This window comes from Arachis ipaensis, chromosome B8 (genome assembly GCF_059453495.1).
Source record: "Arachis ipaensis isolate K30076 ecotype BB chromosome B8, ASM5945349v1, whole genome shotgun sequence".
Classification (NCBI taxonomy): domain Eukaryota; kingdom Viridiplantae; phylum Streptophyta; class Magnoliopsida; order Fabales; family Fabaceae; genus Arachis; species Arachis ipaensis.
Window position 1 is genome coordinate 120099326 of NC_142443.1, and position 72089 is coordinate 120171414.

At 36.4% G+C, this 72089-nt stretch overlaps 2 protein-coding genes and 1 long non-coding RNA gene across 6 annotated transcripts; 1 reads left to right on the forward strand and 2 right to left on the reverse strand.

Moving 5' to 3' along the window:
* The first annotated feature begins 13325 nt into the window (after positions 1 to 13325).
* Positions 13326 to 44031, forward strand: LOC107613016 (proteasome subunit alpha type-3). Of its 3 annotated transcripts, none has more exons than XM_088496519.1 (11): positions 13326 to 13735; positions 38785 to 38987; positions 39302 to 39341; positions 39434 to 39517; positions 40121 to 40194; positions 40941 to 41027; positions 41115 to 41199; positions 41326 to 41372; positions 42439 to 42504; positions 43129 to 43219; positions 43682 to 44031. In XM_088496519.1, exons 2-11 carry the CDS (start codon positions 38884 to 38886, stop codon positions 43751 to 43753), a joined length of 750 nt encoding a protein of 249 aa, XP_088352645.1. In that variant the 5' UTR covers positions 13326 to 13735; positions 38785 to 38883; the 3' UTR covers positions 43754 to 44031. The 3 variants fall into 3 exon arrangements, with proteins under 3 accessions (XP_088352645.1, XP_020965341.1, XP_016170318.1); XM_021109682.2 differs by having other exon boundaries at positions 13437 to 13735; positions 38725 to 38987; XM_016314832.3 differs by lacking the exon at positions 13326 to 13735 and having other exon boundaries at positions 38677 to 38987.
* On the reverse strand, positions 30241 to 34108 carry LOC110266013 (uncharacterized). Its single transcript, XR_015896940.1, has 2 exons — positions 32944 to 34108; positions 30241 to 30441 (listed from the first exon to the last, which is right to left on the reverse strand). It is a non-coding gene; the product is annotated as an uncharacterized LOC110266013 (long non-coding RNA).
* Positions 44032 to 49240: 5209 nt separating the features above from the next.
* LOC107613800 (vacuolar protein sorting-associated protein 29) lies at positions 49241 to 52546 on the reverse strand. 2 transcript variants are annotated; one of them, XM_016315955.3, is made up of 5 exons: positions 52092 to 52546; positions 51583 to 51680; positions 51286 to 51486; positions 50130 to 50267; positions 49241 to 49772 (listed from the first exon to the last, which is right to left on the reverse strand). In XM_016315955.3, the coding sequence occupies exons 3-5, from the start codon at positions 51415 to 51417 to the stop codon at positions 49470 to 49472; spliced, it is 573 nt and encodes a 190-aa protein (XP_016171441.1). In that variant the 5' UTR covers positions 51418 to 51486; positions 51583 to 51680; positions 52092 to 52546; the 3' UTR covers positions 49241 to 49469. The 2 variants fall into 2 exon arrangements, with proteins under 2 accessions (XP_016171441.1, XP_088353064.1); XM_088496938.1 differs by lacking the exon at positions 52092 to 52546 and having other exon boundaries at positions 51583 to 51875.
* Positions 52547 to 72089: the final 19543 nt, after the last annotated feature.

Sequence of the window (72089 nt, forward strand, 5' to 3'; positions counted from 1 at the left end):
AATAATTGGTAAAATACCAATCTCTTAATGGTTTATTATAGTTAGCATTAAAATCTTGTCTTATCCATTCTTTATCAATTTCAAATGATTCTTCCTTGATAATTACTGATAATACTTGCGATTCAGTTGGATCGTAATCTGAAGGTGCTTTATATACAGGAACGGCTATATGATGCCTTATATTATTAATTCCTATAATATTATCCATATTTCCTATCGATAAATTATCTATAGAATTTCTATGACTAATAGTTTCAACACTATCAAGAATTCTTAGTGATTGGGATCTATTTATCCTAATTCTAATATCTGGTCCTTCTCTTATTATTTTCCTTAATCTAGTTTTTTCTATTTGTGGTTCTTCAATAATATCAGATATTACCCATTCTTCAGGCATTTTTCTTATTAGTTCATCATGTCTTAGCCTTCTAGGTGTTTGTATATTAGATCTTTTAAGATTTGCATGCATAATTATCGTTTCTTCTTTTGAGGATTGTCTTAACGCTTTAAAGTTATAATTAACTTTAGTTATTTTATAATATATTCTATAGATTATTTCAAATGGATCATATTTTTCATTTATGATTTTTTCATCAGATTGAACCTGTAGTTTTAAGGCTTGCCAAGTATATTCATTTCTCATATTCATAGCAAAATTTGGATAACAATTAAAGAAAATTGGTTCATCATGATAGTTACTTTCTAATATTCCTATTAATGAGTCACTAAAGTCTGGAAATCTTGTATCTCTTAATGTTAATAATATAGGAACATTTATTCCTATTCTAAAATTAGGTTTTACTGCTACTTGTATTAATCCTATACGGATGAAGTTGTATCCTTTGTTACTATGTTCTTTTAACTTATCTTCTTCTAAAATGGTAATGATCCTATTATTACTTGTTCCTGGTTTACAATATTCTAACATATGTATTTCATAGTCTCTTCCTTCCCAAAAAGATCTTTTTTTATATACTTCATTTTTATCTATTATAGGTATACTCCAATTATGAAAACTTTCCTCTAACTTGGCTATTTCTAATTTATTTTTAGTTCCGGAAGTTGACGCCTCACCATTATCTGTTTTTATTACTAAAGAATTATTTTTTCCTAGATTTAAACTACTCATCGTTCTCAATAAACTAGCCATTTTATGGTTAAAACTTTGTGAGTTATGGGACCACCCTTGTTAACCAACAGATTCACTGCCTCGATAGGACATACAACTGGGACCACGATCTGGGTTGACCAACGTATTAACAGTTCTCACTGCTACTTCAAAGTTTTAACTATAAAATCTTTAGTTTATCAAGAAGACTTGTAATAAAATTTGGTTAAAAATAAATCTTTATAAATGTTATCAGATACCTTCCCTTTGGGCAGGCTCTGATACCAGTTGTAAAAGATCTTGTAAAGGCTCAGATAAAGGTTCAAGTTGTACTGTTTGTAAAGGTTGAATTGTTTGGACGTTCACTACTTGTATCCGTGACTGTATAGCTTGTAAAGCGATCATACTTTGCCTATGAAAATAATGCAGTCTTTTAACGTGATGAATGCGTTTATTCTTAATACCTTCCTTAACATTTTTTATTGATTTTATGGTTTTAATATGTTATAAAAACTTTTTGGTTCTGATTATTTTCTTTTTTATCTTCTTTATTTCTATTGTTAATTTTGAAGATTCAATAGTTAATCTTCTTATTTTCATTGTTACTGCCATCATTCTTATTTTCATTTTTCTTCTAACAAGCTTTAAAGAGATAAGCCTTTTTTGAAACTCTTTCATATTATAAGAATATAAATAATAACTAAGATAATAATAAAGAAGGATGACTACAAGAGAAGAAGGAATAAGATAGTAAGCTTACAGAAATGAACTTGTACTATTATTTGTTGACAAGTTGATACAATCTTGGAGATGATTACAAATATTTCAGAGAGGTTTTTGAAGTAAGAGAATATGAGAGTAGAGAGAGCCTTAGAGCTTTCAAGTTTTTGATGCCTTGGAATGAATAAGGCCTTTGGTATTTATAGACCTCAAATGATTATTATTTGGTTACTATTTGCCGACAATATTGTTTGTTTTTACTGTTTGCCGACATTTACTATTTTGCCAACATTTACTGTTTGCCGACATTTACTGTTTGCCTCTTTTTTTTTTTACAAAAATCATTTTCTTTTTTAGCTGGGCTTTTTACCTTGAGCCTCATATATTGTTCTTTATTGTTATTATATTACATTTCAAAAGGGTCTTGAGAATCTTGAAAATAATGAGCCAGACTGGATTGGGCTTCTTCGTCTTCTCCGAGAGATACGGTCCATATGGCTTGTAGTGAGTTCTAGATATCTTCTTTTGATGTTGCTGCCGCTAGAGCTGCCATAATTTGTCGCTTCTGAGCTAAGAATTGGGTCTCTTTTTTATAGGCTATTTGTTCATTAGTAGTGCTTGAAGCTGTTATTGCTGGACGCTTTTGTGATGTCGTTAACCATTGGTCAATAGCTGCTTTCCTTAGTAAATTTATGTCATATTTATTCTACCATTTTATTTTTATTACTCTTACTAAGTATTGTATACTTGGGTATTCTTCATAGGCTACTGAATCATACAAGACTTCTCACACAAATAACTTACAAATATTATAAACATACATATTATTACAACTCCTATCCCTCTTTACAGAAATATAACAAGGCGAGGAAAAAATATAACTAAGATATATACAACACAATTATATGTGTAGAAGAATCTCCTTAAACTCCTCGTTTGTTCTGAAAAGAGAAATCTGTAGGGGGTGAGAACCTAACCACACGGTCTCACCATAGAAGTTTCAGAATTGTCATAGGAAGATATATAAAAAGAAAGTGTTTTCAACCGCAGTGATCTTCGCTTTCCTATGAGTTCTTTCGGAAAAAAAATCAATAGTTAACTATCCAAGGTCCAAATTCATATTTTATTTGTAAAAGCTCCAAAGCAAACATAATATACCATAACATTCCAATCAAACTTACCACTAATTCATCCAATCACGGCCTCCGGCCCAAACATAACCAAATCATAGCCTCCGATCTAACACAAATTAAATCACGGCCTCCACCCCAAAGCATAATCAAATCACCACTCAAACCACCATAATCTGAACCACCCAGTCACAATCACAAGTAATAAAGTTCAAACACAATCAAGAACAATTACAACAAGTATGGCAATTAGCAGTTAAACAAAATATTCACATAGGCAAACTAAATACAATATGCACACCCAAACAATGCCACATAGATGCATATGATGCATTCCTCCTATCCTATTGGCCATGAGTTCACATGTCGGTTAAATTTCCAAAACCTGACACATCCGATAGCTGACCCGGATATCGTCTCTCAACACGATGGGAATCCTCAACCTTCCAGAAGAGAATCCTCAACCTTCCAATCAGAGAGAGAGACTGTGATATAATAGAAAATTCTCAACCTAACTCATTCATACCACTGCCAAAAATTGAATCGAAGGGAATCCTCAACCTTTTCCATTCAATTTCCCAGTGTAACAAGAGAGGAAATCCTTAACCCTGCTTGCCCACCTCAACAAGAGAAGGAATCCTCAACCTCAACTTGTCTATCGCAGCAAGAGAGAAAATTCTCAATCTCAACTTGCCAATTCGTGACTGAGATTAAACCACCGTACTCATCACATCAATCCAAATCTCATTTCAATCAAACATAATCTTAATCATAACAAAAAATCGAATTAATAATACAGAATTGAACCAAAGGGAATCCTCAACCTTCTATCCAACTTCCCAATGCGATAAGAGAAGGAATCCTCAACCTCAAGATTGTCCACTGCAACAAGAGAGAGAATTTTCAACCTCAACTTGTCTATTCCCAAAACTCTTAGATTAATAATTAATTAATTTTTTTAATCTTTAACTAAATAAATAAATCTCTTTCATTGTTACTCAAAACTAAATGAGTAAATCATAAACCTATTTCTCAAATCAACCAAAATCATAGAACTCCTTTTCATTACTTTATTTTTCATTAAAAATCCTCAAAACCTCATCATCTTTAATTTGAATCAATTTAATAAAACTCATTTCCATTCAATCAAGTACCCAAAACATATTTCTTTTCATAATTAACCAAACCAAAATAAGTTAAATATCCAATTCACTTCTATTACTTTAGTTTCCTCTAAAACTCTTCAAAAATATAGTCCTTAAATCAAAATTAGTAAAATAAAACCCATTTTCGTTTAATCAAATACCCAAAACATATTTTCAACTTCATTTCTTTAGTTCAAGACTTTTTCAAAAAGACTTAAAAATCATTTTGTTTCACTACTTAAATTTAAAAGATTTAAATCTACTCAAATTGAATAATCCAATTTATTACTTTAAATTTATTTAAATACTTATAAAAATTTCAGCAATATCTCCTCTAAAACTAAGACTTTACTACCCTTCAAAGGTTCCCTCAAAACATCCCTCAAACCTTTCTCAATCATTTTCGATATCAAATTATTTTTAATATCAAACTATTTTGATATCAAATCATTTTCAATATCAAATCATTTTCAATAAATAAGAAAACCAATTCAATGAAGTCAACCAACAAACCAGAATACCCAGCCTTCTCAAACAGTCAATAAATCAATTAGACAAACAATTAAATTCATCCAAAGTAACTCGGTTCAATCCATAAGACTCATGTAATCATAAAAATATATTTTTCATATCAATATCGACTTGTAAAAATTCTTGGTAATAAGACGGTTTTAAGAAAAAGTCCCTACCTCAAATAGTCGAAACCCAAAAGCTATAAAGAGCGTCAAAACCTCTCTTTCTCCCGGCCCACAATAGTGGCAACCGTAACCTCAGCTCCACTCCACTTTGGCAGCAACCATAGCAACTTTAATCGAACATGCAAGAATCGAAACTCAACCCTATGGGGATAATGCCGTAAAAATCTCAGCAACATATAACGAAACAGTGATTAAAAGGGTTTTTAGAGCAAAACAACTTACTGCACAGAAAGGAACCAAGAACGAAGTAGTCGCAGATCCAACGGTGGTTTAGGCGAGTTCCGTCCAATAGGGGCGGCTTTCGTTGGTGACAACCCAGACGGTGGCGGTGCAATTTTACCGCGCCGGAGCAGCTCCCTCTCTCCCCTGCGTGTCTCTCTCTCTCCTTTGAACCCTACCTCACAGACGGCAACGGATCATGGCGACGAGTAGGTAGCATGAGTTGTAACACCCTACCACACAAAGCTTTACGTTTCAGTCGTAAAACAGAGGTGGTGAGGTATTATGACCTCTAAAAATAAAAATATACATAGATAAATATATGACAGGAAGTTTAACTAGGAGCCTTGAAAGAAAAAGCTAAACGAAACAACAACAGAAAAGCGCATCACTAAAGATTGAGTCAACACAGAAAGGTAGATAAGATCGAATGGAAAAGGATAACGTATAAAACCAGAATTTCAAAAGATATAAATAACAAGCTCTGGACTCGACCTGCAAAGCATAGGCCAGCCAGAGTATAAATATACATAGACAGTCTCGCCGAGCTTTTCAAATCCATCCGAACAAAGTGGTAAGAAATTTGAGATTTCTCACCCATCCCTACTCTCTTCAATTTCGTGATTTGTGGTTTAAGGATATTGAGAATTTTGGTGTTTTGATGGTTTAGGGTTGAACTAGCTTGGGGTAATCCCTGGGTTTCATCCAATTGTCTGTGGATAAAAGTAAGGAGCCTTTATTCCCTTTTAATTTGCCAATTTTATGAGGTTAGAGTATTGAAATTGTGAATGTGTATGAAATTATATGAATTTTTCGGTTGAATATATGTGAAATTGATGTCAAGTTGGTGAAATTGGAACAAACTTGTAATGAGCGGAAGACACGCACACGTGCGAAAACGAGCAGAAGACACCCACACGTGCGAAACGAGCGGAAAATACGCACATGTGCGAAAACGAGCGGAAGACACCCACACATGCGAAAATGATCGAAAAATACACACATGTTCAAAAACGAGCGAAAAACACGCACACATGCAAAAACGAGTGAAAAACACGCACACGTGCGAAACGGGTGGAAAACACCCACACGTGCGAAAACAAGCAAAGCTGGTTAAGTTGGTTTAGAGACCTTGAGGCTTGTGGAGAAGAGATTTTGTGGTGCCATGTGGCTTAGGGGAGAATGGCCAATGTATGGTTTTGGTTTCCTGTAGCTAATCTATAATGTTACGTGAAAACTTAGACTAGTTGCCATAAGATAGGCTTGAATGTTTTGAATGGTTGGATTTGATGGAATTAATGTATATATTTATATGGATGATGTTTAATGATTGATGAGTATATGGATGCAATTTGTAGAATTATATGTGAAATGATTTGAATGAATTGATATATTCAGGTGTTGGAATGATGATCATATGAATAAATGAATGTGTGATCTTGTACAGGAATGAATGGTATTGATTTGGTTATGATTTGGTTGGTTTTGGATTTGGAATTTTGGAAAACTTAAGGTTTTGAATCTTTGGTAAAAATTGAATTTTGGACTAACATTGGCGGGCCATAACTTGGCTTCCAGACTCCCAAATCTTGTGAAACTTTTTTTGAATAAAAGTTGGGTCCAAGAAGTTAACATTCAAAGAACAGATGAAAACTGATTTTTAACAAAAAAAAGTTATGCGTGTTTGAAGTTTAGGTTTAAAAACAAAATTTTACAGAAGTTGCTGAAAACTAGAAATTCTGGTATGTGTGCCCACGCACACTATCATGCGCACGCATCACACATGGACCAGAGCATGTGTTAAGACTCGTGCGTACGCACGCACACCCTAGAAAGTTTACGTTGTGCGTAATCACCCTATGATGTGTACACACACGCTGGGAAAGTCGTTCTGGTGTGTGCGTACGCACAGTATGATGCATACGCACAATGGCCTGCTTTTTGCCTTAAAACTCTATTTTTAATTATTTGACCTTTCCGGTAAGCTTGCAAACTCCTGTAACATCTGTTTAAGATTCGATAGCTAGAGTTAGGCTTAAGAAGGAGAGAGAACCAATTGACCGAGTTAGATTGACATTGAGGAAGAGTTGGAAAGTGAATAATGGAACTAATAATGCATAAAAATGATGAATTGTGATTGTATGAGTTATGGATAAGGGTGATGATAATGTTAATGAACGGTGATGATGTTATTGATGATTGATATTGATGATATAAAAGATCCATCTGGCTTATACATTTAAAAATTATCTGAGACATGAGTTTTCCTGGATAGATGCAGTAGCTTGCCAGCACTTGCTCCAAGTTAAGACTTGATACTGTGTTGACCTCGCACAAGATGTGACTGGGTATTTTAACTTCCCGAATTCTCCCAATGAGATTATAATTGATTGATGATATGTGTGTGTGTGTGTGCGCGCGCACGCGCATAGACTCTTGGGGATGCGCGTATGCAAGAACTGTCCAGGGTTCGCTACCAGACATGTCGGGTTTGGCTGGATAATCGACAGATGAGACTCATCGGCCATAGTGCAGGCATGCATCATATGCATTTGTATGCTTTGTTTGAGTTTGTATTTGTTTTGGCTTGCCTAGTTGCTTAACTGTAATTATCTGCTATCTGATCTATCTACTGTAACTGCTACCTATACCTGTGCTTTCCTTGTCCATTTTGCCTGTGTTTATTTGTGAGAGATCCCTTTGGCGGGTGGAGGAGGCGCTAAGGGTTGTTCCACCTAGAGTTTGGAGGATTGCTGAGAAAGGAAACGAAGAGTTAGATTATATTAGATCCCTTAGACATAGTCACCTTAATTCTAGTTTAATGGAAACTTTAGGATACAATTATGGGTTGTTGGAGTTTTGAAATGCCTCTGGCTTTCCGAGACATTATTTATTATGTATGCGGGCACCTTTTCCATACTGAGAACTCCCTGTTCTCATTACATACATATATTTTTTTCAGATGCAGGATGCGAGGCACCTCGCTAAGCATACTGGAGGCTCTGATGAAGCAAAGATCTACTTTTGGGCTTTGTGTTTTGTACCTTGTATATGTATATATGTATATAGGTTATCCACCTTGTGTATATTTGTATTTTGTCTCTACTAGAGGTTGACTTGGAGAAACAGGATTTTATTTTGTCTTTTGGAAAGATTTTGGGTTATATGTATATATGATTATACTCTGGCCGGCCTTTGCTTTGTAGGTCGAGTATGGAGCTTGCTATTTGTATCTTTGGTATTCTATATCATATGTAAATTATCCTTTTATGCACTGTTATTTATTCCTTTTTACGCTTAACCATTTCACCTGCAACGCGTTTTCTGCTTGTTTTGTTCAATGTCTTCTTCAAGACTCCTAGTTAAACTTCTTTCCATATATGCCTATGTACGCTTTTTACTTTTAGAGGTCGTAATACATCACTACTTCTGATTTATAAACTTAAGCGTAAAGCTCTGTGTAGTAGGGTATTCCACCGTTCCATATTCTTCCTCACCACGTATCTTCATGCCCTGTCAGAGAGAGAGATGTGAATGAGCTACTGGGCTCCAACAAAATTGATCAGAAGGTTGAAGACAGCCCCTTCGAAAGCCACAATCGTGGTTTGGTATTGATCCTTCCATTGTGTTGGGTGTGTCACGATGATTGGAAGACAAACGTCACTCTCACAGAGAGAGGTAACCGATCTTTCTATAGTTCTAGTGCACGATTTCTCACTTTAGTTAGCATTTTTCCTTTAACTGAACACCTACACCATGAAAGTGTTATTTGAAGTTAGGGTTTTTTTTTGTTTAGCTGATCGCATAGAGCTTGCCACTGTAGGGGTGTTATTGGTTTAGAAAAATTGGGAAAAGGTAGGAATTTTTTCATGGTTTATTCATGTATTCTTAAGTTTGAGAGCATTTGGGTGTTGGATAATGTTATAAGCTGATTATATATTTTTTTTTCACAGAAATGATCACCTCCACGCATTACGTTAGTGATATACCATATAGGAAGACTTGAAAGGGGATTAGATGAAAAGTTGTGTTATGTATAAGGTGAAACAACTGAGGTGGAGAGAGTTAATGCGGATGCCCTGAATGGCTTCTTCATTAGTGAACTACTGAAAGATATTGGGTATCCAGTTATCTCTAATTTTTACTGGCGACATCCTATAATGGAAATTGATGTTGGTTGAGGCTTCTAAGATTTGACATGGATATTGTTAATATGTATGAAGCTACTATGGAGAATGGGCATAGGATTGAGCTATATACAGAGCACCCCATCACCAAAGCATATATTATAGATGTGAATGACAAAGGTGGTCTAAGAGCAACTGCTGATGTTTATGTTACTCCATTAAGGGTGAGGGTGAAGACTTGTGCTAGGAGAACTCCAACTCTAAAGAAGGCAAAAGTTCCTAGAAGAGTTCTTCAATTGGAAGGGGTACAAACTGAGGTCTAAGGTGTAGAGGAGGCCCATGTTACAAACAAGGCCCAATCAAATGCCAGCCCAAACCCATTTGCCCTGGATACCATACCTGAATCTAACAAACAGAATTTTGAGAACCTTATGAACAAACAACAACCACCAAATGTCACCTCCCAACCTCCAAAAACACCTTTCCAACCCGCTAAACCAAATGTGCATCCTCCTACAAAATCTGTATCTGAAGAATCTACTACACCAACCACACTTTCAATAACATCTATTCACCTTAACCATCGCAACTTAGAGGATAATTTTGCACAATTTGAGACTGACAATAGTGCCCAACCAAACTCACCTGAGGCTTGTCCCACCACAGCTTACTTTTGGATTTGTTACTTTGACATCAAAACTCATAAACTTGTTTTGAGCCCTTTTGTTGGCGAAATGCTCATGTTAAGATTGTTTCCAGTTTTATTATATTGTATGGTATGAACTTGTTTTATTTAGTTCTTTTTCTAGGTTACCTTTTCGTTATTTAGTATTCAAGATCATATTTCCAGTTGGATTTGTCAATTTACGAAGTTCATATGTCTTATATTTTGTCAAACACTTATTACATCCAAGGTTACAAATATCAATTATATTAAGAATCATGAGCATTAATGTCTAAGTTAACTTCATCCCTGGAAGTGGATATGTTACCATAGTTCCTAAGTTCAACGTCATTGAAACCAAATAGACAAAAAATAGCCCTAAAGCAACATACACCATATGCATAACTACATATTAATTAATTGGAATAGATTAAAGCCTATACAAAGTAGCAAACCAAAGAAAAATGTTATAAGCCATGCCCTAATAGCTCTAATTTCACTATCGAGCTTTCTCATTTTTAATAGGATCTTCGAATTATTCCCTTGATTCTCTCTTATTTGTCCTATGACATTAACCCATGCACAGCACAACAACTATCTTAATTTTTACCAACAAGGACTCTTGCCAATCCCTCCCAACCTCCGTTGATCTCATCCACCCACACAAAATATTTGTAATCCATTTGTCTACACCGTGAAGCATAGGAATAAAGAATCATTCACAATAAGCTAACCTCAATATAAGCACAAAAACAAAATAGCTAACCTTTCATAGAGGACACCTAACGAACCATCTCCCAGGATTTGTCAAAGTTCCAGATTGCAACAACACCACATTCTGCCTACAGAAGCATCTTCCAGATGGAGTCTTGTCTTCACCCCTCTTGGAAGACGAAGCCCCCTCTCCCTTGATGCTTTCATTTAAAGAACCATGGTACCTCTGCTTCACCTAGACATTCAAGGGTTTCTAATTTCAAATTCGGGAACCAATTGAGGATAAAGTTGGAAGATGAGTGATATTATAACAGTGAGAAGATGCTTAGATACGTTACATTGCCTTTACATATCCATGTAAGCACTTAACGTGCCACATTGGCCTCTAAGTTAATGGAGTAAACGAGCTATTGAGGTCTGGGTATTTTCGACAGATGGACCCAACCTTTCATGGGTACAAAGTCAGTTTCTTTGATGTATAAGTACTTGTGTTAGCGTTCATAAACGTAAAGTTCATTAGTACAAATGATTATTTTTCCTCTATTTATATATACATCTTTTTTGTTTTTGGTAGATTGGTATTGTACTTTGTAATAGACTAATAAAAACTTCTTTTAAATCATTCGAGTCAAAATCTATATTTTGTTGAAACCAAGGTTCTAAAATTCAGACCGGTCATCAAACCGTTCTAGCTATTGGTTCACTGATTTATAGTTCAACTGGTTTAACCATGGTCTAATTGAAATAACCATTTTATAATAAAATAATAAATAAAATATAAATAAACAACTAATTAATAGATAAGTTCATAACAAATGTCAATATTATACATAGATACATTCAATTAACACAGCATATAGAACAAGTGCCAATGAATTACAATTAAGATTAGTGTTAGTAGACAAATATACAATTTCCACAATGTTCTCTCTGAAGAGATATTGGGATGGTTACACAACCAGTAAGAAACGTAAAGATAAGAAGTAGTAGTAGAGAAAAAATAGGAAAAGAGAATAAGCTGCAATTATTCAATAGTGAACAGTAAAACCATACAAGGTGAAAATAGACTTTTATATATATCCTTACACTTTGCACTCACACCCTTTATATACACTGACCAAGACTAGCAAACATCAATTCCTAAAATCAGAAACTTAACACCTATTGAGAACTAACACATTTAACTAATCTTGATTTTCTGTTGATTAATTGAACTTTGACCAGGTCCTTCTTCTCTTATTTCTACACTCTTCAACCTTAACTCCTCTAATTACATGTATAGACTCTTTAACAACAATATCAGCAAAATTAGTCACCAAGTACATGTTTTTACAAGGTGAGTGGATAAGTTTATAACAATGTAAAATCAATCACATAGGTTGTTCATAGAAAATAAAAAAGTTGACCCACAATTTCTCATTTAACATAACTATTGAGTAGCAGCTTCGCCTTGCATTCATATCTAGTATTTTGGTCCATGAATGTTTTCTAGGACCTAAAATTATTAAGAAGGATCACTCTACTGATATTGAAAGAAAACATAATATCTATTATTGACATGATGAAAGAAGCAGAAGTGAACCCAAAATCTTAATTCAAATAATCAACTCCACTATACCCACCAGTAGCATAAAGTGTACCACTGAGTTCTACATCAGCAATAGCAAATCTTTAGAAATACAACAGATTATAAATAACCATTTAACTGAGTGATACATAATGGAGTTTGAGCATTGATAGATAGAGTCATCATCAATCAATGGCAAAGCAAAGCTAATCAACTAAGAACGAATTTGAGCACTGAGCAAAGCAACCATTACCTTTGCTAAGTGAGGGTAGTGAGTAGAGTTTGAAGAAGAGCAGTTGAATACAACGGACGACAGCGACCTGGCGATGACCACGACGACGGCGACCTAACGATGACCATGACGACAGACCATGGGCGAAGAGCGATAGAATAGGGCCGTGGAAGCTGGCGATTGGCGAATCTAGGGAGGGGTAAGAGGCTTTGAGAATAATGAGACGAATGATGAAGGGTTTGAGACTTTGAGGGACAAGCACGACGAGGAACGGCAGGCAAAGAGCGACAGAGCAACATGAGGGGTTGGAGTACGACGACTTGACGAGCACGACAAAGAAGCTGGCGACTAGCCAATGAGGAGAGGGGCTAGAGCACGACGAACAGACGAAGATCTTGAGCACAACAGGGGGTGACAGTGAGAAGAACGGTGGTGACAGTGGAGGTGGATGAGGCTAGGGTTTCCTTTGAGGGAGATCTTCTTCAGTTTTGAGAAATTGAGAATGACAAGGGAGAGAGTTCGACCATACCTGTGTTTGAAATTTTCTTTTTAAAAAGTAACTAAATGACGTCGTTTTTGAAAATCGGCCGAGTACTAATTTGGTTCAATCTGCTGGTTCAACGATTTTCAAAAGATTTTTTATTTAACGGTTTTGTTACGAAATTGAACCGTAATTGTCTTTGGTTTTCGATCAAATCGGTTCGACCGATCGATTTGATCTGATTTTCAGAACCATGGTTAAAACGCTTAATGAGATAAGCACTTTTCATTTCTTTAGCCTTTTTTTTTCTCATATAAAACAGACATACGAGACAACAACATTGCTTTTGAAGCATACAACCATTAAAATTATGATTTTGAAAATCGAACTAGATTGATCTGTTGAACTGGTCCAATTGAAAACCGAAAGCTTTTGCAGTTTGGTCAAACCGAAAGCTTTTGCAGTTTGGTCTAACAAAATAACCGTTATATCAGAAACTGTTTGGAAAATGGAAACCGCTAAATCAGCCGGCCGGTCGGATTGAGTTAGGACCCGGCAGGTTTTGATGAAATGACGCTGTCTGGAGTCTTTTCTGCCCTCTTGCCCAGCGCGCGCCCCAGCCCTTTCTCCTCACACTGACTCACACGTTCATCCTGAAGTTCAGAGCTTTTTGGTTTTGCCCTCAAACAAAGCCTAGCCATCTAACCTCCACCACCGCCGCAGGGACTGAGACCGCCGTCCGTTGCGCTGTAGTGGTGCTACAAGTCTCCAACCCCTGTTCACTCTCACGGTCTCACCAATCGCAGCTTCTTCCTCGAGCTCAGCGTCCGTCGTTGTCTTCGTCTGCTTAGCCGCGCTTCTGCCCTCGTCCGTCGTCCGTCGGGATCAACTGCTCTCCCTCACACTCTGCTCAGACTGCTCATATCGAAGGTAATGGCTTCTCTGCTCATTACTAGTGCCTGTTGTTAGTGTTTTTTTTCTTTCAGAAATTATCAAATTATATTGATTAGCTCGTCGGCATTCTTGCTCCTTCTCCCTCAATCGCTGCTCACCAAGGTTGCGAGAACCAGACCGGTCAATACACCAGTGAGGTCACTGATTCAATGGTTCAATGGTTCGACCAGGATTCAACCGGGGTTCAACTAGTTTAATTAAATATTAAATAAAAGGCAGTGAAGGAGGCTCGGTGTTCTCTAGTAAGTTGCATAACCTACACTCAATTGTGAAAAAAACCAGTTATGTGGCCACTTCTTAGAAAAATTATGTATGTCCTTATTCATTATCATCTCAAAATGACAATATCTTGTATCAGCTTCTTACTTTTGTTCTAGAACCACCAAATCCTTCTTTAATTTTGAGATCGTCGAATTCTTCCTACGTATGATGTCTTCTAGTTCAGTAGCCCTCTGTTTTAAACAGTATCATAAATGATTAGTAAACCAGACAAAAGAGAATTTGAATGCAATGTGAATAAGTATTATCACCTTGTACTTAGCAGTCTCAGAGGATTTCATGAAGCAGCAAACAAATTCATGAAGCCAGCAAACAAATTCATGAACAAATAACCTTAGAATCATGAAGCCAGCAAACAAACAAATAATGAAGCCAGTAAACAATCAGAAAATTAAATTCATGAAGCAGCAAACAAAAATCAGAAGCAGCAAACAAAAATCATTAAGCAATCAAAAACAAATTCACTGATGAACAAATAACCTCAGCAAATAAATCAAAAACAATCAAAGAAAATCAAATTCATGAAGCAGCAAACAAAAATCATGAAGCAATAAAAAAAATTCACTGATGAACAAATAACCTCAGCAAATAAATAAAAAACAATCAAAGAAAATCAAATTCATGAAGCAGCAAACAAAAATCAGAAGCAGCAAACAAAAAATCAGAAAAGAGACGCGGTGTCGGCGAAAATCAGAAGCAGCAAACACATCAGAAGCAGAAGCAGCAAACAAAAAATCAAAAGGCAGCAAAATCGCAAACAAAATCAAACACAGAACCTCAGAGCTCATAAATCATAAACAGAAGGTAGCAAATAAATCAAGAACAGAGTATTATCGGCGGCGAGTAACGGCGAGGAAAGAGACGCGGTGTCGGCGATGCCCCAACGAGAAGGCGAGCTCGGCGACGCTCGGCGAGGACGACAGAGGAGGCGGGCTCGCTGAGAAGCAGGATGCGGTGGTGGTTACGGTGGTCAACATCGTCGCTGCTGTGGATGGCTGGCTACGAGATGCGGTGGCGATGGCGATGGCGGTGGACTTCACTGATGGCTGTGGGTGGCTGGGCAGGTGATTTTGAGCTTGGGTGAATGGTGGCTAGACTCTGGAGAGTGGAAAGTGGAAACTTATTGTAATTAGGGCTTCCTTCTATTTACACATTTTCTCTTTTATTTTTATTTTATTTTATTTTTTTTATTAAGCCAAAACGACGTCGTTTAGTATATTAGCTTTCAAACCAAAAACCGCTAAAAAACTGGACGGTTCTTTCGGTTTACCGGTTAACTGCCGGTTTGACCGATTTTTCCACCGATTTTTTGCCAGTCGGTTTTTGACGTTACCTGGACCGGCTAGGTGACCGGTTTCCAATTATTCTGGTTGAACTGGTCGGTCCGGTTCGGTTTTCAGAACCATGCTGCTCACAGAAATCCTGAATCTCTATTTTGTTCATTTTTTTCTGTTTTGAGTTTTCTTTCTTAAATCAATATAATTTAGTTTGTTTCGTTCATGATCAATGATTTAATTGCATAATAATTTTTATTATTGATGATGAGTAATGAACATTATTGCCGCTGATTGCCAATTTTGTGGTGATGTTAATTGCTGTTAAATTATTAAGACTTTTTTTATGGTTCTGTGTTGTGTTTGTTAGGTTTCTTGTTTTTTTTTATTTAACTGTTCAGTATTGTGTTTATTGTTGTTGCTGATTATTGCTGTTTGTTCTTGATGGTTCTGTGTTGTGTTTGTTCTTATTGTTCTTGTTGCTATTTTTTTACAGTGTTGTTTGTTTGCTGTGCTGTTGTTTTTGCATTCTTATGCTTTATGCAGCTTAATTTTTTGCGTTCTCCGTGTTTTGCTTTGATTATATAGTTATACTACTTAAAGTGATGTGGTAGACCATGCATAACTTGTCCTTGTGCACTAAAGTTTTATTTTGGGTTTGAGATAGGTTGGATGAATTTTAGTAATGGTGATGTTATCTGATGAGATTTGGCCCTTAGTAGCCTTTGATTTGGTTTATATATGGCTTATGGTATGGAACTTGGCTAGAGGTCAAAAGCTTGTAATTTTATTATACAATGAGTTAGTTGTTTGAAAACCAACTTCTAGAATTTCATTGAACATGTGTCCTAAGGCATACACATCATATTGAGTAAGATGATGATTTCTGTTGAGTAATGATACTTTGCATTAATCTCCGGTTTACACTTTACAGTGAAAGATAAATGATGAAAATAATGTGTTTTTGCAAATATTAATCCTACTAGATTATGTGACTAAAGAGAGAGCTGTGCTAGAGGATAAGCTTGGGACCCAATTGCAAATATTAATCAAACTTTTGAAATACTTGTCCAAGGGAGCAAAGGGATCAAAGGAAAGGGGAAAAGTTATCATGAGAAATAAAAATGGTTAACTCCTCATTTAAGTTTTATATTTTATTATAAACTGGTTATTCCGGTTGAATTATAGTTGAACCGATTGGACCAGTAAACTAGTGAATCAGTAACTAGAGTAGTTTGATGATTAATCCGGTTTTCAGAACCTTGTTTAAAATAGTGTTTATGAGATGATTTATTTATTCAAATTTAATTTCTTTATTTAACACTTTCCAGAGTTCAGATTTCATCTAAGTTGTTTATATTATTTAAATAAATTTTTTTTTAATATGGTACATATTTGAAAAACAATAAATAGCAATTAATAAAATTTATATATATTTTATATAAACAATTTATTTGATAATTAATTTAATAGACGGTTTTTTTTGTATATTTTAACTAGTATTTTTACCCGTGAAAAATCACGGGTATATTTAAACTAAAATTAACTATGATAAAATATAATAAAAATACCTAAAATATTTAATTGTAATGTAGAATAAAAATAATAAAAGAAAAAATAACAAATAGTAGTAATAAAAAAATAAATACAATATTTGTTGTGCTTCTTAAAGCATTCCCTTCTTTGTTGTGAATAAGGATTTTCAACCCCTTCTTACTTCGAACACGAGATATAGCAACATAAAGTTGTCCGTGACTAAACACGGGTTTAGGAAGATACACTCCAACATTGCTAAGAGATTGTCCTTGACTTTTATTGATGGCCATGGCATATGAGACAACAATAGGAAATTGTCTCCTATCCAATTTGAAAGGCCATGGTGATTGAGAAGGAGACATGAACATGCGTGGGATTAAGACCTTTTTGCTAAGATAGCTTCCAACTAATACTTCTGCTTCTATAACATGATTAGATAACCTTGTTATAATTAGCCTGGTGTCATTACATAAACCTGCAAATTGGTCTAGATTTCTTAAAAGCATTATAGGAATTCCAACCTTCAACTTCAAAGCATGATGAGGTAATCCTGAACATTGGAGGCTATTTAAAAACTCTGGAGTAAGTGTTTCAGTAGCATATTGTCCGCTTCCATAAGATTTGTCAATACTATCTAAATTCAAGTAAATTTTTTCATCTTGTAAGACCCGGTTAATTAATGGCTAATTAACCCATAAATGAAAATTTATTCTAGAAAGCCAAAAATGTTATTTTTATGGCTAAATATGATAGAGGAGATTGAGACGAGAATTTCGGTACCAATTTTATAGAAAACGGACCAAGATTGGACCGAACGGGCCAAACCGGGCCGACCGGACCCAAAGTGGACCCTTGGCCCAACATAACTAAACCAAAACCCTAGTTTTCAGCATTCTCTCTCCTCATTAAACACACACACACGCTGAAATGGAGTGAGGGAGGAGAAGAACACTCTCTCAAGTTCTCTCCCTTGGTTGATCTTCAAACCACCATAACTTTTGATCTAGAGCTCCGATTGCCGCTCCGTTTGCGGCCACGTGTTCACCACGGAGAGCTCTACAAAACCCATACAATCAATCTTGAGGTAAGTCACGTTTTACTGCTCGAAATTCCAGCCCTTGATTTTGAGTTTCATGAGCAAAAATATTAAGATTTTGGATTCTTTGATGTTATAGGACCCAACTCTCTTGAATGAGAAGGTTAATCTTGTCTCCTTGGACCTTGGGTGTGGTAAGATTCTCAACCCTAGTGTAATTTATTGTCCTATGATGTTTGGGTATTGAGATGTTGTGTATGGGTATGATGATTGTGGCTTAGGTTGTGTATATGTGAATATTGGAGCTTGATTGGTGATTTTGGAAAGCTTGGAAGAGGGTTTTGTGTGATAAAATCTGTCCTTGGAGGTGTTGATACCTTGAGAGCTTGTGGACAAGTGGTTTGGAAGTGCTCCGGTTGAGCGTGGGAAATCGGCTAAGGTATGGTTTCGGTTTTTCGTATCTAATATGTAATGTGGTAGGAAATACTTAGGCTAGAGGCCGTAAGATAGGTATTGGATTGTTGATGTTGTTGAATGGTTGAGATATATGATGTGTTCATATATGTGATTATGAATATTGATGCCTTGATTGTGTGATATATGAGAAATGCATGTTGTGATATATGCTTGATGGATGATTGAGGTTGAATTGATGGGTGGTACCATGTTGATGGTGAGTATGATGTCGATCATGTATAATGATGGTTGATTAGAAATGGTATTATTGGAAATTGGGATGAGGAAGGATGTATGACATGATATTGTGTTTGTCCTTTAGCCATTTGATTGAGAAGTGTTAAAATGGTTGGATGTGGTTTTGGGAATTTTGGGTAAAATGTCAATGTATGAGTTGAGGATGGCTTGATGTTGATTTGGTACATTTTGATTGATTTCAAAGAAAAGGGATGAAATTGGCATGTTTTGATTGATTTTGAAAAGAGTTGAAAGTGGCTTGTTTTGAAAATGGCACTTTATGGTTTTGTATGAAAACATGGTTTTTGGGCATACTTTGACGGGGCATAACTTGGACTACAGATCTCTGATTTGAGCCAAATCTGTTTAGAAATGAAATTGGATCCGGGATGTCCATGCCGTTCGAAGAACGGGTGAAAAACGATTTAAAATGAGGAAGTTATGTCCGTCGGAAGATTGGGGGTTGAGTCTGTGAATTCTGCAGCTTTTAACTTAGAAAATCTTTAGCAGAATGACCCCCCGCGCGTAGGCGCACTTGGTGCGTACGCGCCGTTCTTCGAGAAAGCACCATCCACGCGTGCGCGTGGTGTGCGCGGGCGCGTCGATGCGCTGCGCCATATGCCCAGCTATTTTCCAGAGAGTTGTGCCAGTTTTGTGCCTGGGCGCAAGAGCACCCACGCGTACGCGTGGCTGACGCTTGCGCGCCGTTTGGATATTTTTCAACCTGCGCGTTCGCGCGTATGACGCTTGCGCGTCGATGAGTTTTAAGGCCATCCACGCGTGCGTGTGGAGTGCGCGTACGCGTGGCCCTGTTTTCATCCCAAAGTTGATTTTTGAGTTTTAAAAGCCAAATTTCATACTTCTAAGCCTCCGATCTCACCACTTATGTCTTGAATCATTATGATATGACTAGCATGAGGAAATGGGCTAGTGAATATGGTAACTTGCGAGTGAAGCAAGGGAACAATGATTGATCATTGAGGATCAAAGATGATTATGTGAGATGCGGAGGATGGCGGTGGAAGTGCTTGTTATGCCATGGGCCGAAAGGCCGTAATTGTTAATGAATTGGCTGGTTATGGATTTAACCGTGAGCCGGATGGCTAGATTATTGCCGTGTTACGGCGGAGCCATGATTATGGCTAAGTATAAATGCATATATGTTGTTGAATGAATTGTGAATGTTTGCACTTCCACCATCGGAGATGAGGGTTTTCCTGGGTAGTAGCAGTGGCTAGCCACCACGTGCTCCAGGTTGAGACTCGAAGCTCTGTTGACCATATGTCGTAAGTGTGGCCGGGCACTGTGAAAGTCCCGGATGAGCTCGCCCCCGTAAATATTCACCAGTGAGGGTGATGGATATGGATCATGTTTATGATCAAGTTTATGATGAGTATAACTCGAGTTGGGGATGCACGACAGAGGGACAGTCCAATGATTAGCTACCAGGACTTGTCGGGTTGGCTCTATAACCGACAGATGATATCATCAGCCACTAGGGACAGGCATGCATCATAAGCATACTACATGAATTGTTTGAGATTGCCTATTTGACTGCATATTACTTGCTAATTGTCTAAATGCCTTATCTGTTCCTATTTGTAAATCTCTTGTCTGATATAACTGTGTTTGCTATATTATACTCCTGCTGGTGGTTGGGAGGTCTGAAGGAATTGGAAAGGGAAGTATTAGTTAGACTGAAGAATCTTTAGTCAGTTGCCACTTACGGTTTAGCTTGTTTATAAGCTTTGATATTATCTGGAGGAAGCTCTAGGATTGCCTTCGGCTTTCCTCTATTATTATGTATTATATATGTGGAAGCTGTTACTGTGCTGGGGACCTCTGGTTCTCACCCATGCGGATTTTGTGGTTTTCAGATGCAGGACGCAAGGCTTCTCGTTGAGGCATGCTGGAGACTTCTGGATTAGCGAAGATCCTTTGTTCTCGGGACTCTGTTTTGGGTTATATATCTTGTTTAGATACTTTTATCTCCATTAAATAATACAAACTGTGATGACTCCTTCTAGAGGGGATTTTTGGAGAATAGGTTTTCTGTATTTGTGTCCCTTTGGGTTTCCTTTGGGGTTTCCTTATTTTATCATATGTATATATTGCTATGCTCGGACCGGTTCTCTTCGCAGCCGGGTTTTGAGTCTTGATATTCTTGTTTTTGACACTCTTTATATATATGATCTCGCGTTAGCTTATCCCGGTTCGTTACGTTATCGATCGGAGTGTTGCCCGTTCGAGTTACGATTTTTGTTTACCGCCTTTTTCTACAAAGGCTCCTAGTTATAATCAATTATTCATACTACTATACGTACTAAATTTTTGTTTTAGAGGTCGTAATACCTTGCCATCTTTGAATTATGACTTAAGCATAAGACTTTTTATGGTAGGGTGTTACATTATGGTATCAGAGCAGTTCGTTCCTGTAGAGCCTGAGGAATGGACTGACTATGCTTCTGTGCATTCTCTGTGTGTGTGTTATGTGCTACTAGTATATCTGCTTGATATAATTGGCATAAACGTTCATGAGCATGCATTTGGGACTTTGAAGCACTAGACTTCCGATATTGAGACTGATCAACTTAATATTGATTGTTTGGTGTGTATAGGAACCAGATGGCACCTCGTGGATGCGGTAGAGGCCGTGGGAGAGGACATACGAATGCTCGTGCGCCGGAGACTAATCCTAATGACCCGGTGAACTTTATGACTACGTTGGAGAACATGGCTGCTGCTATGCAAGCCACTGCTGAGGCTCTTGGTCAACAGATGAACAACCATGGTAATGACGGAGGTGGAGTTCAGGGTCCGATGACACTGGCGAACTTTTTGAAGGTTAATCCACCGAAGTTCAAGGGAACTACTAGCCCGACTGAAGCCGATACGTGGTTTCAAGCCATGGAACGAGCACTGCAAGCGCAGGTGGTACCTGAAGGGCAGCGTGTAGAGTTCACTACCTATTTGCTCACTGGGGAAGCGTCGCATTGGTGGCAAGGAATCCGACGCCTCCTGCAGCAGGGTGATGATTATATCACCTGGAATGTCTTCCAAGAGGAGTTCTATAAGAAGTACTTTCCGACTTCTGCTAGGACGGCCAAGGAGCTTGAATTGTTGCAGCTGAAGCAGGGTACTATGTCCATATCTGAGTATACTGACATGTTTGAGGAGCTGTTCAGATTCTCTCGTATGTGTCAAGGGACTCCGGTGGAATATGAGGAATGGAAGTGTGTTAAGTACGAAGGAGGACTCCAGAGCGATATTTTCAGTTCAGTGGGACCAATGGAGATTAGGACTTTCTCCGAGTTGGTGAACAAGTGTAGGGTTGCTGAAGAGTGTGTGAAGAGGGCAACCGCTGAGAAAGGAAGTCACAAAGGATCATTTTTACAGAACCGAGGGAAGAGCTTTGCACCTAGAGGTCCGCCTTTCAAGAGGGGAGGTTCTTTTAGGAGGCCCAACAACAACTACTCCCAAGGGAAAAGGTTTGGGAAGCAGCCTCAGAATGATCAAGCTTGTACTAGGTGTGGGAGTCACCATCCGGGAGTACCATGCAAGGCCGGATGGGGTTTGTGCTACAATTGTGGAAAGGCGGGGCATAAAGCCGCAAGTTGTCCAAAGAAGCAAAAGCAAGGTGCTGGGAAAGCACAACAGACTGGTCGGGTGTTCACCACCTCAGCTGTGGGTGCAGAGGGATCCGAGACACTCATTCGAGGTAACTGTGAAATGGCTGGTCAAACTTTAAATGCTTTATTTGATTCGGGAGCATCGCATTCATTCGTTGCATTTGAGAAAGCCCATGAGTTAGGGTTGAAGATCGTAACCTTAGGTTATGACTTAAAAGTGTATAATGCTACCCATGAAGCCATGGTAACTAGACTAGGATGCCCGAAAGTTTCGTTTAGGTTCAAGCAGCGTGATTTTGTCCATAATCTAATCTGCTTACCGATGATCGGTCGTGATCTTATCTTGGGATTGGACTAGTTATCCGAAAACCATGTCCTGCTTGATTGTTCTACCAAGTCGGTGTACTTTATGCCGGAGGATACAGAAGGGCCGGTTGTGGTGAATAATTATTACTTGAATTCAATGATGGTGAACTGTTCTGGAACCGAATGTCAGGGTATCCTGTTGTTAACCGCGGGTGTTTCGGGTGATGATCAAAGGTTGGATCAGATTCTGGTAGTGTGTGAGTTTCCGGAAGTGTTTCCCGATGATATTGAGGAATTTCCACCTAACCGAGAGGTCGAGTTTGCTATTGAATTGGTGCCTGGGGCGGGACCAATCTCAAGTGCTCCTTATAGGATGTCACCGTTAGAGATGGCCGAGCTAAAGTCTCAGTTAGAGGAATTGTTGGGTAAGAACTTTATCCGACCAAGTGTTTCCCCGTGGGGTGCTCCAGTGTTACTGGTAAAGAAGAAAGATGGAAGTATGCGACTCTGTGTGGATTACAGGCAGCTGAACAAGGTCACCATAAAGAATAAGTACCCATTGCCGAGGATTGATGATCTCATGGATCAGTTACAAGGAGCTGGGGTTTTCTCTAAGATCGATTTGCGATCCGGTTATCACCAGATAAGGGTGAGGGGTGAGGATATCCCTAAGACCGCTTTCAGGACTCGTTATGGTCATTACGAGTACACTGTAATGTCCTTTGGGTTGACGAACGCTCCTGCAGTATTCATGGATTACATGAATAGAGTGTTCCGTCCGTTTCTGGATAAATTCGTGGTTGTCTTCATTGACGATATACTAATTTACTCCAAGACTGAAGAAGAGCATGCGGAACACTTGCGGACTGTGTTGCAGATTTTAAAGGAGAAGAAACTCTATGCGAAACTGTCTAAGTGTGAGTTCTGGAAGAGTGAGGTGAAGTTTTTGGGTCACGTGGTGAGTAAGAAGGGAATAGCTGTAGATCCAACCAAGGTAGAAGCTGTGATGGATTGGAAGCAACCAACCACAATAATTGAGATAAGGAGTTTTCTGGGTTTAGCTGGCTATTACCGAAGGTTCATCAAAGGCTTTTCGCAATTAGCTTTGCCGTTGACAAAGTTAACTCGCAAAGACACTCCGTTTGTTTGGACTCCTGAGTGCGAGGAGAGCTTTCAGACATTGAAGAAAAAGTTGACCACTGCACCTGTGTTAGTGTTACCTGAGCCGAACGAGCCTTTTGAGGTGTACTGTGATGCATCGTTAAAGGGCCTAGGGTGCGTGTTGATGTAGCATCATAATGTAGTGGCGTATGCCTCACGACAGTTGAGACCTCACGAAGTTAGTTATCCTACGCACGATTTGGAACTCGCTGCGGTTGTGTTTGCCTTGAAGGTGTGGAGGCATTATCTCTATGGGGTTAAGTTCCAAGTCTTCTCCGATCACAAGAGCTTGAAATACCTCTTTGATCAGAAAGAGCTTAATATGAGGCAAAGGAGGTGGATGGAATTGTTGAAAGACTATGACTTTGAGTTAAATTACCATCCTGGAAAGGCGAATATAGTGGCGGATGCGTTAAGTCGAAAGTCGTTATATGCGTCTTGGATGATGCTTCAAGAGGAGAAGTTGCTCAAGGGATTCGAGAGTCTAAAAATTGGTGCTCGAGAAGTATCTGGAACCTTGTGTTTGAGCCGATTAGAAATCTCGAGTGACTTTAAGTCCGAACTCCTAAAGGCTCATGAAAATGATGAAGCGTTATGGAAGGTGTTACCGGCTATCGAGCGAGGAAAACAGTGGAGAGTGTCGGAAGAAAAAGATGGGTTATGGAGATTCAAGGGTAGGATCATTGTGCCGGATGTTGGCACTTTGAGGCAAGATATCTTAAAGGAGGCACACAAAAGCGGATTCTCCATTCACCCGGGGAGTACTAAGATGTACCATGATTTAAAGGCGATGTTTTGGTGGCCGGGTATGAAGAATGATGTGGCGGAATATGTTTCAAAGTGCTTAACTTGTCAAAAGGTAAAGATTGAACATCAAAGACCTTCCGGGATGTTGCAACCCTTAGAGGTTCCACAATGGAAGTGGGAAAGTATTGCAATAGACTTTGTGTCGGGATTGCCAAGGACTAGGACTGGTTTTGATGCTATCTGGGTGATTGTGGACCGACTGACGAAGTCAGCTCACTTTTTGCCCATTCGGATGACTTACACCCTTGAGGATCTAGCACGGTTATACATAAAGGAGATCGTGAGACTTCATGGTGTACCTGCTGCTATAATCTCTGACAGGGATCCTCGTTTCACTTCGAGATTCTGGGGTGCATTTCAGAAAGCTTTTGGAACCCGATTAAGCTTGAGTACAGCTTACCATCCTCAAACAGATGGTCAATCCGAGAGGACGATCCAAACACTAGAGGATATGTTGAGAGCTTGTGTTTTAGACCAACCGGCGAGTTGGGATCGGTATATGCCGTTAGTGGAGTTTGCATACAATAATAGTTACCATGCGAGCATCGGAATGGCTCCGTATGAGGCATTGTATGGGAGGAAATGTCAATCTCCGCTATGTTGGTATGAAGCTAGAGAGAAAGGCTTGTTGGGGCCGGAGATGATAGCTGAGACCATTGAACAAGTTAAGAAAATCCGAGATAGGATGCTTACGGCGCAGAGTCGCCAGGAGAGTTATGCCGACCAGAGGCGGAAGCCCTTGGAATTTGAAGAAGGAGATCAAGTTTTCCTGAAGGTTGCTCTAACCACAGGAGTAGGTAGGGCGATTAAAGCAAAGAAGTTGAATCCTCGATACATTGGTCCATTTCAGATCCTGGAGAGGATTGGACCGGTGGCGTATCGGATGGCTCTACCACCTCATCTTTCGAACCTGCACGATGTGTTTCATGTGTCGCAGCTTCAGAAGTACACTCCTGATGCTAGTCATGTGTTAGAACCTGAATCGGTTCAGTTAAGGAAAGATTTGACGCTTCCAGTGGCTTCAGTCAGAATCGATGATACTAGTATCAAACGGTTGCGTGGAAAGGAGGTTTCATTAGTCAAAGTGGCTTGGAGTCGAGGCGGTGTTGAGGAACACACTTGGGAACTTGAGTTGGAGATGCGAACGGATTATCCGCACTTATTCTCAGGTAATTGAATTTGAATTTTGTGGGCAAAATTCCCAATTAGGTGGGTAGAATGTAAGACCCGGTTAATTAATGGCTAATTAACCCATAAATGAAAATTTATTCTAGAAAGCCAAAAATGTTATTTTTATGGCTAAATGTGATAGAGGAGATTGAGACAAGAATTTCGGTACCAATTTTATAGAAAACGGACCAAGATTGGACCGAACGGGCCAAACCGGGCCGACCGGACCCAAAGTGGACCCTTGGCCCAACATAACTAAACCAAAACCCTAGTTTTCAGCATTCTCTCTCCTCATTAAACACACACACACGCTGAAATAGAGTGAGGGAGGAGAAGAACACTCTCTCAAGTTCTCTCCCTTGGTTGATCTTCAAACCACCATAACTTTTGATCTAGAGCTCCGATTGCCGCTCCGTTTGTGGCCACGTGTTCACCGCGGAGAGCTCTACAAAACCCATACAATCAATCTTGAGGTAAGCTACGTTTTACTGCTCGAAATTCCAGCCCTTGATTTTGAGTTTCATGAGCAAAAATATTGAGATTTTGGATTCTTTGATGTTATAGGACCCAACTCTCTTGAAGGAGAAGGTTAATCTTGTCTCCTTGGACCTTGGGTGTGGTAAGATTCTCAACCCTAGTGTAATTTATTGTCCTATGATATTTGGGTATTGAGATGTTGTGTATGGGTATGATGATTGTGGCTTAGGTTGTGTATATGTGAATATTGGAGCTTGATTGGTGATTTTGGAAAGCTTGGAAGAGGGTTTTGTGTGATAAAATCTGTCCTTGGAGGTGTTGATACCTTGAGAGCTTGTGGACAAGTGGTTTGGAAGTGCTCCGGTTGAGCGTGGGAAATCGGCTAAGGTATGGTTTCGGTTTTTCGTATCTAATATGTAATGTGGTAGGAAATACTTAGGCTAGAGGCCGTAAGATAGGCATTGGATTGTTGATGTTGTTGAATGGTTGAGATATATGATGTGTTCATATATGTGATTATGAATATTGATGCCTTGATTGTGTGATATATGAGAAATGCATGTTGTGATATATGCTTGATGGATGATTGAGGTTGAATTGATGGGTGGTACCAAGTTGATGGTGAGTATGATGTCGATCATGTATAATGATGGTTGATTAGAAATGGTATTATTGGAAATTGGGATGAGGAAGGATGTATGACATGATATTGTGTTTGTCCTTTAGCCATTTGATTGAGAAGTGTTAAAATGGTTGGATGTGGTTTTGGGAATTTTGGGTAAAATGTCAATGTATGAGTTGAGGATGGCTTGATGTTGATTTGGTACATTTTGATTGATTTCAAAGAAAAGGGATGAAATTGGCATGTTTTGATTGATTTTGAAAAGAGTTGAAAGTGGCTTGTTTTGAAAATGGCACTTTATGGTTTTGTATGAAAACATGGTTTTTGGGCATACTTTGACGGGGCATAACTTGGACTACAGATCTCTGATTTGAGCCAAATCTATTTAGAAATGAAATTGGATCCGGGATGTCCATGCCGTTCGAAGAACGGGTGAAAAACGATTTAAAATGAGGAAGTTATGTCCGTCGGAAGATTGGGGGTTGAGTCTGTGAATTCTGCAGCTTTTAACTTAGAAAATTTTTAGCAGAATGACCCCCCGCGCGTAGGCGCACTTGGCGCGTACGCGCCGTTCTTCGAGAAAGTACCATCCACGCGTGCGCGTGGTGTGCGCGGGCGCGTCGATGCGCTGCGCCATATGCCCAGCTATTTTCCAGAGAGTTGTGCCAGAGTTGTGCCAGTTTTGTGCCTGGGCGCAAGAGCACCCACGCGTACGCGTGGCTAACGCTTGCGCGCCGTTTGGATATTTTTCAACCCGCGCGTTCGCGCGTATGACGCTTGCGCGTCGATGAGTTTTAAGGCCATCCACGCGTGCGCGTGGAGTGCGCGTACGCGTGGCCCTGTTTTCATCCCAAAGTTGATTTTTGAGTTTTAAAAGCCAAATTTCATACTTCTAAGCCTCCAATCTCACCACTTATGTCTTGAATCATTATGATATGACTAGCATGAGGAAAAGGGCTAGTGAATATGGTAACTTGCGAGTGAAGCAAGGGAACAATGATTGATCATTGAGGATCAAAGATGATTATGTGAGATGCGGAGGATGGCGGTGGAAGTGCTTGTTATGCCATGGGCCGAAAGGCCGTAATTGTTAATGAATTGGCTGGTTATGGATTTAACCGTGAGCCAGATGGCTAGATTATTGCCGTGTTACAGCGGAGCCATGATTATGGCTAAGTATAAATGCATATATGCTGTTGAATGAATTGTGAATGTTTGCACTTCCACCATCGGAGATGAGGGTTTTCCTGGGTAGTAGCAGTGGCTAGCCACCACGTGCTCCAGGTTGAGACTCGAAGCTCTGTTGATCCTATGTCGTAAGTGTGGCCGGGCACTGTGAAAGTCCCGGATGAGCTCGCCCCCGTAAATATTCACCAGTGAGGGTGATGGATATGGATCATGTTTATGATCAAGTTTATGATGAGTATAACTCGAGTTGGGGATGCACGACAGAGGGACAGTCCAATGATTAGCTACCAGGACTTGTCGGGTTGGCTCTATAACCGACAGATGATATCATCAGCCACTAGGGACAGGCATGCATCATAAGCATACTACATGAATTGTTTGAGATTGCCTATTTGACTGCATATTACTTGCTAATTGTCTAAATGCCTTATCTGTTCCTATTTGTAAATCTCTTGTCTGATATAACTGTGTTTGCTATATTATACTCCTGCTGGTGGTTGGGAGGTCTGAAGGAATTGGAAAGGGAAGTATTAGTTAGACTGAAGAATCTTTAGTCAGTTGCCACTTACGGTTTAGCTTGTTTATAAGCTTTGATATTATCTGGAGGAAGCTCTAGGATTGCCTTCGGCTTTCCTCTATTATTATGTATTATATATGTGGAAGCTGTTACTATGCTGGGGACCTCTGGTTCTCACCCATGCGGATTTTGTGGTTTTCAGATGTAGGACGCGAGGCTTCTCGTTGAGGCATGCTGGAGACTTCTGGATTAGCGAAGATCCTTTGTTCTCGGGACTCTGTTTTGGGTTATATATCTTGTTTAGATACTTTTATCTCCATTAAATAATACAAACTGTGATGACTCCTTCTAGAGGGGATTTTTGGAGAATAGGTTTTCTGTATTTGTGTCCCTTTGGGTTTCCTTTGGGGTTTCCTTATTTTATCATATGTATATATTGCTATGCTCGGACCGGTTCTCTTTGCAGCCGGGTTTTGAGTCTTGATATTCTTGTTTTTGACACTCTTTATATATATGATCTCGCGTTAGCTTATCCCGGTTCGTTACGTTATCGATCGGAGTGTTGCCCGTTCGAGTTACGGTTTTTGTTTACCCCCTTTTTCTACAAAGGCTCCTAGTTATAATCAATTATTCATACTACTATACGTACTAAATTTTTGTTTTAGAGGTCGTAATACCTTGCCATCTCTAAATTATGACTTAAGCATAAGACTTTGTATGGTAGGGTGTTACACATCTCCTGAAAGTTTCATGATAATATATTGATTTACCTTCTCAACGACATCAAGCGTAGAACAAAGCATTGCTCATGATTGCAACCAATTAGAATTCAAGTGATTTTCAAGAAGATTTAGATATATACAATCCATAATAGAACTAAGAGGATCTTCAAAATTTGATATGAGCAACTCAGTATGAATCATAATCTCAGAGATGCCATCATTAGACCCACCTATATTGCCATCTCCAACATTTAAGATCCATTGTGAAAACAAAGTCAATTCATCATTATCAGCATGTGAAGATTCCTCTAATATCATATTTTTTGTAAGTCTCAAATACTACAATAGTCCCATATGTAAGAGGAACATATGCTTGCATTAACAATTTCTGTCCTGCCACCTCCAGGAATGACAGGAAGAATTTGTCTAAAATCTCCACCAAAACCCACTACCTTCCCACCAAAAGGCAAATTAGCATTATTATTATCTGTAGATGACATAATGTCTCTTAAACTTTTATCAACTGCCTCAACACTATATCTGTGAACCATAGACGCTTCATCCCATATGATAAGCTTTGTTTGCTTTAACAACTCAACTAGTTCACTATTTTGTTTGATATTACATACAGAATCCTCATGCACCATTAATGGTATAGCAAACCTAGAATGAGCTGTTCTACCTCCAGGTAGTAGCAAAGCAGCAATTCCACTCAATGCAACAGTAAGAACAATCATTCCTTGTGACCTTAAAAAAGAAGTCAAAACTGTCCAGAGATAAGTCTTACCTGTTCCTCCATGGCCATATACAAAGAATACTCCACCATTTTTTTTAGAAACTGCTTCCACAATTTTCTCAAAAATACTTTGTTGTTCTTGTGTTAAGTGTAACACCCTAACTACCAAAGCTCACACTTCCGGCTGCGCGACTCTGATAGCTCGGACATTACGATGACACTTATATTATTTAATACTAAAATATGAGCATGTTTAAAACTTTAAACCGCAATACCGCTCCCAAAGATACTTTCGTTCGATAACGTACATCCATAAATACCAATCAACTTACAACAACTCATAAAGAGTACATCCATATATATACATAAATATATATAAATAATATTACAAACATAATCCAATACAATTCATATCCCTCTTACAGATTATATCAAGATAAAGGCGAGGGTACAGTAAACCATAACTAAAACAATACAGAGCATCACAACAACAATTAAATAGGCTCTTCGTAACTGCTGCGCCCATATCCTGAAAGGGGAAAAATGTAGGGGGGGTGAGAACATCATCCTCGAAAGGGTTCTCAGTAGAGGGTTTTTTGGAATTACTGTAATAGGATACGTGAAGATAAACCGTACTAGTGATTAATAACCGTCTTATGCCTCCTTTCCAAAAACAACGGTTTACAGTAAAAGTAAAGTCTGAAAATCTTTTCTGAAAGAAGAACCCTTCGATTCTCAAAAACTCAAAAGCCTTTCAAAATGGTTTATCTATGCTGAACCAAAACAGCCTTTCATATTTTATTCCAAACCAGAAACACAAAACCGAAATCAACCATCAGTTCATCTCATTTCAACCACGGCCCTAGGCCCAAACAATCCAACCATCAACCAATCACCACAGTCTAATAGAGTCCCAGTAGCAAACACAAATAGGAAGATGCAAGCAAAAACAAACAGTTATTGCAAGTAGAACAATTAGCAATTAATCACATAAGCACACCAAGTATAATATGCACACCCAAACAATGTCACATAGATGCATATGATGCATGCCTGTCCCTAGTGGCTGATGATATCATCTGTCGGTTATAGAGCCAACCTGACAAGTCCTGGTAGCTAACCATTGGACTGTTCCTCTGTCGCGCATCCCCAACTCGAGTTATACTCATCATAAACTTGATCATAATCATGATCCATATCCATCACCTTCACTGGTGAATATTTACGGGGGCGAGCTCATCTGGGACTTTCACAGTGCCCGGCCACACTTACGACATAGGGTCAAAAGCGCTTCGAGTCTCAACCTGGAGCACGTGGTGGCTAGCCACTGCTTTCTCCCAGGGAAACTCTTATCTCCAATAGTGGAAGTGCAACATTCTCATTTATCAATGATTCAGCATAAACATCCATTCAATCTCATCCATGGATCAACATCCATCTCAGCCATCCGGCTCACGGTTCAGTCCAGAACCAGCCAATATTCATATCATACACAGTCATTCCGGCTCACGATTCAATCCAGAACCAACCAATATGTATAATCATACACAGCCATTCCGGCTCACAACAAAACAACACTTCCACATTCAACATCATCAATTCATAAAATCGGCATTTAAGCCATAAATCACTTTTTCCCAAATCATTTCACTTTGAAATCAAGTTTCAACTCTTTTCAGCCTTGGCTTTAAAGATCTCATTCCTCAAATCATCTCAGGCTCATAAGCCACTTTTACTCAAGGTAAATTCCCCTTTTAAAACCATGCCACTCTCGGCATCCTCTTTTCAAAACTTCCGTAACCATGGAAAGTTAAAGATTCATTTTGAAACATTCAAAATCATCCATCCAATCAATGGAATTTTATAACAAAGTTTCTCGGCAGAGTCCCAAGTCTTTAGGGAAGAATAACATAACTCATTTCACCAAATTCATTTAAAATCATCAAAACCTTAGCTTTCCGATTTGAGTAATAAAATAAGGTCTAAGCCAAACCGAGTCACGTAATCCTTTACTTCTTTCAAAGCTGTTTCCTTTACTTAGGCAAAACCAGCTTTAACCCCCATGATAAATTCTAAAGCGTTTCAACTGTTCAAAATTGTTTTAGTCTTGTAAAAATTCAGAATTCAAATAGTACTTAAACCTTTCCAAAACATTTCAAAATGAAACTTGTCAATAGACATTCAGGTTCTTTCAAAATCGTTGAAACTCCTCTAATTGAAACCCTCAAGTCAAATTCAAAGGCATTGCACTTGTCACATTTAAAACAGCTTTAAAACATAAGTTTCATCTAAATAGCTTTCTCCTGAAAGAGATACAATGCCTTTCTTAAGAAGCAAGACTAAATCACAATTTCCTCTTTAGTAATTCATTTCAAAAGCATGAATCATCCTTTTCTTGTTACTTCAAATAAAATAGTAGAAATCTTTAACTCGCCATTTTTTCAGACAACATTTCAATAAAGACTTGGATTTTATAGAAATTTTGGCAGCACCTCCCCTAAAACTTGGACTTTGCCACCCGGTTCAGGTCCCAACTAAACCGATCCAAAATCCTTTTCAACAGCCCAAAATCCAAAGTCAGTTCAAGGCAAGCCAAATCTAATAGTCATCTCAATTCCATATTTCAAGGAAACCTTTTCAAGAATCAAATCTTTATCAGCCGAATAAACTTATTTCTAAAATTTCAAAGAAACGGTTCAGCAACAATCGTTTATCAAAAACCAGATCATTTAAAGCCAGCCAGGCTGAAATCAAGAGTGTATTCTATTTTACACATTCTCAAGAAAATCCATTCAATTCAAATCAATTTCCAACGGATCCAACTCGATCTCAAAGCTTTAAAAGAATCAATTTCAAAAGCATTTCATTTCACAAAGCCACATAACAGTCGAGTCAAACAAACACCCATAATCATACAAAACAACCAAACGATACATAGGACTGATACAATCACCAAATACACATCCTCACATCAATACCCATATGTAATAATTCCAATATACAAAATATAGTTTTCGAAAAGCGCCCCTACCTCAAAACGCAATTCCATAACCCAAACGTCTCACAGAGTCCTTTCCGCCTCAATCCGAACGACGGCAACCAAAACCTCAGCTCCCAGTCACGTGCGCAATAACCATGGCAACACTAATCGCAACATACAATAATCAGGACTCGACCCCACGTTATCAAAACTCATATTCATTAACCGAACACAACGGAATACTAATGTGAGGCTTTCCGAAATATAAATACTTATTGAACTAGCGACACGAAGCAGCTGCGATTTCAAACAGGCCCGGCAACAGCTCCGGCGGCGGCCAGAAGCTTCGGTAGATCAACTATAAAAACCACGCAGCATTAAAACCTTCTCGAAATCCAAAAAGGCAGAAACCTCAATTAAAACCTTTACCGAAAAGTCAAAATTCGCGGAATCCGCTGAACATAGCAGCTCCATCAACGGCAGCTTGTACTGCAGCGACCCAGGAAGCGGCATCAACTGAACAGCAGCTCCGATGATGCTTTTCTAGTGAGTTTTCTTACTTTGGTAGTGACACAGTGACTCAGAATCAGCATAGCCGCATCACACTTATCAACGGCGGCTCCATTAGAAACCACCATAGCATCCCGGCCTCAGCAGCGGCTTCCAATGGCAACAGCGGCACGCTCAACCCAGAACCCGAATGGAGCACAGTAGGAGCGACGGCCATGGGTGACAGTGACGCGAGCTCCGATGGTGGCAGGAGGTGATGGCGACAGAGCACGGTGGCTTCCCCCTCACGGCGCGTCTCTCTCTCTCGCGCGACTGGCGACGGCGCAGCTAGGAGTGACGGTGTGACGAACAGAGGCGGCGGCACGGCGTGGACGCGGTGGTGATGAAGGCTGGAAGGTGGGGCGAGGCTGGACGGCGACCCAGCAGTGGCAGCTCCGTCTCGCGTGCCCTGGCTCGCACTTTCTCTTCCGCCCGTGACTATGGTCCACGGCTTCCTCTCGTTCGACGGCAACACGACGGCGCGGCGGCAGTGATGCCCACCGGCGCCGTCCTTTCTCTTCCCCTCTCCACCTCTCTGATCTCCCGTTTCCCTCCTCCCTTTCTTCGTTTCTTTCTTTCAGAGAATCAAAGGGGGCTGCGTGTGTTGTTGCTTTTGGGGAAAAAGGCTTTCGGCTGCTGAGGGCTAGGGAGCTGAGTGTGGGCAAAAGGGAACCGGGTCGGGTAACGTGTTACTGGGTTAGGGTTTTCCTTATTTGAAAATTAGGGTTAGGGGTAATTTGGTAGTTTCGAATAAAATCGGAAATAATATAATAATTGAAACCCAAATTAAATCCAACACTAATTGTATATAGAAAATGCTATTTGTTCATCACTCTCACAAATTATTTTCAATAAAATGTTCAAATCAAATAATTAGAAATAATATACTTAGTTTCTTCAGTTTCCAAAATAGCAGTATTAATATTTAAAATATTAATTACTTATTCCAAATCATATAAAATCCTTATTATTTCACAACTACCAACTTTATAATTTAAATATAGAAAATAATCCAATAATTATAAAATTGGATAATAATCATAATTCATCTCAAATTCAATAAATCACAACTTGGCTTAATTATCCTTAAGAAAGTAATCTCTGAAATTAAGGCTATAAATAACTATATGATTTGAGACTTGATCATAATAAGACTTTTCAAAAATTCTGGGTCTTACATTAAGGATGAGAATAATGTCTGAAATTCATTTTTCAAATTGTTCTTGTCATAGTTTAACTTCTTATAAATTAAACCATTTTGAAATTTCAGCCTCAAAAAACATTCTGAAAAAGGCATATGAGGATATTCCTTTAAGCTCTTCCTATTATCTTGCAATATCATCTCAATTTCATATAAGCATCTTGTTTTCAGCTGATCATCAATCAAAGATAAATCTGCAAACAAAAAGAAAAAACAATATAAGAACAAATAAAATAGTTATAATAAGAAACACAATATGAATCATTAAAAAATAAATTTTTATTAGAATCAAAGTAGAACCTAAATTTTTAGACAATTTTCTTTCATTATACAAAATATCATCAGATAGAAGCCTCTAAGTTTCTTCCCAAACATGTTCTGGTCTGCTCACACTATTTGACATCAATATCACCGTGAAAAGCTTCCTTAGATAATCACCTAAACCCCAACGTGAAGCTTCTTTGATAGCTTCAATATATTCTCTATCATCATTAAGTAATCCCAAAGCAAAGCAAGCATCTCTAAAACTATTGTGAATAACACCATTTGCACTTTTGATTTGGTCATAGTTGGTAGGACCTCGAACAAAATTCAACATCATTCATAAATAAAATAACTCTCCACATGTTGGATATACATAATAAAGCCTTCCAATAGTATAGCCACACTTTCTTTTTTACCAGATTTTTTCTTTTTTATTATAAAAGAATCTTGGAAACTCAAAATATATCAACTCTTTAGCCTCCGAGTAACTATTATTAGCATCCATCCATGCACTAAACATTGATTGATCAATCCCAGGTTTTGACAGAATATCATCAATATCTTCACCATCTTCATATAGAATTGGATTCCGACCAGGCAAATGAAAGCTCAATCTCTGTACAGCAGATTCTCTAGAATGAATGGGTATGCAAATATTCTCCAAACAGCTTCACATGGGGATATATATCTACAATCAAGATAGTTTTTTATTTCATCAATAACTTTATTTGAGCATTCACTATCATCAGCATTATCTAAAATAGCAGTGACGCGATCGTAACCCTTGTTTATATATTTGAAGAGATACTTAATTTCTCTTCTCTGATTACACCACTCAACATTCATGTGTGCTTGATATTTCATTAGCAAAGAAGGATTATAAGGAACAACATAGCGATTATCTAGAGCCATATTTCCTTTTTCAGTATAACAACCAGTCTTTCTTCTTCTATATATTGGATACCCTTCAGCATCAATAGTTGTTAAATCAGCAAAAGATTTGGGATAGAACTTTGAACAACGACCTTCTTTCATGCATGGTGAAAATATATTTGCAGAACCGCATGAACCATGAAGCATAAATTTTTTTACAACCTTGTACAAATCTGGATGCTCAAATTGATTAGGAATCTTAGCACAAATTACTTTATCTATATTTTTTGGATCTGGGAATTCACTTAAAGAATCCAAGAATATCAAAATATGAGCATGTGGTAGACCTCGTTTCTGAAATTCAATTGTATGAACATCTGCACATAAATCATAATATAGTACATATTAGCAACTATAGATATATTTGATGTTCTTAAAATAGTATATACTTTTTTTTTTAATGTACACCTTACCAGCAACAACTTTACCAAAGAATCTTTCTTTTTTCAAATCTTTAATTAGCATATCAAGCTTCATTTTGAACATTCGACAAACAATGTCATGACGGTCTACTGGTTTGAGATGTAAAGGGTCTAAGAGTCGCTTGATCTTTGGCCGTTTTGAATTACATGTGAAAGTGATGAACAAATCTGGATAACCAACATGACCACAAATTGCAACACAATCATGGTATAAGCCATCCATATAACGCCTACCTCCTATAAAACTTGATGGCAAAACTATTCTTTTTCCTATACTTGAGCCACTTGTTTGACCTGTAGATTTAGCATTTTTCAAACTCTTGTAATCTTCAGCTCTAAGTTTCTTTTGATGAATCCTAAAATATAACAAACGTTCTGATTCAATCATAGTGTAAGCATCCACTAAAAGTTGCTGAAAAAGTTTTTTAGAAACCAGTATTGTTGGAGCTTGTGTTTTCCTGGTTTGAAGCCTAAATACAAAAAATTGTCGCATGGTCAATTTGCTCCTCTTGTTAGGTTTCAAACTCCCGATGATTTTATGTTGAATATCAATTCTATAGCCATCTTCTCCATATGAAAAAAGAAGTGGATATTGTAAACCAAGATAAGCAACATGAATCTCATTTATACGCTTTAAGCGACCATCTTATCTTTCTAAGATTATATCTCTGATTGATGAAAGAGAATCAATATCACCAACAACTAAAGCTGCCACTTCAGAAACATCAGGCAAATTATAAATTTTTCCATCTTTTTTCCTTGAACTTAAAAGCTTCAACCTTACATGTTCTGTATTAGAACCTGCGAATCTTTCTCTCGCCATTCTAAATGATTTTGCCAAAGCATTATTCTCATCTAACATCTTTTGTAACTTGCCAACAATTTCAGGGTCAATAGCATATTTAGAATCATTTGACCTACAACATCAATAAAAAAGAAGTAAAAAAAATAAGAACTTCTATAGCTAAACAAAATGATATAGAAAATAGACAGAAAATATAAATGAAAAAAACAAAATATTAGTAATTGAGTTTAGATAAAGCAAATTACCTAAATGGTGCTATCCTATTATTTACTTCGTTTTTTGTGTCATAGATATACAACTGAGCAAATTTAGGTTTTTCACCGGGCATAGGCATTAAACTACCAATATAATAAACATTTTCTCCACTAATCTTGTAGACCGTTGGAGCACGTCTACGGCCTTTGTTTATAGATGAGTCCACCTTTCCAGCAGAAGAAGTAAATTGCAAACATTTGATTATATGCTCTGATATTATTTTGAAAATTCTTGTAATGCTTTAAACCATAGTCATAAAGTAACTCTTTTAGAACTTCATGAGGCTCTGTTAGAAAAGGCAATTGCACTTTTCCTAAACTGCAGCATAGACTAAACTCTAGAATGATATAATTTCTATTTTTTCGATTTCTTTCATCATACCACATTAAAGCACCACACTCTTGACAAATTGAAATTGAATCACCGAAATCAAAATAATCTGCATTATATGACAATTTTTTCTTTAGAGTGTACAATACAAAAGGAAAAGAATATTTATAGGTAAAAAGTAACATTTTACCTCCATATGTGAACTGAAAGTTATTTTCTTGGTGACCATTACCTGTATCATATCAAGTATAATATTTCTCAACTAAATAAATTTAACTCCAAAATGAAATATATAAGGTCCCACATCGGTTGGGGAGGGGAACGAAGCATGCCTTATAAGGGTGTGGATACCTCTCTCTATCATGACGCGTTTTGACGAGTGAATGTGGGGGGCTTCGGCTATCATCTCTATCGTCAAAGACAAAACTGTGAGATCTTGTGTGCCAAAACAGACAATATCGACTGTTACACGAGTGAGTGTGGGTGAAAAAGAATGGATAACAGTACTAATAGCATAAAAAAAAATAATTTATTATAGCAAACTCACCAGAAATATCATCATAGTTGAAATCATAATCAACTCTAACAGAAACTAATTCATCTTAAAAAAATAACTTCATTCCGTTGATTACATGTTGTCCAAAAGATAAATAATAACTTGAATGTGTCATGGATTTTTTTATATTTGAATAATCTTGACCAACAGAAACTCCATATTAAAATGCAATTGGATTAAAAACAATAAATAGCAATTAATAAAATTTATATATATTTTGGCACATGTGTATTATTTTATATATTTTTAACGTATATTTTAAATTTTAATATATATTTTATATAAACAATTTATTTGATAATTAATTTAATAGACGTTTTTTTTTGTATATTTTAATTGTATTTTAAGGAGAGATAGAGTTAAAATCCTCATTCATATGTACAATTTGAAATCTTCTATTTTATCTAATTGAAAATTTATATTAAAACTTCGAAAATTATATAAATTCTTTGAAATCAACTCTAAAATTGTTTTGCCATCTTTAACATCGTGTTTTGGCTGTGTTTAACTGCACCAGGGCATTACTCATTTACTGTGAAATATTCAAGCCTAAAACACAATTTTGCTTTGTGCGCAGGCCAACTCCGAGAAGCAAAGAAAACATCTCAAAAAGCAAATTTCAAAGAAGAAGAAGGAGGAGGAGGAGAAGAAGAAGAATATCAAAATCAAGTAAGCGATGAGCAGCATCGGAACAGGTTACGACCTATCGGTCACTACTTTCTCACCAGATGGCCGCGTTTTCCAGATCGAGTACGCCGCCAAGGCCGTCGACAATAGCGGGTAAACCCTTCTCCCCCCCCCCTTTTTTTTTTTTGCTCTCATTTTTTATTCATAAAATTGCTTTTGAAGGTTTTGCCTACACTGAAATCATCGATTTTAGGTAAGGGTTTTGGGGAAAAGGGAATTAGTGAACAATTGTTCATTGGTTAGCTTGGTTTTCTTACTTTGTTTAGGAGTGGGTTTTAGCTGTTTTTTTTTTTTTTTTTTTTTTTTTTTTTTCTGGAGTAATTGAATGATGGTAGATTTTGATTTTCGGTTTTGAATATTTTTTTTTTGTGTATTGCGATCTTTCAATTACAACATTGTTGTTGCAGGACTGTTATAGGGATCAAATGCAAGGATGGCATTGTGTTGGTAGGTTATTCTGATTTAATCTTTGTACTCCTTTTTGTTTTTGTCTTTCCTAACAAATATAAACTAATAAAAAAACTTGGTTTTTGTTTTAGGGCGTGGAGAAACTTATTGCTTCAAAAATGATGTTACCGGGTTCTAATCGGAGAATACACTCGGTTCATCGCCACTCTGGCATGGTACTAAGTTATTTACAATTCCAATTTTTATACTATTTTGTACAGCTTGCTAGTAGGTTACTATTTTTTTGTTGTTACTCCCCCCGCCCCTCCTTTTTTTTCCAATAAAAAAAATCTAACGACAATAAATGGTTTACAAAAAATACACATTGTTGACTTGCTGGGTAGCTCGTATTGTAGTGTTGTGATTAGTGCAGTGGAGCATATAGGATTTAAGAAGTTATTGAAGGAGAACATGTGAATTGAGTGTGAAGAATGAAAGAAGTATGGGTAATGTCTGTATGAAAAATGTTAAATTAACGATGATATATCTTATATGAAAAATATTTGAAACGACCATATGTTCAATTAATTGGAAGTATTAGAAAGTTGTGGAGATCATAGAACTAGGTTATAATGTTGCGTTGATAGGGATACCTTCATGTGATTTACTTTTATTATTATTGTTTTATGGGGATAATATTGTTGCGTTGATAGGGATACCTTCGTGTGGTTTGTTTTCATTATTTTGTTTTATGGGGATAATATCAGCGGCTTCATTACTGTTGCTTTGATGTTTTTGAACCTTTTCTTATGTATGCATGAATCTTCTTCCAATTTTAGGCCGTGGCAGGGTTAGCAGCTGATGGTAGGCAAATTGTTGCGAGGACCAAGTCTGAAGCAACTAACTATGACAGGTTTATTACATTATCCTGAAATATCCCAACAAAGTCCACCCTGCCCTTATATTGTTATTCATTTTCTCTGATGCGTTCGTTTAAGTGTATTGTCTATACTGACTAAGATTGGATTGGATGTGTTATTGCTATTGAACGCAAATGAACTAATTGGAAATTTAAATCACTGGAAAGTGACTAAGCCTTGTTTTGGTTTTGATTCAACCAATTATTATTAATCTTTCTATTCTGCTATATTTTGCTTGACTTATTGTCAATGTGACAATGTATGATTCCCTGAAACTGATCGATAAGTATTTCAGATGCTGTTCAAATAACACAGTGATGATTTAGTTTACTTTATTGTTCTTACTTCTCAGGCTTCTAGTGATAGAATATAATCGAAAGCTAAACTCCTCATTCAGAAAGAAACTTTTAGTGGACCATTAAAATTATTGGTTTATACCCTAAAACATTCGCCATTTCAAACATCTATGATCTAACACATTGCTGTTGGTGGCTCTGGATTGAAATGAACCATATCATGCTTGGGTTTTCAGTACTCATGCATTTTCATGCTTTAGATTGAATGTCAGGATTGAATCACTATGGGATAAGAGAACTAGTGTAGTAGTGTTGAACGGACTACGTTTGATGTGCATGCTAATATTGTGTTTTTACCCATTTCCTTGTGTGTATAGTGCCAAGTTAAAGATCAATATCTTGCCATTACATAATATTCACTTCTAGCTTATTTTTCTTTGCAGTGTGTATGGAGAACCTATTCCTGTTAAGGAACTTGCTGAACGCGTGGCTAGTTATGTGCACCTTTGCACACTATACTGGTGGCTCAGGTTTAGTGAAATTGATTCGCATTACCATTTTAAGCTGTACTTTTTCGTATTTTTTACATCAATAACATATTGTTGGCAATTTCACAGACCTTTTGGATGTGGCGTCATACTAGGAGGTTATGATAGAGATGGACCACAATTGTACATGGTTGAACCTTCTGGCGTTTCCTATGTTAGTGAACCTTTTGTTGACAACTTCTGATATTATCTTTGGCAATGCCTGAACTATTGAGGTTCCTTTTCTTTGCAGTTCCACATACAGCTTTTATACTAATTTGTTCTTGTTGCTATGTTCTAGAGATATTTTGGTGCTGCAATTGGGAAAGGCAGGCAGGCTGCAAAAACGTAAGGGAATTAACATTAATCATAATTATTATATTCAATAATAAATGTAAAATTAAATTTTTCCTTTTAATTGTTTTTGGTATGGAGGTTATCCTCCTTTCAGTTTCCATTGTTGGCTTTCTCTTGGCATAGGGTATGTTTGGTTGCAGGGTAAATGATATAGAAAAACATTTGTTCTGTTTAATAACTACTATGTGGAGTTGCTATTATATAGAATCTTGCTTTGTGAAGTTTGATAGTAATCTGCTGAAGGTAATAAAGTGGGAGGGTAGACCTTCCCTTTTTTCTCTTTATTTTTATTGCCAGTGTAAAATTTTTCAAACTGATCAAGATATGCTGCAATTTTTTCCGTCCTCTTTTTGTACTGTGGTGTGTACTGTTTGAGTTGAATAAACATAAATGCAAGAAAATACTAATGTGAATTAGAATCTTACTCCTTGATGGTTTGAACATTGTTCCCCATGCAAAATCTCTTCAACTGTTGTTTGAAGGATTCCTTCTGGCATCTTCATCCCATATCCCGAATACTGAAAATAGTAGATTTGTGATCAAATTTAAATTTTAATTAGGTTGTATTGAAAAGATTGATTACAGGGTGTTCAAGTGGCAATGGAAGTATGACCAGTATGTGTTTTTTGCCTTTGTAGTTTAAATTCAATTTCGCCTTTGGGCTTAACTTGAATCAGCCTTTTGGAATATGGTGGGTGTTTCTTATCTTTTTTGCTATCAGCCATGAAGGCTTGCTCAGTGTATGAGGATTCTGTCATTGTGCAGTCTTGCTGTCTGGGGAGGGTATAATAAGGTGTAAAATATATTATATCTAGGTAAATAGGGAACTTTAGATATTGCATGGAGCATGGGAAGCTCGAATTTTGTTATTCTTGCAATATTTCTTTTATTTTTGTTGATGGGTTGTAATTGATTTTTTCAGCCTTGGCTATATTTGGTTCATGTTATAACCTTCGAAGATCTCACCATGTTTTCTTTCTTGATCTGATTCAAATTGGTCTCGAGATAGCCGACTCATTCTGTAAGATATTAAATTTTCTTGTTAAATTATTGGCAGAGAGATCGAGAAGTTAAAGCTTACTGACATGACTTGCCGTCAAGGGGTTATTGAAGTAGCCAAGATGTAAGTACCGTGATTATTAGATATAGTATGTATAATCTGTGCTTAGTTTTTTATTTAGATGAATTGCCTTCTGTCTCTGATGCGTTCATTGATGTGAACATTTTAGTCCTTCAACTTTTGTCAAGCATTGACAATAATTTTCATTCTTCATTGTGTTGGAGCTGAAGTGCAATAGAACCAAACTTAGTATGGATAAGTTGGATTTTCCCAATCAAGAAATCTGATCAAATCAGTGATTTATCTTGATAATTGCTGGTTTTTTTATGAACAATTAAGCTACAACTCTTAAAGTCATTTTTTAAAAGTTCGGGAAACCCCTTGCATCTTTTAGAATCATTAAGAATTTTTCAACCCTCAATTGGAAGGAGTAAAATTGAATATTTTCTAAATTGAATATTTTACATGTATTGAGCTATAGAGATTGCAGATGGTAAAAGTTCCCTTTTTTGCTTCGAATTGTTTTAGTTGTCAGTATTGTATGGGATGGTTAGCTTTATAATCCAGTTTTCTACTCCATAATAAGGGAAGGATGTTTATTCTTGACATACTATTCTTTCTCCAAGTCAATGTCTTGATATGGATTGTTATTTACAACCATCTTTGTTATTTTTCTTCGCCAAACAGTATTTATGGAGTTCATGATGAGGCAAAGGATAAAGACTTTGAACTTGAAATGAGTTGGGTATGTGATGAATCAAATCGCCAGCATCAAAAGGTAAGGTCCAACTGTATGTATCCATATACTTTGTAACAGGTTGTAATTTTTGGGTTTAATATTTTGATCTCCTATCTGTCATTTTCTTCTCAAAGATCTTTGGGGGGGTGTACTTTTTGACCTCTCCATACTTTTTCATGTGTATTGTGTACTTTACATTTACTCTTTTTCTATTGTTGAGGGATTGAATCTGATGTCTATCCTTTCAAACACTTGCATCACATCCATCTTTTAGGATATGTAGTTACCGTGATCTAACTAATGATATGCTCTTGTCTAAACCTGTTGAAAGGTTTATAGGTGGATACACCTAGTTTATTAGTACAGAACCTTTTTGTTAGCAAAACACTCTCCTACTACACTACCAAAGGGTAGCTTTATGTTAGTGATTCGCTGTTCTCTAGCATAGCGTTTCTTTGTTTATTTTGTTAGCTTACATGCCTCTGAATTGATCATGTGCAGGTCCCTGATGAGCTTCTAGAAGAAGCTAAGGCAGCAGCCAAAGCTGCTCTTGAAGAAATGGATGCAGATTAGTCAGATTGAAATAGTTATTTAGTTCTAGAGATGTATTTCTATAACTGACCATTTCAGCATTTGGAACTTTTAAAGGAAATGTAATGTTGGATTTTCTATGCTTGATTATTAAACGTCCGAGTTCCTATGGATAAATCTTCTGAAGGAAGTACTTTAGATTCTGGCCTTCGGTTGTTGATTTTATGTTTGCATTGTGTCTTCTTTGCCCATGTTTACTCAACTTACCATCAAGTTTGTTTTCTATATGTTGGAAACTTGGAATGCATTTTCTTCTGGACAGTTCTTGGGTAGGGCGAAGAAATTTGGATTGGAAAAGGTTTTCCGTGCAGGACACTGGCTTGCCTAGGATGGAGCTTATTATATACAGGTGAAAGAAGGGGGAAAGAAATGGGTGTGTAGTGTGTTGAAATTACACTTGAGGGTTACAAACTTAATCGAATTTCATGTACGAGAATATGGTCAAATTTTCGGGTTTATCTATCTTTTCTTTTCCAAGTGATGGGTTGTTTGATTGTTAAGGTCCTTGTACCAACTAGGCCCTAAAAAAAAAGAGGGTCCTTGTACCAACAAGGATGTTTGTGATAAAAATATTAATATCAATGTTCAAAATAACACTCTACTTACCAATCTAGTTAACATGAGAAACTTTGAATAACACTAACTACAATGAGAAAGTGATGCTGTGATTAACATTTAAAAATAAGTTTAGTCAATTTGAAAAAAATATTTTACCATGGTTTTAAAAATCAGTTCAAATTGATCGGCTGAACTGTAGATCGAATCAACCTGTAAAAAACAGAGGTAATTGCAAAATCGGATGGTTGAACCGAACTAGAAACCGTGAATAGTGAAGAATTAGTAGGCCGCTAGAGCACCTAGGCGGCCAACTCAAATTCTTTGTCGCACTCCACCGTTGTCATCATCGGAGCAGTCTTCTTTCCAGTTGATGTCATTGTCGTCCTCCTCCATCTGATCCTGTCTGCTCATTCATTCCTCTCTCAATCTATTCTCACTTTCTCTGTTCAGAGCTCCTTCTCTGGTTCTGCCTTTCTACTCTAGGGAAGGTTGAAGAACGGACAAAAAAAAAAAAAAGAAGAAGACATGCAACACCATGACAGCGTGCAACTTGAAAAGATGAGAAGGTGGAAATTATGTTTTTCCATTAGGGTAATTGGGTCAGACTCAAAAAGTGATTTTTTTTTATCAAACAATGTCACTAATATTCTTTTTAAGACAAAACAAGAAATACAAACACCAAAATATTAGTTAAGAAAGAAACTTTAAGTATTAATTATATAATACCATATTTGAGATACGTTGAGTCCTTCGTCTTCCACGTATCATGTTTGTATCCGTGATATGTTCAAATGTGCATGTCTCTTATCTCGTGTAGTTAATATATAATAGTTGATTTAATAGCTAATTTTAAATGTACACATACTATTTTTTTTCTTAAATTGAGCTTAGCTAACTAGTATTTTGAGGGTACTATCTAAGAATTCAGGAATACAAAAATTTTAATGAAAAAAAATGATAAAAAATTAAGAGTGACTTTGATTTGTATTTTTATTTCTAGTATTTTCTGTTTTTAGAATTTATAAAAAAAAAAAGTTAGGAGTAGAAAATAAAATTTTATTATTTTTACTATTATTTTTTATTTTACAAAATTCTAAAAATAAAAAGTACTGAAAATAAAAATACAAATAAAAAACATAAGTTTTTAATGCATGAAAAACGCAAAAAACCTTGTACTAATGGATATCCAAAGAGTTCTTCGGATACTAATTACAATCTTGCAAGTAGCATTTGCCTAGGAGTTTAGCTGTTCTTTCTTTCAAATTAAACTTGGGTTTTGCTAAGGAAAAATTTAGATCAAGTTCTTCAATCCTTACATTCATTTTATCTTATTTTTAAATAGGGACGGAACTAGATGAAATATTAGAGAAAAGTCAAAAATATTTACATAATAAAATAAAACTAAAGTAAAATTTTAAGAGGGGCTAAACTAAATTTTACATATAATTTACATGTAAAAAATTAAAATTAGGGGGCCATTATCCCCCTTTCTCTCTATGTGGCTTCGCCCCTGTTCTCAAATAAAATGATGACATCTAGTCAATTTTTCTTGATAGATGAATGTATATTTTTAGTTGTTAAATTATCTACATCATAAAGAAAAATTTTATAAAAGAGGATATAAAGGTCTTCGTATAATTTTTTTGCCTAAAACATGAACAATAAGAAGAAAAATACCAAAGAAGAGCACAAGCTATGGAGCTAAAGGATCACAACGAAGAGTTATGAATCCGGCTTTTAATAAAGCTTGGATATGCTTTTCAACGACTTGCACTCATTCAGGACCGAGTTCATCATTTTTGTTGAACAGGTCCTGAACCCGGGTAATCAGCGAACTTGTGACTCATGAGGTTCAGGTATTCCAAGCATATCAGAGGCTTTCCAAGCAAAGAGATCGAAATTTTTGTAAGAACTTAACGAGATCTGCTTTCAATTCTTTATCCAAGTTGGCTCCTATGCTTGTCATTTTTTCGGCCTGATCTCTAATTTGAACTTCTTCTGTCTTTTCCCAAGTCGTGGCTTTAGTTCTTCTCGTATTCGGACACCACCAAACTCAATGGTGTTGTCTTCTTTTCCCTTATTACCTCCAGGTAGGTTCAAACTTTCATTATAAGATTTTCGTGCCAATCTCTGATCTCCTCTTATGGTAGCGATTCTCTCTGAAGTCAAAAATTTCATGCAGAGATGAGGAGTAGAAACGATCATCGCGAGTTGGTTCAAGATTGTCCGACCTATTAGTGCATTATAGGCTGATGTTATATCAACCACAATGTAGTCTATACTTAAAGTCCTAGATTCCATACCTTTACCGAAAGTGGTATGTAACGGGATGAAGTCGAGAGGTCGGATGGGTGTATCTCCTAACCTGAAAAGAGTGTCAGGATATGCTCTAAGCTCTTTCTCTTCTAACCCAAGCTTGTCGAAGGCAGGTTTAAACAATATATCGGCCGATATTTCTTGATCTACCAGAGTTCTGTGGAGGTTTGCATTGGCTAGTATCATGGTAATCACAATGGGATCGTCATGGTTGGGGGGGTCACTCCTTAAGCATATACTTTGGTGAATGAAATTGTGGGTAAGTCGGGAGCTTCACATTCTCCACTGACTTGACAGGCTTCTTTAAATGCCTTTTACGAGAAGACTTTGTTATCTTGCCTCCTGTAAACCCTTCAGCTATCATATGGATATATCTATTAGGGGTTTGTGGTGGCCGATCTCGTCAACCTTTGTCTTCATCGCCTCTCTTCCTTTTTCCTTGATCGTCCGATCTTTTTGCAAGGTATCTTTCTAACCGACCTTCTTTGACCAATTTTTCTATCACATTTTCAAGTTGTAGCACTCATTGGTTGAATGCCCTATAGCTTGTGATACTCGCAGTATTCTATCCGACTTTCACCTTTCTTGTTCTTAATACGACGAGGTGGTGGAAGTTTCTCGATATGGCAGATCTTCCTATAAATATCGATAAGAGAAACTCTTAGAGGGATATAATTATGGTATCTTCGGGGTTTGTCCGAGCTATATTCGTCCCTTTTCTTTGCTTCATTCTCTTTCTCCCGAGCTTGATAAGGAGGATTTTGTCTTGGAACGGGTTCTATAAATCGAGCATTTTCTTCCATGTTGATGTATTTTTTTGCCCGCTCTTATACTTTGTACAGAGAAGTCAGATGTCACTTTGATATGAAATGAAAAAACGGGCCTTCTCTGAGGCCGTTAACTAGCCCCATTATTACTGCTTCTATAGGTAGATTTTGAATTTTCAAGCAAGCTTTGTTGAATCTTTTCATATAAGCTCGGAGAGTTTTTCCGACCTCTTGTCTGACCCCTAGGAGATTAGGAGCGTGCTTGACTTTGTCTTTCTAAATTGAAAATTGGTTGAGAATTTTTCTTGCAAAGTCGTCAAAGAGGTCACTGACCTAGGTGGTAAGCTATTGAACCACTTCATCACCGCTTTAGTTAACGTCGTTGGGAAAGCTTTGCAATGGGTTGCATCGAATGCATCAGCCAGATATATCCGACTTTTAAAGTTACTAAGATGGAATCTCGGGTTGGTCATTCCATCATAGAGGTCCATGTTGGGGTTTTTAAAGTTCCTGGGAACCCTAGCCCGCATGATTTCTTCTATAAACGAATCTTTTTCTCCGAAAGGATGTTCCTCTCGGTCTGCATTGTTGCTTCGATTTTGAAGGAAACCTAATTTCAACAGTTTTTCTCCTAATTCTCTTTGCTATCGCACCTCCCTTCACAAGTCTCTTTCAACTTCTCTTTATCGCTCTATCTCCTGCTCGAGTTGCTCTAATCGGCCATGATGCTCGTATACGAGTCCCATAATTTTTGTTGGGTGCATAGGTTCCTCATTCTCTGGTGGAGTATTTTTGAATTGATTCTCCTGGGTTGAGGGTTTCCCGATGTCCCCTCCTCATTAGGGCCACTTGCTCTATCATATCGTGGAGATATTGTGAGTGCTCGATCATCATTGTGAGGTTCTGGTTCTGATTCAGACACTGTATGTCCGTCTTCGAACTGATCATCCGCCATGGTTGGGTGTAGACTTCCAGGTCCCTAGCAACGGCACCAATATTCCGAGGGTTACTTGAAACTGGGTTGCTTTTGGTTCTGAACGTGAGGTCCAAACTCCTTCTGGGCAGCGTCTGACTTATGTTGGTGTCGAGGTGCCGCTGTCCGAGTTCCTCGTGAGGAGGTGGGGATGGTACCTGCAAGAGACTCCGATGCCTAAGTTAGCAAGAGTTTTGAGCAGATTTTAGTAGATTGGGTTCTAAATATACCTGAGGATGTCAATGTACTTATAGTAGAATTGATAACCACCTTTTAGAGTAACTCCACCTTTAATGGTAAATGATTATCCCTTTTATTAAAAAGGTTGTTCAAATCCTCCTTCTAAATGGATAAGAGATATTTTAAGAATCGGTTACTTACCTAGGTAAATGGAGCTGGACTCTTCTGATGTCCGACCTTTATGAGATCGGGTTAGGGTGAATTGAATTAGATCTCTTAATTGAGCTTTATCCATTTTGAACCTAACTAAGATTCTTGGGCCAGGTACAAACAGAAACTATTAAAATGATTTATTATATAAAAGGATACAAATTATTTTGCATGTTATGAAATGAATGTTTTTCTTTCATTTTCTTTTAATCGACTATACATTTAATAAATCAAGATAAAATATAGTGCTTAATTTATGAAGAAATAATTTGAAAGAAAAATACACACTCAATGATTACGATACAACAGAAAGAGAAAAGAAATCGAAAGAACAACTTTTACCCAAAGATATATTAGTTATTTAATAAAACTGTGACAAATGCTTAAAATATACTGTAAGTGAAAAAGTGATTTATACTATGCACAATGTTTATAGTAAAAAAGTGATTTATACTCTCAATGGAATGCACAATGCTAAATTGCTAATCAACCATAAATGTTTATAGCATCCAATCATACATATGACAAGTTGATCAAATTCTAAGAATACATATGATAAGGTTTTTACAGTCTCCAAAACAGAATAAAACTAAAGCAGAATACCCTTACAAAGTGAAAAAAGGGATGAAAGAAAAAACACTAAAAACACCAAATTTAAAAAGATACAGGGAGATCAAGACCAAGATACAAGTGCCTAATGGGCAGTGTGGATGGAGGCTGTTTTCTTAAAGTCAATCTTGTCAACCTTAACCTCTCCATCGATAAGTTCATATACGTATACCACAACACGCAGGCCATCAATGTCCATGAGGACGAAACTCGGATTCACATCATAAGTGATGCTGCTATAGGCGCCTGTTGCAGAACCAGGATTTATAACCACACCGCCTTCGTGTTTGTATGCGGTAAACTGATGTGTGTGACCTGTGACAAGGATGTCTACATCTAGCTGCCTCTGTAGCATTGCAAGTGAGTCTAGGTCTCCCCAGGGAATAACCTTCATAACCATTAAGATCAAATAATCATCATGTAGTTATAAATAATATGCAACAAATTTAGAATGAGATGTACCTTCCAGAACATATGAGAAAGTGACAATGTAATTGCACAATAAAGTGACACTTGCAGAATGAAATACAACCATTCAATATAGATTGAAAAAAAACATCACTGAAAATACTTCCCAAAACCCTTTTTCTCTTGGCTTAATATGAATTAGCTGATCATGAATATCAAAGTGAAATAATCTTCTCTAGAAAAGAGAATCCTAAACTGATTACTTGTCACAAAGCTAAAAAAAAACTAGAAATAAAGTTGGAAGGAATAGTAAAAAAGTGTTTAAGGAAGATCAGACCTGATGACCATGGCATAGTCCCAGCTTAAACTGACCAATGGTCAGTGTTTTGGTCTCTGGATATCTTGTATCTTCGTCATACTCACCACGAGTTATATGCAAGTCTGGACAAAGAGTCTTTAAGTAGTCATGAACTTCCTGAATATAATTTGCATAAAGTTAGCTTAAAAGTTCAAAGAAACTCGGGCATAAATATGTCATTGGATTAAAAGGCATGCAACTTGATGAAAAACTTCATTTCTCAATAACAAGTGTATATACAATAACTAAGACTTGTCCCACTAGGGTCAGCAACATAAGTCTACCTCTACCTCCGTTCAAGTTCTTTGATAATCCTCCTGGAAATTTAGTGCAAATTCTCGATGATGATGTAAAGGGGATGTATACACCCCATATAGCACCTTGTAGATAGTCTTTCTGTTTTTGGGCTTCGGCCCCGATTACCAACCAAAAAAAAAAAGGACAACCCTCCATTTGATCCACTCTATAAACTAGAGTGTCTACAAACCTTTTCCAAACAAGTCCTTACCACTTTAAACCAGCTTAATTTTGTAATGCATTCATTTTAATCATGTATAGTATAATGTGTCTACTCATCCATCTAGCCATCCTCATCTCTGCAACATTGCCAATTTAATAGCAATACAATAAAATTTACCCTCAAGCTTTGGTAGTAATATTTAATCCAGATATATGTGTAACACACACACACAGATATACCATGAAAATTAATTAGTTTTAGCAACCTACTTGATATCAAGCTCCTTGTACAGAGGTTAACAGAATATATATCAATGACAGGTTGAATTGCAAACCTTAGATCCATTAACAGCACATCCGATGTTACAAAAACAATAGGAGGAAAAGGGAATACAGAGAATAAAAAAATCTCTCAAGTTGGTCATTGGAAGTGGAGAACAATAATGCAAACTCCTCTTCACCATTACTAAGTGGCAATCAAAAACAGTCCATAGAGGTGGTCACTGATTTCCAAAATTTACAATTAATATGAAAATCACTAATTTTGTACGCAAATGCACTCAAAAAACAATAACATGCAAAAAACTCAAACAAGGTAAAATAAAGGATATCAGCAATGATTGAAACAAATTAACTTAAGATCAGTAACAATTGAATTGGATAGAAAGAGCGAGACCTTGATAGAAAGGTTCCCTGTACAAATAATGTGTTGGATCTTGCCAGGAACAAGCATGGATTTGAACTTAGCAGGGAGATCAGGAGCCCTATGTGGTATGTGTAAATCCCCAAGAGCCAACACCAACACCATCCTCAGTGATTGATCACAGATTCAGATTATTGATTATTGATTTAAAACCTAATTTTCCAGGGAATCCACCTGCACGCAAACATCACATCAAAATTGCAAACGAGAAGAAAACAAATTAGATTATTTGATTTGATTTGAAAGTGTGAAAGAGAGAGAGAGACGAACTTGAGTGGCTGTGGAATCAGACGCCGCCGTCATGATTGAGGGGTGGGGTGGTGGCAGCAGCGGCTGAGCGGCAGAATCAACACGCAGATACAAAGGAACTGACGAATCAAAACAAAAAGTTCAAATTGAAACGACTAAAACCCTCTATCTCCTAACAAAAAAAATTTCATCTTACAGAATCATTATCAATTAAATACTAATTAATTAATATAAGAACATTAATTTTGTATGAAAACATATAAATGCAATTATACAAAATTTTGTTCACAGATTGGATGACGAAAATTAATCATTGGATAAGATTTCGTATCCGCAATTTTTAGGGTATTCGATGGAATATCGGATATATCCGAAAAAACAGAAAAAAATATAAAATTAACAAAAAAAAATAATATAATTTAACAGAAAATTAATCACAAATAACAACAAAATTACATAAAATAAATTTAACAGGAACCAAAGAAAAACACATCAACACAGAGAACACGAAGAACAGAGAATGCAGAGACCAAAAAGTGAAGCAAAACGTTGAACAACACTCCAGGCAAAACCAGTCAACCAGATGCTGAACGGCAGATGGCGAACCGGCGGGAATGGAGGACGGTAAGGCGGCGAGAATGGAGGACGGAAAGGTGACGAGAACAGATGACGGCAAGGCAGCAAGAACTGATGAAGGCGATGCAGTGAGAACGGATGACGGCAACGCGGTGAGAAGCCCAGAACAAAGGACCGCGAAGCGGTGCGAACGGCGACGGAACCACGGTGGTGAATAGTGGAGGAACGCGATGAAGACAGGACGAACGCGAGGAAGAGAGGCGAGTGATCTCTGACAAGCAGTCTACTGTGGTGGTCAGAGAAGAGGGAGTCGCCGAGCGGGGTTGACTGGGAGTGCTGGTGTGGGGGTGAGACCCTGAGAGAGGTATCGCGCCGAAAATTAGAATTTTTTTTATTTAAATTAAATAAATCTAAAATTTACGGAAATACATAAAATAAAAAATATTTACGTACCACATGTCGGATACCGTAAAAGTAACTAAATTATATCTGTATCTCGTCTGTGAAGAATTATAGCATTTGAAGAACCGTTGAGTATTAAGTTGTGGAGTCGAATCAATAAAAGCATTATATACATTGTAGGTAATTTGTAGCAAAATATTTTTGGAGTCTTTTTGTTGTCTTCTAACAGAATTTTAGATATTGATAAGCCTTATTTTATATTGTAATATATGTTCTTATTTATTATGATTATTTTAGTTTCAAATGTCTATTGATTATATTTTAATTAGTTAGAGAGGTGCGTAAATTTGGTGGTGCGCACATCTGTTTAACTTTCATCATGTTTCAGAATCATCGACAGTTGGATAACAACTTAATTTGTAGTGACATACTATCCTTCATACAGTTCAGCCCATCAATTATTATCTCTGTTCTATAAAGTGCAGTTAAGCAAAACTATCACTTCAAATCCTCATATAGAAAAGTCTTGATAGCGAAGCAAGATTTCAAAACGAATAATGAATACTCGAAATGCATTCAAAAAATTGATTAGAGTATCAGTACCAAAATACGCTCAAACACAAAAACTATTTTTTGTTGTCTACCATTAGTATTTTAATGTGCCAGTTCTTCCTTTTTTTGCCATCAAGTGTTATTACCAAGTCTTTCATTTTTTAACTAATTTACATAAATATTTTATTGAAAAGATGAAGATAAATTGTTTAATATGATCAGTGTTTTTTTAAAGATAAAATTTTATTATTTAGTTTCAATAAAAAAATAATATAGTTTCCTAATATGAAAATAAAAATAAGAAGATTGGGTCTTCTAAGTTTAAAGAACCCAAATACGGTAAACAATGGTAAAAAGGGTCTGTTTTTAGTAAGTTTAAGTTTTTTGAGATTTTTTGATATGGACAATAAATAATTTATAAATATGATTCATATGAAATTTAATAAAAATAATATTTTTTTATATTTGTCACAAATATTTTTAAAATTCATTTAGTGTATCTTAATTTTTTTTTACCCTCTAAATTTATTGTACTCTACTACTCTCCTCTTTATCCACAGAACCACCACCACCTACTCTACTCTTTTCCGGTCTCAACTCATCTCCCGAAGTTGTTCTTAGCCTCTCTCTCCCCATCATTCATTCTCAGTATCTCACTTCTCTCTTCGCATCGTTCGTTCTCAGCCTCAGAGCATTTTCGTTCTTCTCTACCTTTGTCATGGCACCCACCTTGTTCCATCACCGCTGGGCGTCGTTGTTCTCATTTCTCGGAATCGTCGTTCTCACTCCTCAGCGACATCATCCTTAGCAGGCAGCGATGGCATGGGTCTCAGTGAGTCAACGTCATCATCGGTGCCGTGGTGCTCCGTCTTCCCTTCATCCTCCACTTCCAGAGTTCCAATAGAGAGCCTCAGCCTCCGGCATGAATTTGCTTCATTGATTTCATTTTTTTTATGTTCTTGTTATATGAATCTGCTTCATTGAACTTATTCAATTATTTTTTTTGTTCTGCTTATTTTTTGTTAAGATTTTTTGTATGAATTTATTTCATTGATTTTATTCAGTTAATTTTTTTTGTTCTGTTTATTTGGTTGTTTGAATTTTTTTGGGTTCTGTTCATAAGGGTTATAAATTTTAGAATTTAATTTTATAATTATAATTATAATTTTTGTGTTTATGATTCTGTTCATGATGTTTTAGTTTTATTTTTGTTCTATCTTTATTTTTTTTACTATTGTTTGTTTTTTTAATCTGTTTGTAAATTCAGAAATTAATATTGTGATTCTGTTTGTAAATTTAGTGGTCACTATTGGTTAATTTTGATTATTTAATTATAAATTCTAACTAATTTGTACTATTTTATTGGGTAATTAACTTAAGTCACCATAAATTACAGGTAGTATCAAATAGTCAAAGACATATAATGGATGAAAATACGAATAATGTTGTGATCATGTGGATGAAGATACAACTTCTGATGCGGTGGATATGGATCAATATCATATAAACTCTTGGGAAGATATTGGTAAGATCGATTTTTCGGGTTTATCTATACAAAATATTTATGAATTTTACTTTGCTGATCTTGGCTTGGCATTCGACTTTTATAATTCATATGCTAAAACGAGGGGTTTCAATGTGCGAAAGAGTAGGAGTAGAAAAGTTGATGGGAAAGTCATAGAAAAACATATATTTGTTCTTGTGAAGGCTATAGATTAGAAAAATAGAATCATCTGAAAAATCGAGTTAGGGAGCCAAAACCAAAGACAATTGTATGAGTAGACTTCATGTTTTCTTAGATATGATAACTGAGAGTTGGACAGTGAAAATATTTTGTGATGAACACAACTATGAGTTTGTTGTTCTAAAGTTAGCAAGAATGTTAGATCTCACAAGAAAATCACTGAAGCTAACATTAGTCAAATGAACCATATGAAAGAGGTGGAAATTAGCATACCAAACATATTCGGGTCATTAGCTAGCTAGTACGGTGGGTATGAGAGTGTTAAATTTTCAATTAAGGATATGCCCAATCAAATTGCAAAGTAAAAAAGACGATTACCTGATGATTGAAACTCTGCAACGGCTTACCTGAAAACGCTAGCAGTAAGAGATCAAAACTTGTTCTATAGTGTTGATAAGGGCAGAGAAAGGGTGTTTTAGCAAATTTTTTGGTGTGTTGGCCAGTGTCAGTTGGACTACAATCTGTTCAGAGATGTGCTAGCATTTGACGTCACATATAAGAAGAATAGATATAGATTGCCGGCGGTAATATTCTTGGGAGTTAACCACCATAATCAAACCGTTGCATTTGGTTCTGCGATAGTTTCGAATGAGAGAAAAAGTACATATGTGTGGTTACTAAAACAACTTCTCATAACAATGAAAGAAAATACACCGACTTAAGTAATTACGGATGGTCATCTATCGATGGCTATCGTTATTCAAGAATTGTTTCCCAATATACATCATAGGTTATATGCATGGCACTTGATACGTAATGCAACAAGTAATATTCACAAACCTCAGTTTACGAAAATGTTTACAAAGTTAATGCTAGGTGATTACGAAGTTGGTGTGTTTGAACAAAAGTGGGAGGAAAAGGTTGGATACTTTGGAGTGGAAGATAGCGAATGGCTAATAGATATGTATGGCAAAAGAAACATGTGGGCTACCATTCATATCCAAAGAAAATTCTTTGTCAGGTTTAGAACAATTTCGAGGTGTGAAAGTTTACATGCTGTCCTCAAAAGATATATTAAATCACGCCATAATTTGATAAAATTTGTTCAACACTTCCAGCGTTGTTTGAACTACATGCAGCACAGAGAGAATTTGGAAGACTTTAAATCATCAACTAAACAACTTGTGATGTAGACACACTTTCAACAATTAGAAAGGTCAACAGCCATCATTTATATCCAGCAAATTTTTATGTTGTTTCTTTCAATGCTTTATAAGGCCAGCACATTGAAGGTTATATATGAAAAGGAAAGTAGTTATTGCAAGATATATCAGGTGTCAAAATTTTATAAGCCTAACATGATATGGCATGTGTCTTTTCATTTAAGAGCAAGATGACTTTAAAAGCCCATGCATGAGAATGGTCTCCATAAATATTCCATCTAGTCATATACTTGCTATTTTGGATTTTCTAGACATTGCAGAACTGCCAACATTATTAGTGCTGTGAAGATGGACCAGAAAAGCTAAGGAAGCATTAGTGGATATGATGACATAGGCAGCTTAATGGAAGATTCCTTAGCTATCAATTGGCGTGCATATTTGGCACATTGGTGTAAACAAGTTATGAATGAAGGGTTCCTAAAAGGGGATCTATTTAATAAATCATGAGATGCATTGGTAAATATACTTTTATGGATTAGGGATCATAATGGGGAGGATAACATGATGGAAGGGCATGCGAAATATATATATGAAGGCCTTGAAAAGAACGGAAGTATTGAGACAGAGACCACAAGGAAGCCTAAGCGTTGTAGCTACTGTCACAAGGGAGGTCATAACATAACTATGTGTTCCATGAGAAAAATGGATGAAAGGACTCCCCAATTTGATGGTGACGGTGAGGAAAATAGTAAGGGTGAAAATTACTCCTTCGTAGATGTTGAAAGTGATAAGTATGTTCACACTGAATGGTTTGATGATGAAGATATAAGTACAATAAATTTGTTGAGTATATTTTGTTACGTATAATATTGTATGGTAGTTCATTGGCCTTCCTATTTGTAATTTTGATCCAAAAATATTTAGATTCTTCAATGTATTACGAAGAGAGTGGTGGTGAGACAGACTCCTCAATGAATTTCGATTCTGATGGTATAAAATGTTTTAAATTTTATTTTTTACTTTTTATTATACTTATTTTATTTTTTTTAAATGTAAAAATATATCTTTTAAATTTCAAGGACAAATGATAATGATGAAGTAGAGTTATGAACCATCCATTGCATTAATCAAAAAAAGAGTTAAATTTTTTTTTTTTTTTGTATTTTTCTGTTTTTATAAATTTTGCTTTTGGAACATGTTTATATCACTTTAAATCTTTAAAATTTTAGAACAGGTGAATGAGTTATTCACTTTATATTTAACAGGGTAAATGAAATTTATTTTATACGAGTCAGATCTACTGCTGCTGGTGTTATTATTTCTTAAATTTTCTTTATTTTCTTTTAGTTATTGGATTGCTTTATCTGTTTAGGAGATATCTTTTAGTTATGGATAGGTGCTAGGGCATGTGCTATTGGCTCAGATTTTGTGCTGCCATTTGTGTTGCAAAGTTACTCAAGGCTGATGAATAATGATGAAGTTCAATGACAGATTCGGTGCATAAATCTTGCAATAATTTTTTGTTCCCAAGATGTCTATTCACCCTCTTAGAATGGCTAATATATGGTGGAAATTCAGGTGCAGTCGACTTCACATGAAATTGATATCTGAGAGCCGTTAAATGATTTGACTAATTTAACTAAATTTTCATCTAACAGCTCTCAAGTATCAACTTCACGTGAAGTCGATTTCACCTGAGTTTTTTTCCTAATATATAGGATACTGTTATATTAACATGATTTAATTGCTTGGCTTTTTGCCAGCATGATAAGATGGTATAGTATCGTAAGTATTAGATATGATCCCCATCTAAATCACGCATGCGGCTTGTTCTATATATGATATTATATTATATTATATGTTGTACCAAGATATTTTGATATTTTCTAATAATTTGTTATAGCCTCCGTCTCATCCTTCTTAGTTGATTTTCATTTTTCACTCCAGTTTATTTCTCTCGGATCTTATTGCTGGTTTTGTTTTTAACGGATACAAATGAGTATATTCCTAGACATTCTCAAGTTTTACGAAACGCCACATGCAATACGTACTTTATTGAAGATATAGTATTTGAATGTACACCATCTTATTAAAAGTGAATAATAGCACATCAAAAATTGAAAAGTGTTAAAATAATAGTATTTAAATGTACATCATCTTATAAATATTTATTTTTCATCTTCCTCTTTCTCTAATTGATGATGAACCAATAAGGTCTCAATGTCACCAGAGTTGCAAGGAATGATAATTGCACCATGTTGATCAAAACCATACTCTTCAGCTACTCTCTCCAACAAGCTCAAGAATAATGTAGGGTTTCTCAAACACCTCAATGGCACCAAGAACCTCTTTGGTCCTTCAATAGTAACAATCACAGCAAAATAGCCTTCTTTCACATCCTCAGCCATTGATAATACTGATGATAAACTTGGTTTATTATTTTTACCTACTAGTAATAACACAACTTTATGAAGCTTTTCATTGGTTAGCATTGTACTGTCTACATCAATTAATCAATCTCTAGTTGAGCTTCTCGCAATTAAAGAAGTACTAACTAAAAGAGAAACCTGCACAGTGAGACAATTATTGGTAGCTAACAAGTACTAATTATTAGCTTGTTTCATTAAACGCAGTGAGTGATGCCAAGAAATGTAAAGGAAATATCATGCTGGAAATAATGTTATTTGATGAATTGCCACGATGTTTCGTAAATATTAAGCAACTAAATAATTTGAAAACTAGTATTAAATAACATAAATTGCAACAAACTATTAACTGTCTTAACTTAAAACTATTAAAACTAGATACTGAAAACTAGGGCATACAAATAACAAATAAACTATGGTTGGTTGAGTTCGTTGAATCGAAATCTATGCTCATTAGCGTTGTCCATAACTGTCTTTCTCAATTCATTGGAGGGTCCTAAAACCAAGTTTATGGTAGTTGTGATTAGCATCTGATTTCAGAAATCTAAAAGCAACAAACAAAAAAAAGAAAAAGCAAATTCAAAATCAAAAGGTCACTAGAGAGCCAAATAAAAACAGCAAATAACAAGGTCAAACAAAATTTTTAAAATAATTAAAATAAAATGAGAGAGCCCAATAAAAACAACAAATAACAAGGTCAAACAAAATCTTTAAAATAATTAAAATAAAATGATTGACATTATCATCTTAAGTGGTATCTTAGGATTGACATTGTTCGACAAGACCAATCATCCATTGTTATCAGAACTGGACCGGACCGACCGGTTCGACTGAAAAATTGGTAAACTGATAGTTTGGTCGGTTCAGTTAGTGAATTAAACCGAACATGCAATTGAACCGGTCAACGATGGTCAAATCCATTGAAAACCGGTCGGTGCGCGCTGCTGAACTATTGTAGGAGCTCCGTGACTCCGTCCACAATAATTCCAAAAATAATTAAAATAAAATGATTGACATTATCATCTTAAGTGGTATCTTAGGATTGACATTGTTCGATAAGACCAATCATCCATTGTTATCAGAACCGGACCGGACCGGTCAATAATTTCAAAACTGCAATCAGGTAGATTCAAACACGGGGTAGCAAACAAGCAACCCCTCACGCTTGCTGCTGTATCATCTTGCTTCTTAATAATATATGTGACAAAAACTAAATATATAATAAACCATGAATAAATTTTTATTTTTTCAACCCTTTTAAGTATGGATGGACATGGATACCAAACAAGTGACAACACATAATATATATAAACGTATTGATATATTGATATTGATAAATTGAAAAAGTATTTTGTACTAGTGACTAATTTATTATCTGTTTTTGCACCATAAATTATATCTAAGAATTGATATTTAATTATCATTAATATATATTTTGAAAACATGCATTTAATTTTTTATTTTATTTTATTTTTTATAATTTTATATTTTTATTTAATTATGACCGGGTCAACCGAGTAGATTAGTGATCCATCGGTTGAACCAGTAACCCAATAACCCAGTCCTATGATCGGGTCAATTACCGGTTTGATTCTGATAACTATACAATCACCAAATAAGTCACCATCTTCAAAAGTACAAGTTTCAAAGTATGTTGAAGAAATAATATCAGATAAAACAACAACCTACACAAACAAATAGCATTATTATTTACAAAGAGATATCATAGAGAAATAGCCACATCAATTGAACAGTTCATATTAAAACCAGAGTGTTGATAAATTCAGTCCGTAGATCCTTGCGCTCAAGTGGTACCTGATAACTCTAAAATGGTACCCTTATGTTAGAACACATCAAGAGTTTAACCCCCAAACCAAAAGAAAAGAGAAAAAAAATATAAAAAATGTAAATTTTGGTTAATTAATAAATAATTAACTAATAAATTGATTATGAGTCAAAGGGATTAAAAAATTAAAATTTATATTTTGAAAAAGTAAAAATAATTAGAATACGAATTAAAATGCTAATTTTAAAAATTTTAGTCCAAAATTGGGTCAACAGACTAAAACAAGTGAACCAAGCCCACATATATAAACCTTCAACTTAAGCAATTTCAGCACCCCTTCGTAAATCATAAACACCATCAACCATGCGCAGGGACAGACCCCCATGCAACAAAGAAGGGGCATTTGCTCCCACAAAGTTTTAAAAAAAATATTAATATTTATATACATTTGTCCTTTATTCTATTATATTTGTCCTAAAATATAATATAAATGATTTGTTTTGTATTTTTTGTTAAATTTTTTTTGGTTAAACTTAAACTATAATAATAATTATATCTTTAAATTTGAGTTAGTATAATAATAATAAATAAATAAACTCAAAAAATAGTGATAATTTTCATTATATTAATTAATTAGTTAATAATTAAATTAAAACTTATTTTTTTAATTAAATATTGCTTAAATTATTAGTAATTTTTTTAAAATTATTTAAGATAAAAAATATATTATCTACATATTAATATACCATATTAATATTCATCATTAAAATGGTCTTGATTATAATAATTATTTGGTTAAAAATTTTGTTTATACCATAAAAACTATAATAAGTAAACTTAATAGTTAAATATGAGATAATAAAAAATAAAATAATTATTTAAGAACACATATAAAAAAAATAATATTGTTATGTTAAAAATAAAAAAATATACCATTATAAATTATTATTTTTATTATTTTAAATATTATACTGTGTGTGAAATTATTTTTTTATTATTTCAAATACTATAATAAGTGATTATGTGTATATTTTTAGTTTTTATCAACATGTATAAATAGTTCTAATTTAAAATTTTAAATATATCTAAACTAATTTGGGTTGGTCGAATAAACTGTTTAGTCGTCCGCTTAAGCAAGTGTTAGGATTCGAATTCTATCTCATGTGTAACAACCCATTGGCCAATTGCAGACTCTTAAATAGAACTCAAATTTATGATGAATTAGTTCTTAACTTATTGGGTATTGTGGGAAGCCAAAGAAAATATATATCTATACCTAAACCTTATTATATTTTTGTCCCTATTGTAAAATTTCTCTGGGTCCGTCACTGGTCATGTCCTAAGAGAGAAGAGGAACTTTGGCACGATTCACTTTCTTCTTTTCTTACTCATAACTTTTTCTCCGGAGCTCCGATTGACGGGTCGTTTGTGGCCACGCGTTCATCTCGGAATCCTCTTCAGTCATATCTAAGTCTTGTGGTAAGAAACTTTGAATTTCTTATCTAGTTTTCTATTCTTTCCAATTTCGCATTATTAGGATAACTTGTTGAGAGAATTGTGATTTTGATGCTTTAGAGGAAGCTCAATCACAATCTCAAGCGGGATTTTTGTAACACCCTATTGCACAGAGCCTTATGCTTAAGTTGTAAAGTGAAGGTGGTGAGGTATTACGACCTATAAAAGTAAAATACGTACATAATATAGTTGAAAAAAAAAATTCATATATAGGAGTCTTGAAGAATAAGCTAAACAAAAGCAAAAATAGAAAATCGTGTCACACTCATACGAATAAGCATAAACCAGAATGGACAAGATCAATGTTAGGCTGAAAACATAACATATATATATATATATATATATATATATATATATATATCAGAGTTTTAAAACACAGATATCAAGCTCCAGATTTGACATGCGAAGCAAAGGACGGACAGAGTATATAATTACATATATATTTATACAACCCAAAATATAACTTAAACTATAGAATAAACACCTGTTTCTCCAAGTCAACCTCTAGGAGGGACAAAATAAGAAATATACATGCAGAGATTCTATAAACACATATACATGGCCTAAAACAAAATATGACAGTCCAAAAGATAGTTCTTCGCTTGTAAGGAAGGTGATAAACTCCAATTTTGTGGTTTATCTTGTGTAGAAATTGAGGGGTTTTATCAGTATTTTTTGCATTTATTTATATAAATTGCATGGTTTTGTGTTTTCTTCCTAATTTTGCTTCATGGTTTAAAACATGCTTTTTTTTACCTTAAAAATGCTATATTTTAATCCTCTTCCATTACCATTCGATGCCGTGATGTATTTGTTAAGTAGATTCAGGATCTATAGGGAAAAAATGGTCTAGAAGATGGAAATGAAGTATACACAAGTGGAAGGAACATGAAGAATGGAGCTTTGGAGGACTGGAGGCGACGTGCACGCGTGGCTGACGCGTACGTGTGGATCGTAGAAACTCAGATGACACGCACGCGTGATGCTCAGCACGTGACCTCATTAATGAAATCGTGGCTGGCGATTTCTGAGAGGTTCCAGGCCCAAATCCAACTTGATTCTGCATGAAAAAGACCCAGGAATTGAAGGGGAAAAGGGGGGGGGGGATCCAATCATTCACACTTTACACATAATTTTAGCTAGTTCTTGGTTCTTGTTTTCTAGAGAGAGAAACCCTTACTTCTCTCTAGATCTAGTTTGTTTTTTATCCTCCTTTGTTGAAATTCTGAATTGGTTTTGTTAATTTCTAGTTTCAATCACTAAATTTGAGTTCCCTAGTTATAATTTTGTTTAGATCTTATGTTGAATTCATGTTTTCTTATTATTTTCTCTTTTCTTCCCATTTTATGAACTTTGTGGATTTTGAATTTCTACTAGTGTATTGATGTTTTCTATGATTGCTAGTGTTATTTGAGTTGTTTTCTATTGATAATTGTTAGAGGGTATCTGTGATTTCTAATTAAATTGTAATTTAAATATGTCTTTTATTAATGCATACCATGTGTTTGATGAAATATTTTCTTTGATTATAGAGTAGTTTTCTGTACTCTTGGCCTATGCTAAGGGGATTGGGTGAACTTGAGTCATTGGGTCTAATTGATTTGGTGATTTGAGAACCTTTGTGGTCAAACTGATACCCATTGACACCAATCTACTAATAAGTCAATTAGTAGTTGGATTGAGGCTTATGAGTTGAAATTGATCAAGTCATTTGACGTACTTCAATCTTGAAGTAGATATTGTACGTACTTCAAGCATAGAGGTGGACTTAATGAGCTTGGTTCTTCATAATTGTCAAGATATGGTTATTAGACAAGGATGGTGACCCCAATTCCCATGCCTAGCCAAGAGTTTCTTTTGTTATACATATTTGAAATCCCAAAAATCCCAATTGCTTAATTCTTGTTTTAGTTTGGTTTAGTTTCTTACCCTTTAAGATTTCCTGCATGTTAAGTTTAGTAGTTTAAATTCTTGTTTATGACTCCCAACCCCAGAATTCTAACCAATATTGATGCACATGTTTGCCCATTCTTTGTGAGACGACCCGAGGTTTGAATACTTTGGTTACTTTATTGGGGTTGAACTTTGTGACAACCATATTAAAATTTGATTTGAGGATCCATTGTTGGTTTAGAACTATACTTGCAACGTAACTATTTTTCTGAAATTCTTTACCAACGATAATCTTCGCATCAAAATTTTGGCACCGTTACCGGGAAATGGTTGCAACGTATGCCTTGATATTGGTTATGTAAATATATGAATAATGTAAATACTTCACTTGCTTTCATTATTTTGTTTGTAGTTTAGATTTTTTTTAATGCATGAGTTATGACTCCCAAGTTTAATGAGTCGGTCTCAACCGAACTCTAGCTTAGTCGAGCTTGATCTTGAGATTGAAAGAACTTTGTTACACACTCAGCAAGTTAGACGGTGGTTGAGCTACATGACTAGTGCTTCGGCCTCTCTTAAGGGACCTTCCGAACCACTAGATGGAACTGAGAGCGACTTGGAGTCCACAACTTCCTATTCTTCTGTTGACACCACTGATACATCTTTGCATCCTACAGGTGAAAATTTCATGGCAGAGCTACAACGGATTACCTTGCACGAACAAGGGGCTATGGATCTTATTCTTCAACCATTGCAAGCTAGGTATCCAAATCTTGATCCGAACTTTGAGTTGAAGAATAGTTTGATTAATTTGCTTCCCAAGTATCATGGACTTCCGGGCCAAGACCTCATTAGACATCTGAGAGATTTTCAAGTGCTTGTTCTACAGCTCGAGGGCATGGAGCCGATGAGATTGTTATCATGGTTTTTGCCTTCCCATTCTCTCTTGACGTGCAAGCAAAAGAGTGGTTCTACTCCCAACCGGATGAAGTGGTGACCAAATGGGATTTGTTGAGACGAGAGTTCTTAGATAAGTTCTTTCTGCCGGAGAAGACCGACTACATCCGGAAGGAAATTTCCGGTATAATGCAAAAAGACCAAGAGATACTCTTTGAGTATTGGGTTCGATTTAAGAGGGTGTTGGAATCTTGTCGACATCATGGATTGGACACTCACTTGCTCATTGATCAATCTTCATGGCAACAACATCCGTTCATTTCTATTAGCTTTATTGTCCCACTTGAGTATGGCTTGCTTGAAACGGATGGTCAACTTAGGATGCTTTGTAGGATGAAGCGTAAGAGAAAGATGTTTCGTGATTGGCGTTGTAAATCAAGGCTCATTATGGTTGATACATCAAACATGAAATATAAAGGTTGGAATAGTGCTCAACTAGATGGGTCTAGGAGGATTGTTGGGCATTTCATTGAGAATTCATCTTGCTTGCCACCCGGATAGAATAATAATGACCAACTTCAAGACGGGTGTGAAAATAAAGTGTGGGATCCCGGATTACAAGAAGAGGATCGACTTTGGTAGCCCCAAGCTTGTGAAGAACTCCACCAAGACTTGGTGCAACTCATGAGAAATCTTGGGGCATAATGGAGAACCAAGCATTGGTGGGAGTTCCAAGAAGAATTTAAGCACAAGCCACCTTGAGAGGAGCTCCCCATAAGTCCAAATTAAGGACAATAAACAAAAGTGCTAGGTGGGAGACACCCCACCGTGGTAAACTCTTTTCATTTTTCTCTTTTGTAAATATTGGTAGAATTAGTTTAATTTCATGTTTGATTAGTTTGTTGAGTTTATTTGGTAGTTTAGTATGTTGAATAAGGTTTTAAGGTATTTTGGTAGCTGTTTGGAGGTTTGAAATGCTTGGTTTGGTGCAAAAATATGAAAAAATTTGAAAAACAGAGCATCAACCCACGCGTACGCGTACGCGTGAGACAAGCATTTTCGACCATCCACGCGCACGCGTCACCCACGCGTACGCGTGGATGCAAAAATTTCACCTCCAAGCCATTTTCCCGAGAGTTGTGCCCACACTGCGCGAACATTGTGCCTGAGGCACAAAATCACCCATGCGTACGCGTGCCTTACACGTACGCGTCGTCTCTCTGGTTTGCCATGCACGCGTACACGTGACCCACGCGTACGCATCAAGTCCATTTCACCTCAATCCACGCACACGCGTCACAGACGCGTACGCATGGATGGCCTTCTCCTATCATCTTCTTTTCTCATCCTCTTCCCATTCCTTTCCTTCTTCTTTCTTCTTCCATTCTCTTACCCCTCATCCAACACTACCAAACACCATCCATAACCATTTCTTTTAGTTAGATAATTAGTTAGTTGTTTAGTTAGTTTATTTTTCATTTTAATTTTTGTTTTTCCTTATAAGTGTTGGATTATTCATCTTGTTTACTGTGTATTGCTACTGAGTACTTAATGGGATGTTAGTTTAACATCCTTGTGTTAATTGTCATAGTTGGATCCTTTGTTGAGGTTGTAATTTATTACTTGGTTTTGAATTTTTCATGTTCAACCTTTGAGAACACCAAGCACATATGACTTTGCCTTCAAGCTTCTAAATCTTGTTGAATCACATGATTTGGCTACCATGTGATTTGAGTCCTTTTCTTGATTAGGCAATTTCTTGATGGATGTTCTGCATTTATCTTAATGCATTGTGTTCATAATCATATGCATCCATATGTTGTTTTTGGCTTGAATGCTTTCATGCTTCTTTACTGCTTGTTTGGTTGTTTTAACCCACAAGTTTAGAGCATCTCAAGCACATTAGGATGAGTGAAGTGCATGCTTCTTTTGTGACATCACTTTTTATGCTAGTGTGTGTTCTAAACCACGCGTAATTTAGAATTCACACACCTATTTGTCATTAATGTCACACTAATTCACTCACTCAATTCTAGTGATTTACCTCATACCAACAATGTATGCTTCCTTGCTTTTGTACTTTCTCATCTTACGGTGTTACTTTCTATTTTTCATGAATGATGCACCACAAGTAAAAATGGAAGCAGAAGAGAGAACACACAGCAACCGGTTGACCTACCAGCTGAAGATAGCAATTCGGAGAGTCGCCGTAGCCCCTACTCATTTTTAGCATGCACCGAGTACGGTGCAAACTTTTAAGTGTGGGGAGGTCGTCCGACCAAATCGGCACTTTTGGGTGACAAGTTTCTAATTCCAACACTTGTGCATTTCATTTTTAGGTCTCTTTGGATTTTTAGTTTCATTTTCTTAATTTTTCATATGTATACATAATAAGCTTAGTCAAAATAATGAAATTTTTCAAGAAAATTATCTATAGGGCATTGACATTCCAATTGATTTGAGTGAAAACTTTTCACTGAACTTGCTTGAATTATATATATATATATATATATATATATATATATATGTTCATGGATCTGGAAATTCTTTTTACTGTTCATGTTCTTATTTTTACTAGTCATGGTTTTTCCTGTATATATCAGAACAACTGCTCTTTAAATCTGAAAAGCACAGGCTGTTTAATTTTATCACTTAAAGGAACTGTAGCAGTAAGACCCTTGTTGATGGGCAGTAAGACTAATTTGACGATGTTCTTGAAAGTGATAAGATCCAAACGTAAGAACTCCTGGTGGATATAAAAAAAAAAAGAGTTAAAACCCCAGATCCAAAAATTTGAGTGATAGTTTAGTGATAATATTTATATTCTTTCTGAACCAAAGGAGGGCAATGATATCAGATTTTATGGAAATATGTCTAAACTCTTCCGCTCTCTTTCTAGACGCCTTTCTTTTTCCTCTCATTCTTCCTCCTCCACATCTCCAATCCATTCTTCCTCCAATCCTCTTACGGAGAAAGTGGCTAGACCTGACGAACTTTCTCCCAAACACAATATCTTTGAAGAAGAAGTTTGCTTCGAAGATATCAATCAAGCCATCGATAATTGGGAGATACCCAAAATACCCCAAGATGAGCTTTATGTCCCTGACGACAACAAAAGAAAATCAGACTATATCATCAAAACCGCTGAAAATAATATTCCTCTGGGACCAGATTCCGGTGAAGAATTCCATCTCTTAACCAAACAATCTGTCAGAGAACATGCCCGCCACTACAGATATCTTCACATAGGGTGTGTTCAAGTTGCAGTCAAGTCTCTCATCCGAGAAGGCTTGAATGCTTCCATCCTCATGTGTCTGAGAGATATTAGACACAATGATTTCCAAGACTCCCTTATCGGAACAGTTGAAACAAGTCTTGGACATGGTCCAGTTTATTTTAACTGTTTTCCTAACAAAACGGTCAGCTTATTAGACACCAACATCCTTGACTCTCTCTTCCTGAACATCCGAATTCATGGTCTTAACATGAAGGAAGGATCCATTCCAGCCGCTTTAATCTATAGGATTCAATACAAGGTTATGAATACTTGTAATTCTAGGGTCCTTCTTAAATCCCAAGATCGTGAAACTACTTTGTTTGTCACTGACATGACAAAAGCCAACGTCATGATTCCAAGGCTCATAAGGTGGGATGAAATTGATCTCCCCCAATCATAGTCTATTGACAGAGCTATCCCTACACAACCTAGACAAGCACCTCTCTTACGAGAAATAAAATAGGATGAATCAGAGAAAGTAGAAATTTTCTTCGACAGACGAAATTCTTTTTCCTCCAGGTCTGAAGCAGGGACATCTAATGATTTTGCTTCAGCAAGAAGGTCTTTTTCCGTAACTTCTCAATCTCAGTTTTCAAAATTCTCAAAACCAGTACATTCTGAAATCAATATTTCGGGATTTCAAAATAATTCAAACATTTCTCAACCAGTTTATCAAACCGATGATAAGCATTCAGATGATGATATTGAGATAGAATCTTCCATTCAATCTCCAACATACTCATCTATGCAGGGTGCTCAATATTCTTCTGTGAATAATGCCTAATGAGTAGCACATAATTCATCATAGATAGAGAAGCTTTACGTAAAAACCTTGATTCTGAGGAATATGACCTCCACAGAGAATGGTATTTACGTACGCATACAGCTGCTCAAATTGCATCATTCAAAGAAAAATATTACAATTTTCTAAAAGAAGTTAAGATGCATATTCCCTTCTTTGAATGGTTTCATGCTTATTCCATCAAAAACAATCTTGTTTATCCTTTCAAAAACAAAGAAAACTTGCTTTCAGCAAATGTTATTTCAACTTGGAAGGTTAAAGATGGGAATTTAGTTAGATCTGAGTTTCCTCCAAAAGGACCCTTTGTAATTTCAAACACGGAAGGACATAACCCTGTTATGGCCTCTCCTTTTAAATAAAAAAATATTGATGAAGCTGTCGCCCCAAAAGATATTAAAAATCTTATTGAACAATCAAATTACACCAATAGATTTTTACAATGTCTAAGTGACAACCTTTCATCTTCGGGATCTACTTTTTCTTTGAAAAATGTTTCTGAAGCCTCTACTTCTAAAAGTATTGAGAAACCCCTTTTTAAACCTTTTAAAATTAGTAGTAAGGCAAAGCAAAGTCTTAAAACTTCCATTTTAAAACAACAATCTGGTGATTCAGAAGTTATTCAAAAAATTGACCAACTTTTAAACCGTTTCTCTACTGTCCCTGAAACTCCTAACTCTGGTGAGTCTACTTCTCGTATTCAAACACGCTCATCCAAAGCTGTTAATGCCCTTTGTCATGAGTCCAATGACTCCTCCTCCGAACAAAGTGATGATTCCCACAAATCATCCCTCAAGATCAGCCCTATTCTGACAAACTCCCTAACCAAGTGGAAGGGTTTAACCAAACCCTCTGCGTATGGTTATAATCGTGTATCCGCTCCCGACCTAGCTCTCGAAGAAAGGGAACTAGGTTTTGTCAGCTTCAATGCCAATAATGTCTATGAATGGAACATAGATGGTAAAACTGAATATAACATCATGAGTATGCTTCAGCATATGACTATGGTAGGCACAGCCTATCAAGCGGCCCATGAGACTTCTGAGGAAGCAATAGCCAATGTTATTGTTTCCGGTTTCAGTGGCCAACTCAAAGGATGGTGGGATAACTACCTTTCAGATAACCAAAAACAATCAATCTTCTCTGCCATAAAAGTCAATGATCAGAATGAACCTATCATTGGTGATGACGGAGAACCCATCCCCGATGCTGTTAATACCCTGATCTTTACCATAGCAAGCCATTTCATTGGTGATCCATCTCTTTGGAAAGATCGTTCAGCTGAACTACTTTCCAATCTCAGATGCAAAACTTTGTCTGATTTCCGGTGGTATAAAGACACCTTTCTTACTAGGGTTTACACCAGAGAAGACAGTCAACAACCTTTTTGGAAAGAAAAGTTCCTTGTTGGTCTCCCAAAATCCCTAGGAGATAAAGTAAGGGACAAAATACGTAGCTTAACCCCGGATGGGATAATACCCTATGACGAGTTAAGTTATGGTCAACTGGTTTCTTTTATCCAGAAGGTTGCTCTAAAGATTTGTCAAGATGACAAAATCCAAAGGCAACTTGCTCGAGAGAAAAACCAAAACCGTATTGATCTGGGAACCTTCTGCGAACAATTCGGTCTTCCTGCTTGTCATCCAAGGAAATCCAAAAGACCATCCAATCGAAAAGTTTTTATTAAACCTAATCCTGAAAAGAATTTCAGAAGATCTAGAAAAGGTTTTCAAAACCCTAAAAATGAAAAGAGTTTCCAAAAGAATTTCCAAAATTACCCACAAAAGAACCCCATTATTTGCTATACATGTAAGAAACCTGGACATATTAGCAAATACTGCCGGATAAAAAGAAAGATTAATAATCTAAACCTTGATCCTCTGATTGAGGAACAGATTAATAATCTGATGTTAGAAAGTTCAGAAAATGATTCTGACCGAGAATCTTCGGATGATATCAATAACATTGAAATCGATGACATTGAATCATCCTCAGATTCAGATGTCAAGCAAATTGGTGTTTTATCCAAAGATCAAGATCTCCTGTTTGATGCTATTGAGGCTATTGACAATCCTGAACAAAAGAAAGACTTCCTTTTGAAACTAAAAAAATTTTTACAAAAGGAGAAAAAACCCAAAAATTTGGTCCTTAGCAATAAATATGATGTTAAACCCATTTTCAAAAAATTAGAAAAACAAGTTATTCGTCCCATAACTATTCAAGATCTCCAGTCTGAGGTCAACAACCTCAAAAGAGAAATTAAGGAAATCAAGAGAAACCAAGACAATCATCAACTTATTCTCTCTCAATTAATGCAAGAGGAAGAATCTGGTGATGAAGAACTTGATCTCCTTTTAAATCAAACAGAGTGTTCTAAGGAACAAGAAAATAAAATTTCTGATGACAATGAGGGAAAAGAAATTTTGAGAATTATCAATGTATTTTCTTTTATGAAACATCGTGTTCATGTCCGTATTGTCGTCAAAGATTTTGTTTTCGACACCATTGCACTCTTTGACTCAGGAGCAGATTCAAACTGTATTAGGGAAGGTCTGATCCCCACAAAATATTTCGAAAAATCTACTGAGCGCCTTAGCTCAATAACGGGCGAAAGGCTAAGTGTCAATTTTAAACTAACAGATGCTTTTGTTGAAAAGGGTAATATCAGAATTCCCACCGAATTTATTATTGCAAAAGATATCAAAAATGATGTGGTCTTGGGGACACCTTTCATAATCCTTTTGTTTCCTTATCTAGCAGACTTTCCGGGACTTACCTCTTTTGTAGGAGGACAAGTAACTTTCTTTGAGTTTCTGGATTCACCAAAACAAAAATCTTTAAACCTTATTGAATCCAAGACAAGACAGATTTGTTTCTTAAAAGAAGAAATTTCTTTTAAAACCCTTGAATCCCAACTCTCCCAACCAAAGATTCAGGACAAAATTAAGAATCTTTTGAATCAAATTGAGAAGTCTATTTGTTCAGATTTGCCTCATGCTTTCTGGAATAGGAAAGAACACGTTGTTGATCTTCCCTATGAAAAAAATTTTAAAGAATCAAAAATCCCTACAAAAGCCCGCCCCATTCAAATGAATGAGCAGCTTTTGCAGCATTGTCAAAAAGAAATAAAAGATCTTTTGGATAAAGGTTTAATTCGTCCTAGCAAGAGTCCTTGGTCTTGCTCTGCTTTTTATGTTAATAAGCAAGCTGAGATAGAACGAGGAACTCCTAGGCTTGTTATCAATTACAAACCTTTGAACGAAGCCTTACAATGGATCCGTTATCCTATTCCAAACAAAAAAGATTTGCTTAATAGATTAAACTCTGCAAACATTTTTTCAAAATTTGATATGAAATCTGGTTTTTGGCAGATCCAAATCACCGAATCAGACCGATACAAAACAGCATTTACAGTTCCATTTGGACAATACGAATGGAATGTAATGCCCTTTGGTCTGAAAAACGCCCAATCCGAATTTCAAAAAATTATGAACGATATTTTCAATCCATATTCAAACTTTGCAATCGTTTACATTGATGATGTTTTAATCTTTTCCC

Excerpts from the sequence above, each read along its gene's own strand:
- LOC107613800 (XM_016315955.3), bottom strand. The coding sequence starts at position 51,417 with ATGGTGTTGGTGTTGGCTCTTGGGGATTTACACATACCACATAGGGCT. Across the intron at positions 50,268-51,285 it reads CAGGGAACCTTTCTATCAAG|GAAGTTCATGACTACTTAAA; the intron begins GTCTCGCTCTTT and ends AATTATATTCAG. Across the intron at positions 49,773-50,129 it reads GACTATGCCATGGTCATCAG|GTTATTCCCTGGGGAGACCT; the intron begins GTCTGATCTTCC and ends ATGGTTATGAAG.
- LOC107613016 (XM_088496519.1), top strand. The coding sequence starts at position 38,884 with ATGAGCAGCATCGGAACAGGTTACGACCTATCGGTCACTACTTTCTCA. Across the intron at positions 38,988-39,301 it reads AAGGCCGTCGACAATAGCGG|GACTGTTATAGGGATCAAAT; the intron begins GTAAACCCTTCT and ends TTGTTGTTGCAG. Across the intron at positions 42,505-43,128 it reads GTTATTGAAGTAGCCAAGAT|TATTTATGGAGTTCATGATG; the intron begins GTAAGTACCGTG and ends TTCGCCAAACAG.